The 72089-nt window shown below is 43.6% G+C and overlaps 1 protein-coding gene across 1 annotated transcript; it reads left to right on the top strand.

The window, feature by feature from the left end:
* Positions 1 to 27417: 27417 nt before the first annotated feature.
* RBM17 (RNA binding motif protein 17) lies at positions 27418 to 69651 on the top strand. Its single transcript, XM_040413332.1, has 12 exons — positions 27418 to 27478; positions 30935 to 31073; positions 33882 to 33995; positions 34959 to 35125; positions 54322 to 54419; positions 58400 to 58456; positions 59095 to 59233; positions 59846 to 59997; positions 61165 to 61241; positions 61362 to 61460; positions 64564 to 64636; positions 69399 to 69651. Exons 2-12 carry the CDS (start codon positions 30951 to 30953, stop codon positions 69494 to 69496), a joined length of 1197 nt encoding a protein of 398 aa, XP_040269266.1. The 5' UTR covers positions 27418 to 27478; positions 30935 to 30950; the 3' UTR covers positions 69497 to 69651.
* Positions 69652 to 72089: the final 2438 nt, after the last annotated feature.

Below are 72089 nucleotides of genomic sequence, written 5' to 3'. Positions count from 1 at the left end.
GACCGGCGCACGTGAGTATAATGCTGCTCACTAACATACCATAGCAGCCAGGACTTCAGTAGCGTCCTGGCTGCCATGGTAACCGATCGGAGCCCCAGCATTACACTGCTGGGACTCCGATCGGAACTGCCCACTGCCACCAATGATGGGAGGGGAGGGGGACCCTGTGGCCACTGCCACCAATGATTAATACTGGGGAGGGGGGGGAGGGCACTGCCCACTGTCACCAATGATGGGGGGGTAGGGGGACCCTGTGGCCACTGCCACCAATAATTAATACTAGGGGGAGGTTGAGTTACCAGAGGGGGCTGATAAGAGGGAGAGGCTGGGGGGCACATGAGAGGCTGATCAGAGGCTGGGGGGCATATGAGAGGCATATGAGAGGCTGGGGGCTGATCAGAGGCTGGGGGGCTGATCAGAGGCTGGGGGGCAGAATTAACCTTGTAATGTTTTTGTTGTTACTAGAAGTCAATTGACTAGTTACAGATACCCGAAATGGTGAAAAATGACATATAAATGTACAGGGAGTGCAGAATTATTAGGCAAATGAGTATTTTGACCACATCATCCTCTTTATGCACGTTGTCTTACTCCAAGCTGTATAGGCTCGAAAGCCTACTACCAATTAAGCATATTAGGTGATGTGCATCTCTGTAATGAGAAGGGGTGTGGTCTAATGACATTAACACCCTATATCAGGTGTGCATAATTATTAGGCAACTTCCTTTCCTTTGGCAAAATGGGTCAAAAGAAGGACTTGACAGGCTCAGAAAAGTCAAAAATAGTGAGATATCTTGCAGAGAGATGCAGCACTCTTAAAATTGCAAAGCTTCTGAAGCGTGATCATCGAACAATCAAGCGTTTCATTCAAAATAGTCAACAGGGTCGCAAGAAGCGTGTGGAAATACCAAGGCGCAAAATAACTGCCCATGAACTGAGAAAAGTCAAGCGTGCAGCTGCCAAGATGCCACTTGCCACCAGTTTGGCCATATTTCAGAGCTGCAACATCACTGGAGTGCCCAAAAGCACAAGGTGTGCAATACTCAGAGACATGGCCAAGGTAAGAAAGGCTGAAAGACGACCACCACTGAACAAGACACACAAGCTGAAACGTCAAGACTGGGCCAAGAAATATCTCAAGACTGATTTTTCTAAGGTTTTATGGACTGATGAAATGAGAGTGAGTCTTGATGGGCCAGATGGATGGGCCCGTGGCTGGATTGGTAAAGGGCAGAGAGCTCCAGTCCGACTCAGACGCCAGCAAGGTGGAGGTGGAGTACTGGTTTGGGCAAGCTCATCAAAGATGAGCTTGTGGGGCCTTTTCGGGTTGAGGATGGAGTCAAGCTCAACTCCCAGTCCTACTGCCAGTTTCTGGAAGACACCTTCTTCAAGCAGTGGTACAGGAAGAAGTCTGCATCCTTCAAGAAAAACATGATTTTCATGCAGGACAATGCTCCATCACACGCATCCAAGTACTCCACAGCGTGGCTGGCAAGAAAGGGTATAAAAGAAGAAAATCTAATGACATGGCCTCCTTGTTCACCTGATCTGAACCCCATTGAGAACCTGTGGTCCATCATCAAATGTGAGATTTACAAGGAGGGAACATGGTTGTTGTTCAATAATAAAATTAATCCTCAAAAATACAACTTGCCTAATAATTCTGCACTCCCTGTATAACAATTAACGTCTCCTTGTGGCTGCCCCCATACAGTATAACGTCTCCTTGTGGCTGTTCCCATACAGTGTAACGTCTCCTTGTGGCCGCCCCATACAGTATAACGTCTGCTTGTGGCTGCCCCATACAGTAGTGTCTCCTTGTGGCTGCCCCATACAGTAGTGTCTCCTTGTGGCTGCCCCATACAGTATAACGTCTCCTTGTGGCTGCCCCATACAGTATAACGTCTCCTTGTGGCTGCCCCCATACAGTGTAACGTCTCCTTGTGGCTGCCCCCATACAGTGTAACGTCTCCTTGTGGCTGCCCCATTCAGTGTAACGTCTCCTTGTGGCCGCCCCATTCAGTATAACGTCTCCTTGCGGCTGCCCCATACAGTATAACGTCTCCTTGTGGCTGCCCCCATACAGTATAACGTCTCCTTGTGGCTGCCCCCATACAGTATAACGTCTCCTTGTGGCTGCCCCCATACAGTGTAACGTCTCCTTGTCGCTGGCCCCATACAGTATAATGTCTCCTTGTGGCCCCAAGTGTTTTTTTCTTCTAAATGGGCATTTATCGCGATAAATATATCGTTATCGCGATAAATTTCTTAATATCGTTATCGTGGGAATATTTTTGATATCGTCCAACCCTAACATATACTGGGGTTCATTTTCTCCTTTAACCCCTTGTGAAAGTGAAAAATTGGGGTCTGCTAGTAATTTTTCATTTTCAGAAATGTGTGCTTTGAAATCCTTTAACAAGTATTTCTACCTTCTGTGAGACACCTGTTTGCTAAAAAGTACCCTTTCTACCACTTCAAATGTTCGTACGGGGGTGCTTTTTCCAAAATGGGGTCACTTCTTGGGGTTTTTAATTCCTGGGGACCTCAGGAATCTTTTAAATGCGACATGGCACCTAAAATCAATGTCTGCCAATTCAGGTCAGCAAAATACATATTTTGCTGTTTGACTCTAGAGCCCTGCTGTGCGCCCATACATCTTTTTTTGAGCACATATCGGGTGTTGGCGTATTCGGGGGGGAATGGGGAACTAAATGTGGGGTGCATTTTGTCCTGTTACCCCTTGTGAAAGTGAAAAATGTGGGTGAAAATTTTTCCTTTTTACAGCTAAGTGTTTCGTAAATTTGTTAAACGCCTGCTCACTACACACCTTGAAATATTTCTTGAGAGTGTAGTTTCCGGAATGGGGTCACTTTTTGGGGTTTTCCACTGTAAAGCCACCTCAAGGTGTCTTCATTTGCGACATAGCTCCCAATTACCATTCCAGCTAAATCCGCTCTCCAAAAGCCATATGGTGTTCCTTCCACTCTGAAGCCTGCTGTGCGCCCATACATAATTTTTTGAGCACATATGGGGTGTTGGCGTATTCGGGGGGGAAATGGGGGACAAAGTGTGGGGTGCAGTGTCCCGTTACCCCTTGTGAAATAAAAAAATGTGGGTGTAAAGCAACTTTTTTTGGAAAAAATGAAATTTTTTATTTTTCACAGCCAAGTGCTTCCTAATTTTGAGAAACTCCTGATGGGTCAAAGTGCTCACTACACACCTTGAAATATTCCTTGAGGGATGTAGTTTCCGGAAAGGGGTCACTTTTTGGGGGTTTCCACTGTAGGGCCACCTCAGGGTGTCTTCATATGCGACATAGCTCCCAATTACCATTCCAGCTAAATCCGCTCTCCAAAAGCCATATGGTGCTCCTTCCACTCTGAAGCCTGCTGTGCGCCCATACATCCGTTTTTGAGCACATATGGGGTGTTTCTGTAAACTCCAGATTCAGGGTAATAGATTTTGAGTTTTGTTTGGCTGTTAACCCTTGATGTGTTGCAGAAAAAATAGATTAAAATTTAAAATCTGTTAAAAAAAAAGGGAAATTTTGAAATTTAATTCCCATTTTCCTTTAATTCTTGCGGGGCCCCCATTAGGGTTAACAAAGTTTATAAAATCAGTTTTGAAAAGCTTGAGGGGTGTAGTTTCTAAAATGGGGTGATTTATGGGTGGTTTCTAATATGTAAGCCCCACAAAGTGACTTCATAACTGAACTGGTCCTGCAAAAATTGGGTTTTGGAAATTTTCTTAAAATTAAACTTTTAAGTGGGCATGTCCCGATACCATTTTTTTAAGACCGAGTACGAGTACCGATACTTTTATTTACGTGCTCACCGATACCAATTACGATACCAATTATAACAATGAAATAAATAACACATTTATTTTGTGACCACTGAGCAACCAATTTAATTTAGTCATAGGGGAGATTTATCAAACCTTGTACAAAGAAACAGCAGCGCAGTTGCTGATAAAAAAATTAAAGCTGGAATTTGGTTGCTATGGACAACTTTTCCTTTGTACAAGGGTTAATTAATGGGCATATAACAGTGTTTCCCAACCAATGTGCCTCCAGCTGTTGCAAAACTACAACTCCTAGCATGCCCGGACAGTACTATGTTACTATGTTATTTGAACATGAAATGGAGAGAAATTACCAGAATTTCTCCTCCATTTCATGCACCATACCCACCTGGCCTGCTGTAAACCTTCCCATGCGGATGCACCAGAGTACTGGGAGGAAGTGGCTTTAACTTCCTCCCAGTGCTAGGCACTTGGGAGCCGCCACACAGAAGTCCCGCCCCCACGCCGATCAGCTGGGACACGCTGCCGTCCCAGCGCTGATCGGCTAGGAGCTCCGCTGCTGCCGCCGCATGGAAGCCGACGCGGGACCCGCCACCGCAGCCGACATGGGACCCGCCGCCGCAGCCACCATCCCCACCGCTGATCATCTGGGACACGGGACCCGACGCTGCACGACCATCAGGTATCGGCAGTGGTATCGGTGACATTTGCACGAGTACAAGTACTCGTGCAAATGTCCGGTATCGGGACATCCCTACTTTTAAGACTTCTAACGTCCCCAAAAGATAAAATGTAATTTTCAAAATGATCCAAACATGAAGTAGACATATGGAGAATGTAAAGTAATAAGTATTTTTGGAGGTATTACTATGTATTATAAAGTAGAGAAATTGAAATTAGCAAATTTGCTAATTTTTCCACATTTTTGGTAAATTTGGGATTTTTTCATATATAAGGGTGAAATATATTGACTCAAATTTATGACTATCATGAAGTACAATATGTGACGAGAAAACAATCTCAGAATGGCCTGGATAAGTAAAAGTGCTTTAATGTTATCACCACATAAAGTGACACTGGTCAGATTTGCAAAAATCGGCCTGGGATTTAGGGTGAAAAGTGGCTCGGTACTGAAGGGGTTATTAACTCTAGGGTGTGTACTTGTCTTATTTGGCTGTAATAAAAAAAATTATATGGATATAAAAAGTAGGTACGTTGCTACTTCTCATAACAGAAGTGAGTCATATAACATGTGGTCTACAAATGTGGTGAACAGAATAATGTTTTATTCACAGGATGCTATCACCAATAGGGTGAGGCTACAATACTCATGTCATATAAAGATAAAACAGCTATTTAAATAGGAGAAATGTATCTGATGATATATGTCTTTGACCACAAGTAAAATGTAAATATAAAATTATTTATAACCTGTAAAAGGGAATATTAATTATTGATATTTTGGGTGGCCTCAATAATTAATATTCATAAATAGGCGTGAGTCGTCTGTTGATGACTCCGCCTATTTATACTTTAAAAGGAACTCTATTAGCTAATTGTCTAGCTAACTAACTATCTCTGTTGCCTTACCTAATTCCTGAGCTACGTGCGACTTACTACTGCTACTTCGGGGGCGACTATAAATGACTATACACTGCGTTATGAACAATAAAAGGAATTTATTAACACAACCACAAGTTTACAGTCTAACTAATATGCTATATCTATATATATTTATATATCAATGGTTATAAATATATATACAGTACATATAGACGTACGCACCACAGTACAGCGCCCACCCCACCTGGCTCTACACACTGTCCCTAGTGCAATGCAAGGGTTAACAGGGCAGGGGTTACCCAGGAAAAGGTTAAAACAATCAGGGCAATGCAAGGGTTACAGGATGAAATCCAGAAAGGGTTAACCCAGGGTTGGTGGGTTAATACAAGGACCTCAGGGGTTAATGTTGGGATTAGCCCAGTAAAGGGTGAATACTGGACTATTTTAGGGGAACAGAGGTGTAGGGGTAAATGCAAGGGGGTCCAGGGAGCAGGGGTACAGCAGGGAATACAGGGCAGGGGAATAATGCAGAGGATTGGTAGCAGTGGGATATGGCAGTAAGGGGTTAATAATGGGGCTATTGTAGGGGATTAGGGTATGTAATTATAGGGATAATGCTGGGGTAATGAGCGTTGGTGGTATAGGGGTTACTTAGCCATCCAAGGGTTAATGCTCTTTTTTAGGGGTGTTGCTAGTTGTAGGGGATGATTCTCACAATGATGCTCGTCTCGCAGGGGTTGATTCTCACTTCGGGCTGCTGCCTCCACTGAAGAGCGCAGTGCTGCCTCTTCCAGAGCGCAGCCTGCGCTCTCCTCTCTCCTGGGGCAGCAGGAGTTAACTGCCTGTAGCGCAGCGCTGCGGGGTTATTTAAACCAGCGCGCTCGCTCCTGCCTTCCCGCGCTGCAGGCGCCCAGTCCACGTGATGTGACATCACCGCGCCAGCCCACGCATCCTGGAGCGTGCTTCCAGGCGGGGGGATCCTTCGATCCTCCCGCCTGTGGAGATATTGCATTCCTCCGGCACTGTCATTACAGCGCCGGAGGTACGCAGCATACAGGGGCAGGGAAGCTCTTTGTTCCCCTGTCCCTCTTATGCATACCCTCTCCCTCCTGCAGGCGCATTCCAGGGGGGGCACCCGAAATGGGGGATATATATTGGCCACATTTTATAAGTATATATACATATACACAGATAATTTGGGCATATCTGTATATATTATATATACACATGCATAAACATAAGTATATATAGACATGTGTGTAAATACAGGGGCATACACACATATACATATATACACTCACATATATACCTGGGGCATATATCACATACAGGGGACATACATATGTCCCCACTGGCCAATATATATACACTGCTCAAAAAAATAACACATCCTAGATCTGAGTTAATTAAATATTCTTCTGAAATACTTTGTTCTTTACATAGTTGAATGTGCTGACAACAAAATCACACAAAAATTAAAAATGGAAATCAAATTTTTCAACCCATGGAGGTCTGGATTTGGAGTCACACTCAAAATTAAAGTGGAAAAACACACTACAGGCTGATCCAACTTTGATGTAATGTCCTTAAAACAAGTCAAAATGAGGCTCAGTAGTGTGTGTGGCCTCCACGTGCCTGCATGACCTCCCTACAACGCCTGTGCATGCTCCTGATGAGGTGGCAGACGGTCTCCTGAGGGATCTCCTCCCAGACCTGGACTAAAGCATCTGCCAACTCCTGGACAGTCTGTGGTGCAACGTGACGTTGGTGGATAGAGCGAGACATGATGTCCCAGATGTGCTCAATTGGATTCAGGTCTGGGGAACGGGCGGGCCAGTTCCACAGCATCAATGCCTTCGTCTTGCAGGAACTGCTGACACACTCCAGCCACATGAGGTCTAGCATTGTCTTGCATTAGGAGGAACCCAGGGCCAACAGCACCAGCATATGGTCTCACAAGGGGTCTGAGGATCTCATCTCGGTACCTAATGGCAGTCAGGCTACCTCTGGCGAGCACATGGAGGGCTGTGCGGCCCTCCAAAGAAATGCCACCCCACACCATTACTGACCCAATGCCAAACCGGTCATGCTGGAGGATGTTGCAGGCAGCAGAACGTTTTCCACGGCGTCTCCAGACTCTGTCACGTCTGTCACATGTGCTCAGTGTGAACCTGCTTTCATCTGTGAAGAGCACAGGGCGCCAGTGGCGAATTTGCCAATCTTGGTGTTCTCTGTCAAATGCCAAACGTCCTGCACGGTGTTAGGCTGTAAGCACAACCCCCACCTGTGGACGTCGGGCCCTCATATCACCCTTATGGAGTCTGTTTCTGACCGTTTGAGCAGACACATGCACATTTGTGGCCTGATGGAGGTCATTTTGCAGGGCTCTGGCAGTGCTCCTCCTGTTCCTCCTTGCACAAAGGCGGAGGTAGCGGTCCTGCTGCTGGGTTGTTGGCCTCCTCCACGTCTCCTGATGTACTGGCCTATCTCCTGGTAGCGCCTCCATGCTCTGGACACTAGGCTGACAGACACAGCAAACCTTCTTGCCACAGCTCGCATTGATGTGCCATCCTGGATAAGCTGCACTACCTGAGCCACTTGTGTGGGTTGTAGACTCCGTCTCATGCTACCACTAGAGTGAAAGCACCGCCAGAATTCAAAAGTGACCAAAACATCAGCCAGGAAGCATAGGAACTGAGAAGTGTCTGTGGTCACCACCTGCAGAACCACTCCTTTATTGGGGGTGTCTTGCTAATTGCCTATAATTTCCACCTGTTGTCTATCCCATTTGCACAGCAGCATGTGAAATTGATTGTCACTCAGTGTTGCTTCCTAAGTGGACAGTTTGATTTCACAGAAGTGTGATTGACTTGGAGTTACATTGTGTTGTTTATGTGTTCCCTTTATTTTTTTGAGCAGTGTATATATGTATATATTAAAAGACATACATACATATTTTTGCATAATACTCCTTCCCTCTACATAACCGTTATAATATATTGTACATTTAGGCTACTTTCACACTTGTAAAAGAGAAATAAGGGACGGCTCACCTCTGATTTTATGATGGAAAGGTGCACCAAACTGATGTTGTACCCAATCACCAAAAAACGAATGTATAGAAAATAGAATAGGCACTCTTATATCTGGTTCAGTAGGTAGGCAATGCGACTCAAACAATATAATAATACTGGGTGGATTTATTGATAGCAGTATATAACAATATGCAATTGATAATGAAAACCTAATACTTCAATACTCAAATTAAATAAATAAAACACACTTAAAATTGATATATAAAATACACATAAAACCATCCACTGTTATAGCTAGTGGACAGCTAGAGGTCCAGTCCAATGATAGGAGGGGCACGGTGTTAGTCCACTATCTAAAGCAGCGGCTAGCAGCAAGTAAACTACCAGAGAACCATGTGAATAAATATATGTGCAAATACATATAAATAAAAAATTCCTAAAGTGACGTGTTGAAACTGGTGACTAAATAGCCAGTGTATAAAGGTGACAAGGTATATAAAACATATGATGAAAACACTAAAAGTGAATTGATATATAATAAATATAAATAAATAGGTAAATATCTCTGGTAAATCAATATAATTGCTGACTCCCGCTTATAATGGTGTTCCACAAAGATGTCACTATCAGTATAAAAAGTGTGTGGTCTGGATCACTGTTTCATCCACATAGTTGTCCGCAAATAGAATATGTTAAAGCAGGTAGGCTGTATCTATAAACGGCCACGGCAATAGTATAGATGTATCCAATGGTATGGCAATTCAAATAGAGCAATAATGTCAATGTGGCAAACAATGTAACGGAATACCTGGACAACAGTGCGTATATATCCAGCTATATTGTATCAATCCACATATGTCGGAGCTGCTAGCTTTTACTCACATATGTTCCCACCGTGGCGTCCCACGAGGTATAAGTTCGGGTAAGCTTGTTTCTCTATAGCGCAACTGCGCTTAGACGCTTGTAGTGCTGTCTCTCTCCGGCTGTGAATGCAAATGCTGGTTATGTCGCAATATCAGTCCACGTCCGGTTTCCTTGGTTGAAATCAATGTTCCACCTGTCTAGGTCAATGCTAGTGCCGGAACATCAGATGCATCAATCAATTTCTAATGGCTCCAAGTAATTTCGCAGCTCAGTTTTCTTTCAGAGCTGCATTCCTGGCATCCTTAAGAAAGCGCTTTCTCAATATCATATAAGATTATTACCGGTATGTTGTCAGGTCCAAATGTCCTTTGCCAGACGCGTTTCAAAGGCTTCCTGCCTTCTTCCTCAGTGGCTCATTTGGAACTGACTCGCTGACCGGCTTTTTATCCTCCATCAGGTTCTTTAATAAACCTGCAATGGACCCAAATGGATCTGGGTTTCATAGGCGCATTTAGTTGGTATTGCGGTAGTCATGCGGTATATATGCGGTTTCTTATACAGCCGTGCGTTTTTTGTACAGCATTGCGTTTTTTTGTCTTCTGTGTCGCTATATTCACCTGTATCATTCTACATAACAAATATTTAATTTTTCTAATTGTGGTTAGATCTTATATGAAAAAAATCCTAATATAAAATATATTAGTATCATTTGACTCACTAAAATACAAAATTTGTACATCTTTATTATATTAAAACCATATTAAATAGTTAGGAGCTTCTGTATTAGGTCTAAAATTTATATAAAAGAGCTAAAAATATAAATAACAATATAAATAAAAATTAATATAATTCGAGTGGAAATCCATATAATTCAAATAAAATGGTTCGACATTATATTCAACAATTGCATATGTAAATCTTCATTTGCTGTACAGCAGACTATAACTTGTGGGGCTCATCAGCAATGGCTAGGGCAGAGCATATGGGGGAAGATGGACAACAGTGGGAAATCAAGTCACTTAAATTATGTATTGAGGACAAAAAAATCCCCAAGGGGTTAAGGATATCTAAGATCCCTGCACTAGATCTATGTAATGAGGAATTTAATAAAGAGTGGGAAGCTCTGCTTTTCTCCCAATCAATAATGCTAATACAACTTATTATAAAAAGGAGAAGTAAACTTTTGGAAGAACTAACTGAGAGAATTAATACAATAAAAATCTCTGTTGAAAAATTACCTGCCAATGAGGAATTAGCTATATGGCAGGCACGCATATGTAGGAGTCTAGACAAAATGGAATCAGAGATAATATATAAGAAAACAAAAAAATATAGATTTAATGCCAAACCAATGGAAGGATATCAACATAGAAATGATTCACAAGAAGGTGATTCAAATATTGGACCATTAGATCATCACAATGATGATATATATCCTCCCAGATACAATATACCTGTGAACAATAGATTTGAGGCATTGAATGATAACCATTTTTTAGACAGAACTCCACCCCACCACAAGACAAGAATCAGACAGAGATCACAGACACCAATCAATACATATGTCCAACACCAACAGATAGACACGGGCCACATCATGAGAACCAGACACAGATCGAGGTCATTAATAAGAGAACAACCACACACGTACAATCTGAGGACCAGACTCAATCACCAAATAGACGATTACGAGTCACAACAGAGGACCCGCCCCCCCCAGAACTACAGACCGCAACATACACCCAAATATCGGAGAGAGGGGACACACAGATACCCACAGAACCCAGACCCAAAAGACAGACACGAAGATCCCAAAGAAAAAAGAGGGACTCACAACAGACACAGGTAAACAATTCAGATGCTATAGTGAACCTTAGTTCGGCTGTCTTGACTGAGTCTCAGAAAAGACTGCTAAACAGGGGTCTCAAATTTGCACCTACAGCGAAATTGAATAAATTTGACACGTATGTAGGGATAGAAAAATTTGTGAGGAAACTGTGCTTGAAGAAATATTTTTTAAAAAACCCGATATTGGCAAACATAGATGAATATGTAGATGGTGAAATCCAACACACAATCTTGAAACCAAAGTCTAAAAAATTCCCTAGACAGGAAATTGGAGTAGAGATAGCGACTTTTAGAAAAAATTTAGAGACAGATTTGAGGAAAATATCTGATAAACAGCTAAGGAGAAATAATCTGACTGTACAGGAGATAAATGCAATTAAAGAATTACAAAAAATTAATAATCTTACTATCCGTCCTGCTGACAAAGGGGGAGCTATTGTACTTCTTGATACTATTAAATATAATGCAGAGTGCCTAAGACAGCTTGCGGACACAACAACATATAAGAAATTGAGTAAGGATCCAATAGAAGAATTCTCAGAACTACTGAACCAATACTGTGATAGAGGGTTGGAGGATGGACTCCTCTCTAAACAGGAATCTGACTTTATTCTGGGGACACAGCATAGACTACCTGTGTTTTACTGTCTCCCTAAGATACACAAAAGTATGTCGGATCCACCAGGCCGCCCCATAATTTCGGGTATAGAGTCTTTGTCATCCAATCTATCTAGATATATAGATCAATTAATTCAGCCTACAGTGAGGAATACTCCATCATATTTGAAAGATACCACACAGATTGTCCATACTTTCAGAGAATCTGAAAGTGGAGCCCCACTGGCTTATAGGCACATTGGATGTACAATCGCTCTATAACGTGATTGACCATGAACAGGGCATAAATAATATGAAATCACAGCTGAGGAATGATGGTAATCTTGGAGAGAGACAAATAGAATTTTTAGGGGAAGGTGTTAGATACATTTTAACACATAATTATTTCTTTTTTGAGGGGGCTTATTACCTGCAGACACGTGGCACTGCCATGGGCACCAGGTTCGCCCCCAGTTATGCCAACCTGTTTATGGCCCAGTGGGAACAAGATACCATCTTGCCCAGGCTGGGGTCGGACCTGGTGCTCTGGCAGCGCTACATAGATGACATTATTTTTGTCTGGCAGGGAGATATGTCTAGCCTCTACACCTTCTTGGAAGATATAAATAATAATCAATGTAACCTTAAATTCTCCTCCAATATTAATCAGGATTATATAGAATTCTTGGATATTCGGATCACCATCCAGGGAGACCGTTTTGTATGTACCACTTTCCAGAAAGAAGTAGCTAAGAACAGCTTCATCCTCTTTTCTAGCTGCCATCTGCCTTTATGGCTATTGAACATACCTACGGGACAGTTCCGTAGAATAAAAAGGAACTGTACGAATCAGACAGAATTTGAGGATGAGGCTGTAATTATGAAGAATAAATTTTTGGAGAAAGATTATCCAGAGAAAGCTGTCGAAAAAGCACTATGCAAAGTTAGAAAAATGGACAGAAAAATGTTTTTTGAAGTCAAACAAAAGAAAGATGATAAACCCATTGATGACAATAAATTCCGAATAATACTGCCGTATAACGCACAACATAAAAGAATAGAACAAAGCATTAAAAAGAATTGGCATCTGATTCAGAAAGATAAAATTATAGGCCCCCTAATCCCACCATTACCGGTGATAGTCTATACAAAGGCCCCCAATTTAGGCCTGAAAATAGCACCGTCTATCAAAAATAAGAAAAAAGAAAACGGCTCTGGTAATAAATGGTTAAGGATGAGTGGGTTTTATAGATGCGGAGGCTGTATTAATTGCAGGAATACTTCTTTTCCGAAAAAAACTATGCGAGTGACCTCAACACAAAATAATTTTTCAGTTGAGATAAAAGATCTTCTCACTTGCAACAGCTCAAACGTAATCTATATTATTGAATGCCCATGTGCGAAACAATATATCGGCAGAACTAAAAGACCATTAAAAGTTAGAATAGCGGAACATATTAACAATATTAAGAAAGGGTACGATAAACATGTATTATCGAAACATTTTAAACTAACACACAATCAAGATCCAAAATTCCTAACCTTTGCAGCATTTGAACAAATAGAACATCATTGGAGGGGGGGCAATCACATTGCCCGAATGTCTAGGGCAGAATCTAGGAAGATATTTGAATTCGGCAGTTTGGCTCCGGCTGGACTCAATGCCGAGTTGGAAATATTTGGGTTTTTATGACGGGTCGGGTGTCTTCGGCCCATGGGGGGCACTAGTCGGGCTGTTTAGCAGCACTATGGCCCCCCCTGCGCTGGAGATCTCCGACCCCAATTCTTCCATCTTCCCCCATATGCTCTGCCCTAGCCATTGCTGATGAGCCCCACAAGTTATAGTCTGCTGTACAGCAAATGAAGATTTACATATGCAATTGTTGAATATAATGTCGAACCATTTTATTTGAATTATATGGATTTCCACTCGAATTATATTAATTTTTATTTATATTGTTATTTATATTTTTAGCTCTTTTATATAAATTTTAGACCTAATACAGAAGCTCCTAACTATTTAATATGGTTTTAATATAATAAAGATGTACAAATTTTGTATTTTAGTGAGTCAAATGATACTAATATATTTTATATTAGGATTTTTTTCATATAAGATCTAACCACAATTAGAAAAATTAAATATTTGTTATGTAGAATGATACAGGTGAATATAGCGACACAGAAGACAAAAAAACGCAATGCTGTACAAAAAACGCACGGCTGTATAAGAAACCGCATATATACCGCATGACTACCGCAATACCAACTAAATGCGCCTATGAAACCCAGATCCATTTGGGTCCATTGCAGGTTTATTAAAGAACCTGATGGAGGATAAAAAGCCGGTCAGCGAGTCAGTTCCAAATGAGCCACTGAGGAAGAAGGCAGGAAGCCTTTGAAACGCGTCTGGCAAAGGACATTTGGACCTGACAACATACCGGTAATAATCTTATATGATATTGAGAAAGCGCTTTCTTAAGGATGCCAGGAATGCAGCTCTGAAAGAAAACTGAGCTGCGAAATTACTTGGAGCCATTAGAAATTGATTGATGCATCTGATGTTCCGGCACTAGCATTGACCTAGACAGGTGGAACATTGATTTCAACCAAGGAAACCGGACGTGGACTGATATTGCGACATAACCAGCATTTGCATTCACAGCCGGAGAGAGACAGCACTACAAGCGTCTAAGCGCAGTTGCGCTATAGAGAAACAAGCTTACCCGAACTTATACCTCGTGGGACGCCACGGTGGGAACATATGTGAGTAAAAGCTAGCAGCTCCGACATATGTGGATTGATACAATATAGCTGGATATATACGCACTGTTGTCCAGGTATTCCGTTACATTGTTTGCCACATTGACATTATTGCTCTATTTGAATTGCCATACCATTGGATACATCTATACTATTGCCGTGGCCGTTTATAGATATAGCCTACCTGCTTTAACATATTCTATTTGCGGACAACTATGTGGATGAAACAGTGATCCAGACCACACACTTTTTATACTGATAGTGACATCTTTGTGGAACATTATAAGCGGGAGTCAGCAATTATATTGATTTACCAGAGATATTTACCTATTTATTTATATTTATTATATATCAATTCACTTTTAGTGTTTTCATCATATGTTTTATATACCTTGTCACCTTTATACACTGGCTATTTAGTCACCAGTTTCAACACGTCACTTTAGGAATTTTTTATTTATATGTATTTGCACATATATTTATTCACATGGTTCTCTGGTAGTTTACTTGCTGCTAGCCGCTGCTTTAGATAGTGGACTAACACCGTGCCCCTCCTATCATTGGACTGGACCTCTAGCTGTCCACTAGCTATAACAGTGGATGGTTTTATGTGTATTTTATATATCAATTTTAAGTGTGTTTTATTTATTTAATTTGAGTATTGAAGTATTAGGTTTTCATTATCAATTGCATATTGTTATATACTGCTATCAATAAATCCACCCAGTATTATTATATTGTTTGAGTCGCATTGCCTACCTACTGAACCAGATATAAGAGTGCCTATTCTATTTTCTATACTTTCACACTTGCCTGATCCATCTGTATCTGTTATGAACGGATCCAGTTGTATTATCTTTAACATAGCAATAACGGATCCGTCATGAACTCCATTGAAAGTCAATGGGGGACAGATCCATTTTCTATTGTGTCTCATGGCGGAAAGAAAACCACAGCTTTCTGCGGTTTGCTCTCTGTTATGGGAACGCCACCAAATGGAACGGAATGCATTTTGGAGCATTCAATTCAGTTCAGTTTTGTCCCCATTGACAATGAATGGGGACAAAACGGAAGCGTTTTTCTCTGGTATTAAGATCCTCTGCCGGATCTCAATACCGGAAAATGTGAACGCTAGTTTGAAAGTAGCCTTACTTGGAAAATGGCCTTAAAGGGGTATTCCCATCTCAGACATTGGGGGCATATCGCTAGGATATGCCCCCAATGTCTGATACATACGGGTGTCACCTGTGGGAACTGCACGTATACTTAGAAACGGAGCCCGCAAAGTCCCAGAGGGTGCACCGTGCATGCACGATTGCCCGGTCGATATATTTTTTTTATTAATAAAAAACTCCAAATGAAAAACAAGCTAATTTTGAATTTTTCCATTTTAAATTTCTCAGCATTTAAGAAAGACTGCGCAAAAATACCTAATTATTAATATTTACATAGGTCCATTTGGCATCATTGTTCAATCCTTCTTTTATAGTTTTTGAGATGCTAATGTTCAATTTTACAAAGAAAATTTCCAAATCCTATTTTTTTAGGGACAAATTCAGTTCTGAAGTTGCTTTGAGAGGCCATTCCCCTCATATTCAAAATGGCGTTTAGGACGTTTGTTAACTCTTTAGGTGTTTCACAAGAATTAAAGGGGACCTGTCAACACAAAATGCAGGGCAATCTGCAGGCAACATGTTATAGAGCAGGAGGAGCTGAGCAGATTGATAAATTATTTACTATGAAAATTAATAAAATGTTTGGCTGCATTAGACGTATTAACAAGTTGTGGATTTTGGAAGTAATTAATGTGCTCCAAAATTCTACTTTTAAAGGGAGTCTGTCACCACAGTATGCCATTATACACTGATTACATAGCACTGTAGCAGAACTATAGATTAATCAGCGGTACCTGTCTCCTTTTGTTTTGATGTTCACCAAAGAAAAAAACGCAGTTTTATTCGTATGTAAATGAGGGCTCGCAAGTGCCCGGGGCAGCGTTCGGGCTGTAAGTGCCCAGGTGGCTCATGCTGCTTCTCACATAACCCCTTCCCAGCCTGTTGCTGTAAGCCTTTTGCATCATCCAGTTTACTGTATGAGATCCCGCCGGCTCATGCGCACTGCACGGAGCGATGCTGCTGCCCACAATGGTCATCACAGTGCGCATGCGCAGGCAGGATCTCATACAGTAAACTGGATGACGCAAGAGGCTTACAGGGCGGGCCAAGCAACAGGCTGGGGAGGGGTTATGTGAGAAGAAGCATGAGCCACCTGGGCACTTACAGCCCGAACGCCGCCCCTGGGCACTTGCGAGCCCTCATTTACATACGAAAAAAACTGTGTTTTTTTCCTTTGGTGAACATCAAAACAAAAGGAGACAGGTACCGCTGATTAATCTATAGTTCTGCTACAGTGCTATGTAATCAGTGTATAATGGCATACTGTGGTGACAGACTCCCTTTAAACCTATGAGACGAGCTACCAACATACATTAGGTCACAATCTGTGCACATTATGACATATACAATGCCCACTGAATTACAAGATACGTTTTAATGGGAAATGTCATCTTGTGCCCAGAATCATGAAAATGTCTTCCTTCCAAGACATAATGACATGTTTTACTTGGATTTGTACCACATAAAAAAAACACACTATATTGGAGCCAAGAATTAGTCTGTCTACAAGGAGCAGAAGTAAAATATGAGGGGGAGAGTGCATTTCCCAATGGTCTAGACTCTAGAACGTCTTTTTGAAGAACCTAGGACAAAATACCGTCCTCATGTAACATGGGTAAATACTTTAATATTGCATTCTTAATTTGGGAAAATAGTTTGCTATATGTTAATACTAGAGTAGATAAAATAGTGCTTAATTCCGTTTTATTTAACAATTTCCACTTCTGTTTTTATGTTTTGTAGTAGCTTGATGTTGTTTTGGGCTATCCCCTGAGTCTCTAACAGTCCTGTCACTACCAGAGTTTTGAGACGTTCTCACAGCTCTGTTTCTCCACCCCTGTGATGATGTCACTACTAGAGCTTGGAGGAGTCCTCCCAGCTGTTCCTCCTGCGTTTGATTTCCCTGCCTTTAAATCACCCCTCCTCCTTTCTAGGCTGTGGATTATAGTTCTCACTTGAGTTGTAGCTCTTGCTTGAGTATCTTCACTTGTTAGCTATCAGTTCACTGGACCTGTGTTCTGCTGCAGCAAGCACTCCGGATATTGCCACCTGTCCTTGGATCCGTCTTCTCTGCGGCTGCAGCACCTTCAGCTAAGTGTGCAGACATTGTTGTGTACCTGGTTATTTTCTGACTGGATCTGAGGTGGCCGCGGTTCCCTCCATATACTGAGCAGGGCACCGGTGGCCGTGCCCCTTCCACTATTGTAGGGGTTACAGTGGTCATTAGTCTTAGGTACGTGGGCATGCCTCGTTCCGCCATTTGGATCCGGACATGTGCTTTAGCAGCATAGGGAGAGCTTTGAGGGTCTGACAGGGGTCACCCTTTATCCTCCCTAGTTTAGGTCCGGTCAGTAGCTTTATTAACTGTGTATGCTCTTGTTGCTCACATACAGCCGTGACATTATAATCCACCAAAACCGTCCTTTTTTGACATGGATCCGCTTTCTGGCCTGGTTGACCGCATGCAGGGTCTTTCTTTGGAAGTAGCGGATCTCCGTCAATCTATGTCTCAGCTTCAAGCATTGGGCTTTGCTCCGGCTCATGGAGTCTGTTGCGAGCCAAAGGTCTCACTTCCGGAAACGTTCTCCGGGGGCAGTGAGAATTTTGTTCGCTTCAGAGAGGCATGCAAACTCCATTTTTGCTTGTGTCCCCACTCCTCTGGTAAGGAGGAGCAGAGGGTGAGGATTGTCACAGGGGTAATGCTCAGACTTGGGCTTTTTCGCTGCCATCAGGGGATCCCTCCCTTCGATCCGTGGAGGGATTTTTTGTGGCCCTGGGGCAGATATATGATGACCCGGATCGTGTTGCTCTGGCCGAATCTAACTTACGTGTTTTATGCCAGAATAAACTGTCTGCGGAGCTTTATTGTTCTGAATTTCGGAGATGGGCAGCTGATTCAGGTTGGAATGATGCTGCACTCCGGAGTCAGTTCTGTCATGGTCCCCCTGAGAGATTGAAGGATGCGTTTGCTTTCCATGAGAGACCAACAACCTTAGAGTCTGCCATGTCATTGGCGGTACGCCTTGACAGGCGTCTAAGAGAAATAAACGAGACCTCTCTGTCCAGCCATTGTCAGTCTAGGGGCAGTGGTGCGGACTCATTCAGTGTGCAGGGGCCTCATCCTGTCTCGCTCCCCTCTGAGGAGGAGTCCATGCAGCTAGGTCGACTTGCCCCTGATAAAAGAGGATTTAGTCCTCAGAGTATGGTGTGTTTTTGTTGTGGGGGCATAGCTCATTTTGGCAAATGTTTGTCCGTCTAGGAGATTCTTGAACTGTACTAAGAGCAATAATAAGAGAAATACCTCAAAAGGTAAATCATCAAATTCTGCTTCATCTGCTACTTTGGGCAAAGTTGATGTAGGAATTGATGCTTTTCCTCTGACCTGCAGTTCCCGTTTTCTCCTGTCTGCCAGGGTGGCGCTAGAGAGCAAAGTCATTTCTTGTGAGATTTTTGTCGATAGTGGAGCGGCCGTCAATCTTATTGACACTCAATTTGTAGCCATGCATGGTTTTCAGGTTTGCACATTAGAAAAGGATATACCTGTTTTTGCTATTGACTCTGCTCCACTCTCACAGAGATCTCTGAAGGGCATTGTTCACAATATCCGGCTAGCTGTAGGTGACACTCATGTGGAGGATATATCTTGTTTTGTCCTTAACGGATTGCCTTCTCCTCTAGTTTTGGGGTTACCCTGGCTCACTAGACATAACCCCACTATTGATTGGCAAGGAAGGCAAATAAATGAGTGGAGTGACTTTTGTAGAGAAAATTGTCTCACAGCGACTTTTGCAGAGGTGTCTACTAAAACTGTGCCATCATTTCTCTCTGATTTCTCGGACGTGTTTTCCGAGAGCGGTGTTCAGGAGCTACCTCCTCACAGGGAGTTTGACTGTCCCATTGACCTCATTCCCGGCGCCAAGCTGCCAAAAGCACGCCTCTACAATCTCTCACAACCGGAAAGAATCGCAATGCGAACCTATATCTCCGAGAGTCTCGATAAGGGGCATATTCCTCCCTCAAAATCACCTGTTGCCGCGGGGGTTTTTTTTGTTAAAAAAAAAGATGGCTCTCTGAGACCTTGCCTAGATTTTAGGGAGCTGAACCGTATCACGATTCGCGATCCCTATCCCCTTCCTCTGATCCCGGACCTCTTCAACCAAATTGTTGGGGCCAAGGTTTTTTCCAAATTGGATTTTAGAGGCGCGTACAACCTGGTCAGGGTCAGAGAGGGGGATGAATGGAAAACGGCCTTTAATACTCCTAACGGGCATTTCGAGAATCTCGTTATGCCTTTCGGCCTGATGAATGCTCCGGCCGTCTTTCAGCATTTTGTTAATAGTATTTTCTACCATTTAATGGGGAAATTTGTATTGGTGTATCTTGATGATATTTTGATTTTTTCCCCTGATGTTCAGACCCATCAGGATCATCTTTTTCAGGTTCTGCAGATTCTGCGGGAAAATAAATTGTACGCCAAGCTGGAGAAATGTCTTTTTATGGTATCGGAGATTCAATTTCTGGGTTTTCTCCTCTCTGCTTCTGGTTTTCGCATGGATCCGGAGAAGGTCCGTGCTGTACTTGAGTGGGAGCTTCCTGAGAATCAGAAGGCATTGATGCGCTTTCTGGGTTTTGCAAACTATTACAGAAAGTTCATTTTGAATTATTCCTCTGTTGTCAAACCCTTTACTGACATGACAAAAAAGGGGGCGGATTTTTCCTCTTGGTCGGAGGAGGCGCTTGCAGCTTTTTCTAAGATTAAAGAGAGTTTTGCGTCTGCTCCCGTCTTGGTGCATCCCGATGTTTCCTTACCTTTTATTGTTGAGGTGGATGCTTCCGAGGTGGGTGTGGGTGCGGTTTTGTCCCAGGGCCCTTCTCCTGCCAAATGGCGACCCTGTGCCTTTTTCTCTAAAAAACTCTCCCCGGCAGAGAGAAACTATGATGTGGGAGATAGAGAGTTGTTGGCCATCAAGTTGGCTTTCGAGGAATGGCGCCATTGGTTGGAGGGGGCCAGGCACCCTATCACCGTTTTTACCGACCATAAGAATCTGGCATACTTGGAGTCGGCCAGGCGTATGAATCCGAGACAGGCCAGATGGTCTCTGTTCTTCTCCAGATTCAATTTTGTCGTTACATTCCGCCCTGGGATCAAAAATGTGAAGGCTGATGCTCTCTCTTGCTGTTTTCCGGGAGGAGGAAACTCCGAGGACCCGGGTCCCATTTTGGCGGAGGGGATAGTTGTTTCTTCTCTATATTCCGATTTGGAGGCCGAGGTCCAGGCTGCCCAGACTGAGGCACCTGCCCGTTGTCCTTCTGGGAAGTTGTTTGTGCCTCCTGAGCTACGTCACAAACTCTTCAAGGAGCATCATGATACTGTTCTTGCTGGTCACCCCGGGAGTTGAGCCACGGTAGATCTCATTGCTCGGAGATTTTGGTGGCCGGCTCTTCGTAAGTCGGTGGAGGGTTTTGTGGCTGCTTGTGAGACGTGCGCTCGCGCTAAGGTCCCTCGTTCACGGCCTTCAGGTTCCCTTCTCCCGTTACCCATACCTTCCCGTCCTTGGACACACCTGTCCATGGACTTTATCACGGATCTTCCTCGTTCCTCAGGGAAGTCGGTGATCCTGGTGGTGGTGGACCGTTTTAGCAAGATGGCTCATTTCGTACCTTTCCCTGGTTTACCCAATGCTAAAACGTTGGCGCAAGCTTTTGTCGACCATATTGTTAAATTGCACGGCATTCCCTCTGATATTGTTTCCGATAGAGGCACGCAGTTTGTGTCCAGGTTTTGGAAGGCTTTCTGTTCTCGCCTGGGGGTTCGGCTGTCCTTCTCTTCTGCTTTTCACCCGCAGTCGAATGTTCAGACTGAGCGCCTCAATCAGAATCTGGAGACATATTTGCGCTGTTTTGTGGCAGAGAACCAGGAGGATTGGTGTTCATTTCTCCCTCTTGCTGAGTTTGCTCTGAACAACCGTCGTCAGGAGTCTACTGATAAGTCACCATTCTTTGGTGCATATGGGTTCCATCCGCAGTTTGGGACATTCTCGGGAGGGGCTCTTTCTGGTTTACCTGAGGAGGAGAGATTTTCCTCGTCTTTGTCTACCATTTGGCAAAAGATTCAGAGTAATCTTAGAAAGATGAGTGAGAAGTATAAGCGTGTGGCTGATAAGAGATGTGTGCCTGGTCCGGACCTGAATGTGGGTGATCTGGTGTGGTTGTCTACAAGAAATATTAAACTGAAGGTTCCCTCCTGGAAATTGGTTCCCAAGTTTATTGGGCCTTATAAAATCTTGTCAGTCATCAATCCTGTTGCCTTCCGTCTTGATCTTCCACGGGTTTGGAAGATACATAATGTATTTCACAGATCTCTCTTAAAACCATATGTCCAGCCCACGGTACCCTCCTCTTTGCCTCCTCCTCCGATTTTGGTTGATGGCAATCTGGAGTTTGAGGTTTCCAGAATTGTGGACTCTCGCATTGTCCGTGGTTCTCTTCAGTACCTCGTTCATTGGAAGGGTTATGGTCCTGAGGAGAGGATGTGGGTTTCGGTGTCGGACATTAAAGCCACTCGCCTCATCAGGGCATTTCATAGGGCTCATCCTGAGAAGGTGGGTCCTGGGTGTCCGGAGTCCACCCGTAGAGGAGGGGGGTACTGTCACTACCAGAGTTTTGAGACGTTCTCACAGCTCTGTTTCTCCACCCCTGTGATGATGTCACTACTAGAGCTTGGAGGAGTCCTCCCAGCTGTTCCTCCTGCGTTTGATTTCCCTGCCTTTAAATCACCCCTCCTCCTTTATAGGCTGTGGATTATAGTTCTCACTTGAGTTGTAGCTCTTGCTTGAGTATCTTCACTTGTTAGCTATCAGTTCACTGGACCTGTGTTCTGCTGCAGCAAGCACTCCGGATATTGCCACCTGTCCTTGGATCCGTCTTCTCTGCGGCTGCAGCACCTTCAGCTAAGTGTGCAGACATTGTTGTGTACCTGGTTATTTTCTGACTGGATCTGAGGTGGCCACGGTTCCCTCCATATACTGAGCAGGGCACCGGTGGCCGTGCCCCTTCCACTATTGTAGGGGTTACAGTGGTCATTAGTCTTAGGTACGTGGGCATGCCTCGTTCCGCCATTTGGATCCGGGCATGTGCTTTAGCAGCATAGGGAGAGCTTTGAGGGTCTGACAGGGGTCACCCTTTATCCTCCCTAGTTTGGGTCCGGTCAGTAGCTTTATTAACTGTGTATGCTCTTGTTGCTCACATACAGCCGTGACAAGTCCCTTGTGGGTTCTCATGATTAATAGACCTCCTGCCAAACAAGAGGTCCTCTCTTGACCTATTTTGTGCTATGATCCGCTCTCTGTAGCATCCAATGTGAATACCCCTTTAGTGTGACCGTGCCTCTATTGCTTTGCATTTCCTATGAAATGATTCTTTGCTACTGCAATTTCTGCATGCTCAAATCATTTCCGCTACCGGAATGCCCTTAATGGTATGTTGGGGATGATGGCTGGCGGCACACAGAAAAGTATTTCCGCTGTATCTTAGTAATACATTTTAGTTTATATGGGGTTATCAGGTAACCCTGTTAATTTCAAATCCAAAAAGTTGATGGTGCACGAGTCAGAAAGATACGTAAATTTAAGATTATATGTATTATTATTAAGATAGGAGATGAATGCTGGTATGGTAGACACATCACCCTCCCATATAATGAGCAGGTCACCAGCTCAACATCTAAAAAAAAAGGATTTTCACTAGAATACACATACTTTTCTTCCCAAAAAACATGACTACGTTTGCTAAAGAGGGTGAAAATTTAGCACCCATGGAAACTCTGCTCTTTTGCAGATAAAACTTGTTATTAAACAAAAAATAATTATACTGCAAGAGAAACGCGGTTACATCCAGGATATATTCAATCAATGACGCAGAGTAGCTGCTATATTTGTGGAGATGGCATTCCAACGCTGTGAGAGCAATATTGTGGGGAATCGCTGCCATCAGACCCCGCTGAAGAAGGTCGCAAGACCGAAACGTCCGGGAATTACTTATCTGATATGGCTTAAATACTTATGATGTATAAATGAATTGCACTGGATGTACACAAATGATATTCTGCAAACTAAGAATTAAATGTGAAACTTTATTTGGCACAAATCTCTTGGAGTGCCGTGGATTAACTCTATATTGTCTAAGCCACTCTCACAGGCACCCACACCGGACCCTAGGTGTGCAGAGCACATATTTATCTAACTAGCCATCATGCCCTCCCATGTCAGCCATCATAACCCCCATGTCAGCCATCATGCCCCCCCATGTCAGCCATCATGCCCTCCCATGTCAGCCATCAGCGCAAATAAAAAAATAAAATAATAACTTAACTCTCCTGCTCCTGGACGCTGAACTGGTTTGGACTGGGGTATCAGGGGTGGACTGGGAACTTAAAGTGGCTCTGGAAAAAAACTAAATGTTGTAGGCGGGTCAAAATTGACAGAGGGCCATAGTGCAGAACTAAATATATCCCCAGCAGAACCAAATACCACAGTGCAGCACAAAATATTGCAGCAGGCGCCACGGTATGGAAATGTATCATCATCCTCAGGACGTCAATACAGTTGAATTCAGGAGGGCACCTGCGGATGCTGGCCAGGTTCATAAGTACCCGATGGTCCTACACTAATTAATGCTGAGAACATCAGATCTTTATGTACCTGGCTGGCAGCCATGAGGAGGACTTGGATGGCCCCCTGGGAAATTTGCCTGTAAGGTCTATGGTCAGTCCGCCCCTGTTTATTATAAAAATCATTGAAGGACATCTGTTGTATCTTTGATATATCCTGGTGTTCTCTTGAATAACGGCTGTAGAAAGGATTCTAACTACTTTAACTTTTTTGTATTTTTCCATCAACATAGCTGTGTGAGGGAGTGTGTTTTTGCCGGATGGGCTGCATTTTTTTTATTGGTATCCTTTTGGAGTACATATGTCATTTTGATTACTTTTTATACAATTTTTTAAGTGAGGTGACTAAAACAGCAGTTTATTCATTGTTCTTTAAAGGGGTTATCCGATATCACAAACAGCCCCCCCTTGTGTCGGGCTCCACAGAGGGAATATACTTATCTCGCTCCCCGCACAGCAGCGGTTGCAAACGGGGACGAGCTTCCCTAGCATCGCAGGTGACGCTAGGGAGCCTCCTCCACCCCCGACACCGGATGTTTTCATCCGTGTACAGGGAGAAGCAGCAGCGGCGGTGCAGGGACCAGGAGCAGCGCAGGGAGCAGGGTAAGTATATTCCCTCTGAGGAACAACAAATCCCAGCAGCTGTGTCTTTGTAAACAGGTTTCTTTTATTTCATCACAGGTTTCCAGAAAATGTCCTATAACCAGGACACGTTTCGGCGTACAAGCCTTTCTCAACAGGTACCTGTCGAGAAAGGCTCGTACGCCGAAACGCATCCTGGTTATAGGACATTTTCTGGAAACCTGTGATGAAATAAAAGAAACCTGTTTGCAAAGACACAGCTGCTGGGATTTGTTGTTTCATTGTCCGTTGGAGGTTGCTCCTCTCCCGTGCAGCGTGCAGTTTGGAGCGATTGCTGGCCGGTTTCCTCATCGATTATTCCCTCTGAGGGGCCTGGCACATGGGGGGGGGGGGGGGGGCTGTTTGTGATATTGGATAACCCCTTTAAGTTATTCTTTTTTCTTACACCATTCACCACATGGGATAAGTAACTTTATCCTTTTATAGATCAGGTCGTTATGGAGGTGCTGATACCAATTATATGTAGTTTCATTTTTTTAACCTCTTATAAATTAGTCTATATGAGAAAAGGCATTATTTCACTTGTAATTTTTATTTTACTTTTTTTTTAGTTCCACTTGGGGACTTGAAGATACAGAGCCCTGATCACTGGTAGTTACCGTATTTTTCGCCCCATAAGACGCACTTTTTCTCCCCCCAAAATGGGGGGGAAATGCCCCTGCGTCTTATGGGGCGAATGCTGGCAGTTTTACATCGCAGGCTGCGATGTACGAGCGGGGAGGGACTGGGAGGAGGAGCGGCGGGGCGGTGCAGTCACTGTACTATAGCCCCGCCTCTCCAGTGCTGCACTATTCAAATATAAAATGTCTTATTCAGTTAAAAGTGATTAAACATGCCCCCCCACTCCTATTATTATAGTACATCAACAGCTTCAGGAGAATGCAGGCAGGCAGGCTGGGCGGCAGCGTAACTCCCTGATGTCGCATGCCTGCGCCGCCTACTTTATGAATGAAGCATGCAGCACAGGCAAGTGACGTCAGTGAGTGACGCACCGGTCGGCCGGCCTGCCTGCCTGGGTTGTACAGAAGCTGTTAGGATGTACGGTAATATTAGGAGTGAGGGGGCATGTTTAATCACTTTTAATTGAATAAGACATGTTACATTTGTATACTGGAGCGGCGGGATGTGTGGATGACAGTTTTATGGGGAACATCCATGCATGGCACAGTTAAGGGGTGGGGGGTCTGTGGATGGCACTGTTATGGGCTGGGGGGGGGTCTGTGGGTGGCACTGTTATGGGGTGGGTCTGTGGATGGCACATATATAACAGTGCCACCCACAGATCCCCCCCTCTAACAGGGCCATCCACAGATCCCGCCTGTAACAGTGCCATCCACAGATCCCCCCCCCCTGTAACAGTGCCATCCACAGATCCCCCCCCCCCTGTAACAGTGCCATCCACAGATCCCCCCTGTAACAGTGCCATACACAGATCCCCCATAACAGTGCCAGCCACAGATCCCCCTGTAACAGTGCAAGCCACAGATCCCCCCATAACAGTGTCCGTCACAGATCCCCCCCATAACAGTGTCCGTCACAGATCCCCCCATAACAGTGTCCGTCATCCACAGATCCCCCCATAACAGTGTCCGTCATCCACAGATCCCCTCATAAGAGTGTCCGTCATCCACAGATCCCCCCATAAAAGTGTTAGTCATCCACAGATCCCCCCATAAGAGTGTCCGTCATCCACAGATCCCCCCATAACAGTGTCCGTCATCCACAGATCCCCCCATAACAGTGTCCGTCATCCACAGATCCCCCCATAACAGTGTCCGTCATCCACAGATCCCCCCATAACAGTGTCCGTCATCCACAGATCCCCCATAACAGTGTACGTCATCCACAGATCCCCCCATAAGAGTGTCCGTCATCCACAGATCCCCCCATAACAGTGTCCGTCATCCACAGATCCCCCCATAAAAGTGTCCGTCATCCACAGATCCCCCCATAACAGTGCGTCATCCACAGATCCCCCCATAACAGTGCGTCATCCACAGATCCCCCCATAACAGTGTCCTTCAAAGATCGCCAGTAATATTGCCATCCACAGACGACCATTAGTTCCAAACCCACCAAAAGCACACCCTTTTGGTTAAAAATATTTTTTTTATTATTTTCCTCCCCAAAAACCTAGGTGCGTCTTATGGGCCGGTGCATCTTATAGGGCGAAAAATCTATTCCAGCCAGTTTTACACAGACACTGCACTATTACACTCAGTTTGTCTTTGAAGCCTAGCGCAAGCTTTCACTGAATCTTTTACAATTGTTCAAGACCACCCTAGGCCGCCCAGCCATGTAACGCTAACAATCCCTACACACTAGCAAATAGCGACTAGTGGATACTTCCGGTCCCTTGAAACGCTTCACGCACCGTACGTAAGATGCGTCAATGTTGCGTTCCAAGCCTCGTTTGTGGACGTTCGTCACTGTATGGTCGCATGTGATGCACGCACACAAGTCCCGCCCCTTCCGACCAGCAGCGGGTGTTTATGGAGCTTTCTTACGGGTAGTAGGTGAGTATTGCTCGGTGAGGGTAAAACGTTTGGCCCCCCTAATGTCTGAAGCGTGCGGCCTGCTGCCGATATGCTCACTATGGTTGAGTTAGAACAGTACGGAGGCCCTGAGATGTGTTTGGCAGCCATTCTCAGTACAGGGTGAAGAAACAATCCCCAAACCTGTCATTATGGAGAAAGCACTTGTAGCCTTACAGCAGAGGAAGCTGCCGATTGTGGCAGCCTGTACTCTGTAGGTACTCTGGTCTCATTGGAAGTCTGTCCTTGTGACTAAAGGGAAAACACAAGTTTCCTAATCCAGTAGTTTGTGGCATGTTTCTTTCCGTATGCTGGGCTGAGTTGACTTCTCCATCTATTTTCCATGATTTTGTTATTCGCTCATGTGAGTTATGCAGCCATGGCGCAATAATTAAGAGGTTGTCTGAGATTTTGATTCTGATGGGCTGTCCTCAGGTTAGGTCATCAATATTACATAGTGGTGGTGGGGTTTCCGGTTCCAGGGACCCACGCCGATCCGCTATTTGAAGAGGCCTAGGCCAGTGATGTCAGGTTCATCGATCATATGGCCTAGGTCCATCGCAGTCCCATGCAAGTGAATGAGGCTGAGCTGTGAAACCAAGCACAACCGCTATCCAGTGGACGTTGGTGTGCTGCAAGAAGGTGGCGACACCCACACCGTTCAGCTACTAATGACCTATCCTGAGGATATCTCATCAGTATGAAACACTTGCAAAACCCCTTTAACGCTAGCGTAACCCATTGGGAAAATCATGTTTTCTCTAAAACACTGCACCACAATATGGCAGCAACATCTACATGAGAAAAGGCAATGAATACGGCTGTATGCCTATTGTTCTGGAAAGATGAGCAGTAGGGGTGCACCGAAATGAAAATTCTGGTCCGAAACCGAAAATTCAGGATGCCCTTGACCGAAAACCGAAACCGAAACTGCCTTTTTGCCCAAATACTTTTAAAATACCTTTTTTTTAATGATTTTATTAATAATTCTTTTTCATGAATGAAATTCATCTGTGGGTGGCGCTGTTATGGAGGGGGGGGATATGTGCACTGTTATGGGCATAACAGTGCACAGATCCCTTTCCCCATAACAGTGCACAGATCCCTTTCCCCATAACAGTGCACAGATCCCTTTCCCCATAACAGTGCACAGATCCCTTTCCCCATAACAGTGCACAGATCCCCCCTCCCCATAACAGTGCACAGATCCCCCCTCCCCATAACAGTGCACAGATCCCCCCTCCCCATAACAGTGCACAGATCCCCCCTCCCCATAACAGTGCACAGATCCCCCCTCCCCATAACAGTGCACAGATCCCCCCTCCCCATAACAGTGCACAGATCCCCCCTCCCCATAACAGTGCACAGATCCCCCCTCCCCATAGCAGTGCCATAGACCGATCCCCCTCCCCATAGCAGTGCCATAGACCGATCTCCCTACCCATAACAGCCCCGGCCCTGCTGCTCACAGCAGACTAATCACTCACTGCATCTTTATTTTACCTTACAATCGTGACGCTCCAGTAACAACTCTGCAGGCAGAGCGGAGGGCGGCGTAACGTCACTTACTCACGTGACGCACCTGCTCCGCCCACTTTATGAATGAAGGAGGCGGAGCAGGCGCGTCACGTGAGTAAGTGACGTTACGCCGCCCTCCGCTCTGCCTGCAGAGTTGTTACTGGAGCGTCACGATTGTAAGGTAAAATAAAGATGCAGTGACTTAAAGTAAACCGCCCGCCCGCAGATGGTGAGCTACTTGGTGGGTGACAAATTTTCGGCCGATATGTAACAATATCGGCCGAAATGGATTAGGCACATTTTCGGCTGCCGGAATTTCGGTGCACCCCTAATGAGCAGCCTACGCTTTTCAGTACTGACTTAACCAGTCGTGTGTGTATATATATTAATTATACTCAGGTGTATAGGCTGATAGATGGGTAGGGGCTGGACAGCTGGAGTTTGTACCATATTGATCAAAAGGCCTGTAGAAATGGCAGGTTCCAGCACAAAGACATGATGTATGTGGGAAATATCGGTCACAGACTACAAAACCTCTGGTGAAGAACCAAAGAATTAGGTGGATTGAAGTACCAAAAAAGGTTGACAAACTTGGGGTGAACTCATTACCTTCATGCAGAGAAAAGGATTCTCTATCCATTCTTATAAGACGTAGTACATATATGTAAGTAATTAGTACATTGCTGGAGATGAGTCTTTGATATAGAGATTTAGGGATCATTCACACGACCGTAAGTGTTTTGCGGTCCGCAAATTGCGGATCCTCAAAACACGGATGCCCGCTGTGTCCGTTCCGCATTTTGCGGACCTCACATGGCCGGCACTATATTGAGAATGCCTATTCTTGTCCGCAACCGCGGAGAATAGGACATGCTCTATCTTTTTTGCGGGGCCACGGAACGGAACAACAGATGCAGACAGCACACGGTTTGCTGTCCACATCTTTTGTGGCCCCATTGAAATGAATGGGTCCGCACCCGTTCCGCAAATTTGCGGAACGGATGCGGATCCATTTGTACGGTCGTGTGAATGCTCTTATTCTGAGAAATCTCCATACCAGGGTTGGGAAGAATTCCCCCCTTATGTGCATCTATATGATTGTTTTGCCTGCCTCTGGTTAATCCTGGTGGACTTGCCTTTTTATCAATCTTATGGTCCATTCACACGTCTATATGTGTCTTGCGGCTCCGCAAAACGCAGACACCAGCAATGTGCGTTCCTCATTTTGCGGACCGCACATCGCCGGTACTCTCATAGAAAATGCCTTTTCTTGTCCGCAACAAGAATAGGACATGTTATATTTTTTTGCGGAACGGAAGTGTGGATCCGCAGATGCGAACAGCACATTCCGGCCCCATTGCAAATGAATGGGTCCGCACCTGTTCCGCAAAATTGCGGAACTCATGCGGACCCATTTTGCGGACGTGTGAATGGACCATAAGGCCTCTTTCACACTTCTGTGTCTGTGATGAGCAGAACAAGACGGTCAGTGATTCATTCATGGAGGATCAGTGCTTGGTCTGTGTGTCCGTTTATTGCCCTTAGCTCGTCATTCGTCTTCCATGGACACAGCTAGGCTGAAAGTTAGTTTCCAGAGCATCTCCACCAACGGTCCCTGAAAACCGTGTGGTATCAGTGTTTTTTTGCAAACCCATAGGCCTCAATGGGCGTGTTTGGTCCACATCACAAACCAAAGTAGTGCATGCCCCCCCGGTCCTTCCTCTCGCCCCCACAGTGACACATTAAAATCAAAGGGTACGTGTGCTATCCGTGGAGAACACAGATGGAACACGTCCATGATTCACTGACTAGCTATGTTATAATAACCCCTTAAAATGAGGGTTTGCAGATAAGTATCATAAACTTGGACTATGAATTGGAAAATACTTTACATTTTTTTATTTTTTTTCCCTTTGAAAGGTTGCAGGTGAGGAAAATGTCTTTATACGACGATTTAGGCGTGGAGACGAGCGACTCAAAAACAGAAGGATGGTCGAAAAACTTCAAGCTTTTGCAGTCCCAGCTGCAGGTTAAGAAGGCAGCTCTAACACAAGCAAAGGTAAATGTCGGGTTCATTTGCTTTCTTTAGACTCGCGTGTGAGTGGAGGTCGCACTACATTTATTTTTTCCGTCAGAGTAATATTAGTCCTCTTAGTATTTTTGTGGAGTATTTCTTTGCCATGGTGGAGTACGAAATATTGTGCTGGGTGCCTTTTTTGTTTTTATCTGGCCATTACTTTTTTATTTTTCTGTATCTGTAGTCATATGAGGGGTTGATTTCTGTGGGATGAATTGTATCTTTTTTTTCGTTTTCATTCCCTTTTTGCGAGTTCCGTTTGCGGTCTTATGCGGAACCATTCACTTCAATGGGACTGCAAATACAACGGAAGGTACTCTATGCATTCCGTTTCTGTATTTTCCGTTCCGTGGCTCCATTCAAGTCAATGGTTCCGCAAAAAAAACAGAAGGCATCCGTATCTCTTCCGTATCCGTTCCGTTTTTGCGGAACCAACTATTGAAAATTTTATGCCCAGCCCAATTTTTTTTTTAAGTACTTACTGTTTAAACATTATTGTATGCTTCCGTTTCCATTTGCGATCCGCGAAAAAACGGATCACAAACGGAAACAGAACGAAAGCGCAAACACTACTGAAACAAAAAAACTGAAAAACGGACCGCAAAATACTGAAAAAGCCATAAGGTCATGTGCAAGAGGCCTTAATGACACTATTTTGGGGTACATATAACTTCTATACATATAAGGCTACTTTCACACCTGCGTTTAGGTGCGGATCCAATATTTTTTTATTTTTTATTTTATTTTTTGTTCATGATATTGCAAACTGATCCGTTTTGACTTACATTGAAAGTCAAAGGGGGACGGATCCGTTTTCAATTGCACCATATTGTGTCAGTAAAAACGGATCCGTCCTCATTGACTTACATTGTAAGTCAGGACGGATCCGTTTGGCTCAGTTTCATCAGACGGACATTAAAACGCTGCAGGCAGTGTTTTGGTGTCCGCCTCCAGAGCGGAATGGAGGCAAACTGATGCATTCTGAACAGATCCTTATCCATTCAGGATGCATTGGAGCTAAACTGATCCGTTTTGGAGCGCTTGTGAGAGCCCTGAAACAGATCTCACAGGCGGACCCAGAAACGCCAGTGTGAAAGTAGCCTAAGCAGTTCTACCATTGTTTTTAGCACTTTATATTTCTGACGTTCACCCTGCTGCATGTCTAGCATGTTACATTTATTCAGTGGGTCCAAATGGGTACCAGTTATTTAGAGTTTTAAGCAGGGCTGTGGAGTCGGTAGATAAATGGTCCGACTCCTCAGTTTTTGGTAACTCCCGACTCCTCTGTATTTAATATGCAAATGTATTTTATAGTATAAAATACATTTGCATATTAAATACAGAGGAGTCGGAGTTACCAAAAACTGAGGAGTCGGACCATTTATCTACCGACTCCACAGCCCTGGTTTTAAGCGCGTTTTATTAATTTTGCACAATTATAGCAGGTGGCGTGCAAACATAGTGGAGGAGATTTATCAAACTGGTGTAAAGTAGAACTGTCTTAGTTGCCCCTAGCAACCAATCAGATTCCAACTTTCATTTTACAAAAGAGCTCTGAAATATAAAAGGTGGAATCTTATTGGTTGCTATGGACAACTAAGCCAGTTCTACTTTACACCAGTTTGATAAATCTCCCCCAGTGTTTTTATATTGCCACATTCAAGGAGCCAGAACACGTTTCCATTAATGTAGCTTTAATAATGCATTGATATACCTTGTACACCAATGTGCTATAGCTTATCACCATGTTATAAGGGAAAATAATACAATCTACACAACCCCGATCCCGAACTTCTGTGATGAAGTTCCGGTTTGGGTACCAAACTCGCCGATTTTTCTCACGCGCGTGCAAAATGCATTACAAAGTTTTGCACTCGCGCGGAAAAATCGTGCATGTTCCTGCCATGCACCCGCACCTTTTCCCGCAACGCCCGTGTGAACCCAGCCTTAAACAGCCAAGATTGAAGTTATCTCTGATCTCCTACTGTTACAGCTAGCGGCTATCTTCAGTCAGCCCTCTGTGTGAGTCTATGCGTAACATGTGTAATTTGATTTTCTGTGCTTCCCAGCAGGAGGGTTGAACGCAAGTGCACCATATTCTAATTGCCCGTGACAACACAATGACATCACTAGGGGTTTTCTGGTACTTATCGGTGGGGGTTGGACACTTTGGGACTCCCGCCGATCAGCTGTTTGAGAAGGCAGCAGTGCTCACAGTAGCTTTGCAGCATTCCCTCTGCTTTCCCTAGGCCGAGCGATGATACGTTTATCGGTCACGTGGCCTAGGCGGTGTACGGTGGTGAGCATGAAGAGCGCTGGGACCTTCTTAGACAGCAGATACTGTTGACCCATCCACAATGTAGGTCATCAGTATTGAAATCTCAGAAAACCCTTTTAAAAGCATAGATCCATCAAACATATACCTACTATATGCATTTTATGACTAAACAGTTCAAAATATTAAGTTAGTGTAGGATGTATATTTGAAATAGTGGTGTGAACATATCTTTACATTGGGACCTTTTATTTTGTTTATTGGGGACATTTGATTGGACTGTTGTCAGATTCCCAGTAACGGAAATCACTGAATAAAGTCCGATGTCATTAAAGCACTCTGTAGCATTTCAGATCATTAAGATTGGCTTTCTCCTTAATATACCTTCTCCATGGACACAGTCACTCATAGTAGGCCAGAAGATCCACTTCCATCTGCTTTTTATAAACTCTGATTTCACTTATATTTTATTTTTGTAGTGATATTGTTCTAAATGTATTTCCCTTTTCTTACAGACTCACAGGACAAAACAGAGCACAGTACTTGCCCCCGTCATTGACTTAAAACGCGGCAATACAGATGATCGACAGGTTATTGATACCCCGCCTCACGTGGCTGTTGGAGTGAAGGTATATTCTTATTCTTTGGCTATTAAAGCTGATCCGTCAGCTCGGTGTAAGTACGGTATATTTCAGGGACAGTGTCCGCTCAGTCCTCCTTGCCGCCTCTTTCTAAGTCAGTGACATTACTTTCATTGGTGACATGGCCTAGGAACAGCTCAGTCTCATTCAAGTGGATGGAGGTGAGCTGCGATACCAAGCATAGCCGCTATCAAATGGATGCTTCTGTGCTTGGTGAGCTGTGAGGAGGCTGTGGCACTCACTGGTGCACTGAGCCTCCTCAAACAGCTGATCAGCAGGACCCCCACTGATCAGATACCAATAACCTATGCTGGGTATAGGTCAGCAATATTAAAAACCCGGAAACGCCTTTAATATGCTAATAATATTCAGATGACATCCATTTTACATATGGATACATAAAGCTTTTGGAACCTAACATAGAATAGGGTGTTTACAACATTGTCTGTAGTATTTATCTGTTAAGAGAATGGACACGAATAATGGATTCTGTAAATGTACTTAAAGGGAAGCTGTCACAATGAAAATGCAGTATAAGCTACAGGCAGCATAGAGCAGGATGAGCTGAGCAGACTGTGGGAAAGGATTCAGTATAACTTGTGTTTCAGTCATTTAAATTCCTCCTCCTTCTGGACTGTAAATCCAGGAGGTGGTCCTATCAGTGATTGACAGCCTCTCCTCTATGACTGGGTATACAGAGGTAGCTGTCAATCACTGATAGGACCGCCTCCTGGACTTCAAAGCCCAGAAGGGCAGGAATTGAAAGGAATAAATTACAAGTTTTACTGAGTCTTTTCCCATAAAACTATATATCAATCTGCTCAGCTCCTCCTGCTCTATAAAAACTTGTTTAACCTGACAGGTTCCCTTTAAATAGTTTTGATAATTAGGAATACCTCCAATCTGATCTTATGTTGTATTTTATTTGTGTATTGTGCCATGCCGCTGTAGGACCCTGTTCCCAGTGGGTTTTCTACAGGAGATGTCTTGGTTCCGTTAGCTGATGAGTATGATCCCATGTTCCCAAATGAATTTGAAAAAGTGGTTAAACGACAGAGAGAGGAAAGGCAACGTCTGCGTGAGCTGGAAAGGCAAAAAGAAATTGAAGAAAGAGAAAAGTAAGAAAATTATTTATTTAAAAATCAAATGGTTTCTCTGCTTTACCACCTCTTATTCGTTCTATTAAAAACATAATGGTTAAAAAAAAAAAAAAAAAAAAATTTCTCAATTATATTTAGACAATCTGCATGAAAAACTGTGTAACGTTGAAAATACATAGCATTAGTTATCTTGTATTGGGCCTGAGTTTACATCCTTTATTGTAACCCAGGACTGAATTTCTTCTGGTCGTCACTTGGCAATCTTGTTGTGACACAAATCTTTGAGCTACAAGGGGTTGTCCAGGAAAATCATGACAGTTGAGCTGAGTTTCAATATCATACACAACCTGTAGAAAGGTATAATGCGGTTTCTAGAAGTAAGCAGCCATGTTTTCTAATCTTGTGCAACCCCTATTAAACCAAGAGCACTGTTAGATAGCTTGTGGTCACCTGAATAAAATGTTTCGGTCCTTCCTGATCTGAGGCCCTGTTCCTGAGTTATCTCACTTTTTTTTAATCTGCAAATGAGCTGTTTGGCTCAACGAGGGCCTTTTGTTGCACCAAAGCTCTGCCCTCCCCGCCTTAATACCCATTTTTTCTGGTCACTTTTGCCTTACAAAAAGTGTAGTAGTGAGTGATCAAAAGTAGGGATCGACCGATTATCGGTTTGGCCGATATTCAGGATTTTGAACGTTATCGGCATCTATTTTGCCGATATACCGATAACGTATTGGGAACACAGAACGCGCTGCTGTCAGCGCTCTCTGTGTTCCCTCCGCAGCACAGGGGAGAAGGAAGCAGTGTCTCCTCCCCCTGTGCTGCCGCCAATGACAGAAGAGAAGACAAGAGGAGGGGAGGGGCTGTGGCCGCTGCGCCACCAATGAAGATGAGTCTTTCATTCATTCATATACAGGAGGCGGGAGCTGCAGAATCACATAGCCGGCTCCCGACCTCTATGAGCGGTAGCTGTGATCCGCGGTAGTTAACTCCTCAGGTGCCGCGGATCGCAGCTACCGCTCATAGAGTTCGGGAGCCGGCTATGTGATTCTGCAGCCAGCTCCCGCCAGCTCCTCCCCCCCAAGCCCCCCAGTATTAATCATTGGTGGCGCAGTGCGCCCCCCACCCCAATCCCGGCCAATAGTAAAAACATTGGTGGCGCAGTGTGCCCCCCCCCCCCCACCCAGTATTACTCATTGGTGGCAGTGGCCACAGGATCCCCTCTCCCCTGCTCCTCCGATCGGAGCCCCAGCTGTGTAAGCCTGGGGCTCCGATCGGTTACCATGGCAGCCAGGACGCTATTGAAGCCCTGGCTGCCATGATGAGCTCCATGCTGCTGTGTGCACAAAGCACAGAGCAGCAGGGACAGTGTGAGCTCCTATTCACCCTGATAGAGATCTATCAGGGGGAATAGGACAAGGGTTCTAGTCCCTAAGGGGGCTAAAAGTTAGTAAAAAAAAAAACACAAAAATATTAAGTATAAATGAAAAAGATTTATAAAAAAAATACACATTAACAATAAACAAAAAAATACACATTAACAATAAACATATTAATTTTCAGCAGATGTGTAGGAATTTTTTTTTTCTCAAAAATGAAAATTCCCACAATATCAGTATAAATTATCGTCTATCGGCCTGAAAGTTCACAAATTATCGGTATCGGCCCTAAAAAATCAATATCGGTCGATCCCTAATCAAAAGGTACCTCAAAATGGTAGCACTGAAAAGTCACCTCATCCTGCAAAAAATGATACCCTACATAAGACGATCGGCAAAAAAAAAAAGGGGTTTCAGTATGGGTATTTTAAAAATACTTTTATTGTGTAAAATTACAAGCATAAAATAAAACCTATACATATTAGGTAGTGCCGCGTCCATATTTACATTATCCTACCCAGTCAGGTAAATGCTCTAAAAAAAATAAGTGTCAAAACGGCCATTTTTGTCACCTTGCCTGACATAAAACATAATAGTGAGCGATCAAAAAGTACTATGTAGCCCAAAGTGGTATATATGAAAATGTCAACTCATGCGCAAAAAATGAGACCCAGACTTTCCTCAGAAAACTCAAAAAAATATATGGCTCTCAATATTTTACACAAAAACAGGATATTATTATTTTTTTAAATGCCTTGTGTAAGGCCTCATGCACACGACCGTTCCGTTTTTTGCGTCTCAAAAAACGGAAGCTGCCCGTGTGCCTTTCGTAATTTGCGGAACGGGCGGCCCATTGTAGACATGCCTATTCTTGTCCGCAAAACGGACAAGAATAGGACATGCTATATTTTTTTGGGCGGGGCCTCGGAACGGAGCAACGGATGCGGACAGCACATGGAGTGCTGTCTGCATCTTTTGCGGCCCCATTGAAGGGAATGGGCCCGCACCCGAGCCGCAAAAACTGCCCCGAAAAACGGTCATGTGCATGAGACCTAAAAGTAACAAAACGGGGGGAGTGGCCTGCACGCTGATGGCGCCGGTCGCATAGCGCTTCTGCTCCGGGCTAAGACACTAACCAGCGGCTCACAGCATCTACTCCTGACAACCTTAACCAGCGATCTGAAGCTCCGCACTGAATGCCAGCCATGGGGAAGGTCAAAAGGCGCCCTGCTCCAGCAAAACTGACCGAATTCTTCGGTAAATCAGGGCAAGCAGAGACAAGCCAGAGAGGGACTCCACCGCCAGCATGCACGCTGGTCTCTCCGGCGGGAACACCATTACCGCCTCCCCACAGCTCTGCTGATAGACGCGGGCTTGAGCGGGAAACCTATGAGTCTACCCAACTCACAGTGGACATTATGCGGTCTATGCTGGACAACCTGCGAACCTCTATGAAAGAGGACATGCTGGGACTTTTGAAAGATCTCAGGAAAGACATCCAAAGTATTGGAGAACGTACGACTCACCTAGAGGTTAAGATGGTGGAGTTCGCCACCTCTCACAACACTGTCATTGATGCCCATGAGGCTATGGAGGAAGGCCTTGCTAAAATATCAGCTAAGCTACATGACTTGGAAGACAGACATAGACGTAACAATGTCAGAATCCGAGGGATCCCAGAGTCTGTAGAGGCAGGAGAGCTTGAACCTCTCCTCCAACAGCTTATCAAAGCAGCGCTGCTTGAGTCCTCAGAAAGAGACTTGACGATTGACCGCATAGATAGAGTGCCTAAACCTAATGGACTAGACGCATCCCTACCACGATGCGTCTATGTTATCGCAAGGATCCACTTCTACACCATCAAGGAGGCATTCCTGAGGGTCTTGAGACAAAATCCAACCCCATCGGAGGTGTTTAAGGACATAGCAGTCTTCACAGATCTCTCTGCAGCAACGCTTGCTAAAAGGAAAGAGTTTGCTCCGATTACTACAGTACTAAGGCAGCAACAGATAAAGTACCGTTGGGGATTCCCAGTAAAGTTACTTGTCACCTACAATGGAGCCCTGCGGGTCCTCCACTCACCACAAGAGGCATCTCGTCGTCTACTTGAATGGGGTCTCATCACTGAAGAGTCTAAACGGGTGAAAGACAACGCACCGCGCCCAGACAAGATTCCTCCAGACTGGGACACTGCCTGATACGTGAGTCTGCCATCAGTCGGGAGTAGCTGTTTGACTGCAGTCAATAGTGTTGGTCCGTGGCAGGGAGCTTTTGTTCTCTGTCCCAACTCGGACACTCCTTGGTCATTTGACCACCAATTTTTGGTCAGGCTTGATACGCCATGATGACCTTATTGTGTTCAGCTTTTAAGTTTCTTTTCACTGTTTTTAGTTTTCTAAAAGTAACAAAACGTAAAAAAACAATATAAAATTGGTATCCCTGTAATTATACCGACCAGCAGAATAAAGATGTCATTTTTTCCTGCTCAGTGTTCGCTGCAATGGCAGAGTAGTCGCCTTTTCTTTATCCTGCTTCCCAAAAAGCTAAATAAAAAGCAATAAAAAAAAGTTGTATGTACCTGAAAATAGAACCAATCTCTGAGGAAAAAATAAAATGTATGGTCGTCAGAAAATGGCTGTACTGGTCTCCAGAGGCTGATCAATAGCAACATGGCACATGTAAACCATTCCACCAAAATCTGCCCTCCAAAAACCATATGGCACTCCTTCTCTTCTGATCCCTGCCGTGTGCCCAAACAGCAATTTACGACTACATATGGGGTGTTGCTGTGTTCAGGAAAAAATGTTTAACAAAATTTGGGGTGATTTTTCTCCTGTTACCCTTTGTAAAAATGAAAATTAGAGAGCTTATGCAACATTTTATTGAAAGAAATGAAAATTTTCATTTTCATAGCCAAGTGTTTGTATGAAACACCTGTGGCGTCAAAGTGGTCAGTACACGCCTCAAATTCCTTGAGGGGGTGTAGTTTCCAAAATGAGGCCAAATTTTGTGGGTTTCTACTGTAGGGGTACCTTAGTGTACCTTCAAATCAAACATGGTACCCAAAATCCATTCTGGCAAAATCTGCCCTTAAAAAAAACATATGGTGCTCCTTTCCTTCTGAGTCCTGCCGTGAGCACATACAGCAGTTTACGACCACATATGGGGTGTTTCTGTGAACTGCAGAATAGATGTAATAAATATTGAAGTTTGTTTTGCTGTTAACCCTTGCTGCCTTACAGGAATAAAAAATTGATTCAAATGTAAAACCTGCAAAAAATGTAAATGTTAAAATTTCACCTCCATTTCCCTTTAATTTTTTTAAAACGTAAATGGTTGAATAACTTGAGGGTGTAGTTTCTAAAAATGGGGTCATTTACGGGTGGTATCTACTATGTAAGCACCACAAAGTAATTTCAAAACTGAATTGGTCCTTTAGGCTAGTTTTACACTAGCGGCAGGGGACTCAGGCGGGTGAACAGCCTGTCTGATCCGTTCTGCTGCTAGTTCACGAGTGCCTCCAGACTGCCGCTCCATCCCAATTGACTGTAATTGGGGCGAGGCGGAGTTCCGGTGGTGGCACAGCGAGAGGCAGCATGCAGTACTTTTAGTCCGGCCGCCTCTCGCCGTGCTGCCGCTGAAACTCCGCCCCTGTCCCCATTATAGTCAATGGGGACGGAGCGGCAGTCCGGGGGCACACGTGAACTAGTGGCAGGATGGATCCGACAGACTGTTCACTCGCTGAAACAGCCTGCTGGAGTCTCCTGCCACTAATGTAAAAGTATCCTAAAATGGATTTTGTAATTTTTTTTAAAAAAATTGGGAAAATTGCTTCCAAAATTCTAACATCCTAAAAAAATGAAATAACGTTCACAAAGTGATGCAAAGATAAAGTAGACAGATGGTGAATGTTAATTAATAACTACTTTTGGGATTTTTTTTTTTTTTTTTAAATATAGGTAAAACATATCTACTTAAATTTAGCTTTACCATAAAGTACAATATATCTCGAAAATGCATTCCAAAGTTATTACCATATAAAGTGACACATGTCAGATTTGCAAAAATAGGCTTTCTCAGGAAGGTGAAAACTGGCTTGGTTTAAACATGTTTAATGCATTCCCATTCCCATACATAATTGTACTGCCAGAACTGTAAATAGTACTTCTGTACCCCATACACACTCACACTGCTTCTATACCACACACATACATGGTACTGCTATGCTGCATATATATTTAGTACTGCTATAGGACATACTTACACACCTTGCACTTACATATATATATATATACATACATACATACATACATACATACATACATATTAAAGGGGTTGTCTCACTTCAGCAAATAGCATTTATCATGTAGAGAAAGTTAATACAAGCCACTTACTAATGTAATGTGATTGTCCATATTGCCTCCTTTGCTGGCTTCATATGACGCCACATTGGATAGGGGATGCCACACAACTATAGTGGCTTCTTACCCTATGTTATAATACCCATATCGTTTACGGGTGAATACTGCTGGAGGTGTGACCTAACACCCCCCTAGGACGACTATTCCAGGATTGGATTATCCCATATAGACGTTGGACTAGCCCCATGTCCCCTGATGAGTTTTGGGCTATATAAATAAATGAAACGTGTAGGGACGTTATTTTCTTTTTCATCTCAGCACCTGTGGGTAGGTTTCTCAGCACCCTTTTGAATCAATGATGATAGGGTTCTACCTCTTTACTGTCCTCTTTAAACACTATATACTATCAAAGTAGACGATGAAGGGGTGACGTGTTCGAGGATTGAAACGTATGAAGCCCAATTCATCTAGGTGTGAGGACGAGATTTAAATGGTGTGTATGTTGGTTCTGTCTACCTTTTTACCTACACATTTATTCGGGAAGCGGTGTATATACTACTGAATACTGGTTGATTCAATATACACGTGTCCGTCATGGATTTTGTGATGCTTTTTGCCCTATTGGTGTGGCTTCATGGTTACATTATGGGCACTTTGATCTTTTAGATTAATTATTAAAAGTTATATTTTACTACTGCCCTTTTAGATTTTGGTAAAAATCATATGCACCCCAAAATAGTACCAATAAAACTAGCACCTTATCCCCTAGTTTCCAAAATGGGGTCACTTTTTGGGAGTTTCTACTGTAAGGGTGCATCAGGGGGGCTTAAATTGGGATATGGCATCTAAAAGCCAGTCCAGCGAAATCTTCCTTCCAAAAACCATATGGCGTTCCTTTTTCTTCTGCGTCCTGCCGTGTGCCCTTAGATCAGTTTACGACCACATGTGGGGTGTTTCTGTAAACCGCAGAATCAGGGTAATAAATATTGAGTTTTGTTTGGCTGTTAACCCTCGATGTGTTAGAATTTTTTTTATTAAAATGGAAAATCTGCCAAAAATGAATTTTCCTTCAATTAAAGTGAAAACTGGCCCGGGGTTGAAAGGGTTAACTTTCTCTACATGATAAACTCTATTTGCTGAAGTGAGACACCCCCCTTTTAATGGAGATCTCTGACTTCATAACAAAAAATAAGTACAGCGAGCCTTGAGTGTTTCATTGTTACATATGCCTCATATACTTTTCTACCTATTTTTCACAAAATTGTCGTTGGTCCCACTCCCTGAAACTACATATCCTATACATCTCAGTTTCCTGTCTGTCTATGCCATCGCTCTTCAAACTCCTACGTCCTGCCTTGCTCCAAACATTCCTCCAACTGTGGTTCATATCCATATCGGGGGGGGGGGCCTTGAATTTTATATTGTGGGAGTAGAGGAGGGAGGAATCGGCAATAGCGGGACCACATGACCAGTTTGCACAATGGCAAAAATGGATATAAACCCAACAGATTGCATATTAGTAAATGGCGCTACAATAATTTGCTGGGTTGAATAATATATACTTTTTAAAAGCTAGATAACCCCTCACACAGACACAAACGGATATTAACCAATTCAGGACCCTGCCATTTTTCACCCTAAGGACCAGGCCATTTTTAGCAAATCTGATGTATGTGGTGATAACTTTTTAAAACGCTTTTACTTATCCAAGCCATTCTGAGATTGTTTTCTTGTCACATATTGTACTTAATGACAGTGGTAAATTTGAGTCAAAATATTTCATTTATTTATTTTTTTAAATACCAAATTTAAATTTTTTTTTTTTTAAATTTGCAAATTTCCCAATTTTTATTTTTATAATAGATAGTAATACCTCTAAAAATAGTTATTAGGCTACGTTCACACTAGTGTTTTTGCTGGATCCGGCAGGGTTCAGCAAAAACACTTCCGTTACTGATAATACAACCGTCTGCATCCATTATGAAGGGATCCAGTTGTATTATCTTTAAGGCTACTTTCACACTATCGTTTTTCTTTTAAGGCATAGAGTTCCGTCCTAGGGGCTCTATACCGGAAAAGAACTGATCAGATATATCCCCATGCATTCTGAATGGAGAGCAATCCGTTCAGGATGCATCAGGATGTCTTCAGTTCAGTCATTTTGGCTGATCAGGCAAAAGAGAAAACCATAGCATGCTACGGTTTTATCTCCGGCGAAAAAAACTGAAGACTTGCCTGAATTTTTTTTTCCATAGGAATGTATTGGTGCATTCAAAATACTGGAATGCTCGATCCGTCCTTCCGGTCTGCGCATGCGCAGACCTTTAAAAATGAGAAAAAAATAAATACCGGATCCGTTTTGCCTGATGACACCTGAAAAACGGATCCGGTATTGCTATGCATTTTTCTGACCAGGCATTTTTTAGACTGATCAGGATCCTGATCAGTCTGAAAAATGCCTGATCAGTCAGAAAAAATGACATGCGTTTGCATACAGTTTGCCTGATCAGGCAGGCAGTTCAGGCAACGGAACTGCCTGCCGAAATCAAACAATGCAAGTGTGAAAGTACCCCAACATAGCCAAGACGGATCCGTCATGAACTCCATTGACTTGCATTGGGGGTAATGCCGGATCCGTCTTGCTCTGCATCCCAGGACGGAAAGCAAACTACAACATGTTGCGGTTTGCTCTCCGGTCTGGGAACGCAACTAAACGGAACGGAATGCATTTTGGAGCATTGTTCTGTTCAGTTCAGTTTTGTCCCCATTGACAATGAATGGGGACAAAGCAAGCGTTTTTTTACGGTATTGAGCCCCCTATGATCGATCTCAATACCGGAAAACTAAAACGCTAGTGTGAAAGTAGCCTTACTTTACATTCCCCATATGTCTACTTCATGTTTGTATCACTTTGAAAATGACATTTTATTTTTTTGGGATGTTAGAAGGCTTAGAAGTTTAAAGGCAAATCTTAAAATTTTTAAGAAAATTTCCAAAACCCAATTTTTTAAGGACCAGTTCAGTTGTGAAGTCACTTTGTGGGGCTTACATATTAGAAACCACCCATAAATCACCCCATTTTAAAAACTACACCCCTCAAGCTATTCAAAACTGATTTTACAAACTTTGTTAACTCTTAAGGTGCCCCACGAGAATTAAAGGAAAATGGGAATGAAATTTCAAAATGTTTTTCTGCAACACATCAAAATCTATTACCCTGAATCTGGAGTTTACAGAAACACCCCATATGGCTTTTGGAGAGCGGATTTTGCTGGAATGGTAATTGGGAGCTATGTCGCATATGAAGACTCCCTGCAGTGGAAACCACCAAAAAGTGTTCCCATTTTGGAAACTACACCCCTAAAGGAATCTTTCAAGGTGTGTAGTGAGCACTTTGACCTCGAAGGTGTTTCCTAGAATTAGGAAACACTTGGCAGTGAAAATGAAAAATTGCATTTTTTTCACAAAAAAGTTGCTTTACACCCACATTTTTCACTTTCCCAAAGGGTAACAGGACAAAATGCACCCCACATTTTGTTCCCCATTTCCCCCCGAATATGGCAACACCCCATATGTGCTCAAAAAGTGATGTATGGGCACACAGCAGGGCTCTATAGTCAAACAGCAAAATATGCATTTTGCTGACCTGAATTGGCAGACATTGATTTTAGGTGCCATGTCGCATTTAAAAGATTCCTGAGGTCCCTAGAAATTTAAAAACCCCAAGAAGTGACCCCATTTTGGGAAGAGCACCCCCGTACGAACATTTTAAGTGGTGGAAAGGGTACTTTTCAGCAAACGGGTGTCTCACAGAAGACAAACACTTGTGAAAGCATTTCAAAGCACACATTTGTAAAAATGAAAAATTACTAGCAGACCCCAATTTTTCACTTTCACAATGGGTAAAGGAGAAAATGCACTCCAGTAGGGATCGACCGATTATCGGTTTGGCCGATATTATCGGCCGATATTGAGGATTTTGAACGTTATCGGTATCGGCATCTATTTTGCCGATATACCGATAACGTATGGGGAACACAGATCGCGCTGCTCTCAGCGCTCTCTGTGTTCCCTCCGCAGCACAGGGGAGAAGGAAGCAGTGTCTCCTCCCCCTGTGCTGCTGCTGCCGCCAATGAGGGGATAGAACATAGGGGGAGGGGCTGTGGCCGCTGCGCCACCAATGAAGATAAGCCTCTCATTCATTCATATACAGGAGGCGGGAGCTGGCTGCAGAATCACATAGCCGGCTCCCGACCTCTATGAGCAATAGCTGCGGTCCGCGGTAGTTAACTCCTCAGGTGCCGCGGATCGCAGCTACCGCTGATAGAAGTCGGGAGCCGGCTATGTGATTCTGCAGCCAGCTCCCGCCTCCTGTATATGAATGATCGAGAGACTTATCTTCATTGGTGGCGCAGTGCGCCCCCCCAAGTCCCCCAGTATTAATCATTGGTGGCGCAGTGCGCCCCCCACCCCCATCCCAATCCCGGCCAATAGTAAAAACATTGGTGGCGCAGTGCGTCCCCCCCCCCACCCAGTATTAATCATTGGTGGCAGTGGCCACAGGATCCCCTCTCCCCTGCTCCTCCGATCGGAGCCCCAGCTGTGTAAGCCTGGGGCTCCGATCGGTTACCATGGCAGCCAGGACGCTATTGAAGCCCTGGCTGCCATGTTCAGCTCCATGCTGCTGTGTGCACTATGCACAGAGCAGCAGGGACAGTGTGAGATCCTATTCACTCTGATAGAGATCTATCAGGGTGAATAGGACAAAGGTTCTAGTCCCTAAGGGGGTTAAAAGTTAGTAAAAAAAAAACCACAAAAATATTAAGTATAAATGAAAAAGATTTATAAAAAAAAAATACACATTAACAATAAACCAAAAAAATACACATTAACAATAAACATATTAATTTTCAGCAGATTTGTGTAGGAATTTTTTTTTTTCTCAAAAATGAAAATTCCCAGAATATCGGTATAAATTATCGGCTATCGGCCTGAAAGTTCACAAATTATCGGTATCGGCCCTAAAAAATCAATATCGGTCGATCCCTACACTCCAGTATGTGTTCCCTATTTTCTCCCCATTCAGGAAACACCCCATATGTGCTTGTAGCCTGCTGTATGGGCGCACAGCAGGCAAACGGCAAAATATGGATTTTGCAGGCCTGAATAAACAGACATGGATTTTAGCTGCCATGTTGCATTAAATAAATTCCTGATGTCCCCAGAAATTAAAAACCCCAAGAAGTGACCCCATTTTGGAAAGCGCACCTCTGTACAAACATTTTAAGGGGTGGAAAGGGCACTTTTGACCTTACAGGTGTTTCACAGAAATTAATATGTATTGTTTGGTAAAAAGTGGATATGTAAGCTATGTGGACTAAATCAGAGCTATAAGGTGGTAAAACTACAGGGTACATCATGGATGAAATTAAATTAATACTCCATGGATTGATGGTAGATTCTGAAACACTCCTGCATGCACAGGCCAGGTATTTCAGGGCAGGTTTCGCTGTGGTAAATGGTGTATTTCCTTATTCCCCTTTTGGAACACACTCTGCATCTTTTTTGGGTCTTTCCCTTCCTTGCTGTCTGGGGGACTTGACCTAGAAAATGTTTCCCTGGTACAACAGAGGCACCATGACTTCCTGAAGTACTGGGACCCTCCCCGGCCTGGCTTTGAAAAATGTAGGACCTTGATAACCACCTCTTGGAACTGAAGGAAAGTTCCTGTGTGGCCTGCAGATTGAAATAGCACATACGCATTGCACATTGCCATCTGTACAATGTGTACGGCCAACTTTTTGTACCACATTTTTGTTTTTGGTGTGGCGCTGTAGAGCTTCAGAAGTTGATCTGAAAAATCCACCCCCCCCATGTGCCTGTTGTAGTCCAGGATACAAACTGGTTTGGGGACAGTGATTGTGGTACCTCATACAGGAGCAGGGGAGCTGGTGTTAGTGTGAATGGTGGTCAGTACAAGGATGTCCCTCTTGTCCTTGTACTTAACCGCCAGCATGTTCTCATGGAGGAGAGCCCTACCTTCACCCATTCTCAGTGGTTGTCCTACCAGGGATCAAGGGAGGCCTCTCTGATTTTTGCGCACTGTGCCGCAAGCCACAATACCTCTGGCAGTTAAGGACATGAATAGGGGTATGCTGGTATAAATTATACACATAGAGGTAGTAACCCATATACAGCAGTGGGTACAGTAAGTCCCACACAATCTTTCCCACTAACTCCTAGGATGGGGGGGGGGGGCATTCTGGGGGTTCTAACTGGGAATCTTTCCCTTCGTAAATGCGGAACTTGTGGGTGTACCTGGAGCTACTCTCACAAAGTTTGTATATCTTTATGCCATACCTTGCTCGTTTGCTAGGCAGGTACTGGCGGAATCTAATCCTCCCTTTGAAAAGTAATAGGGACTCCTCTACACTGACCTTTTTATCTGGGTTGTTCACCTCAGCAAACTTGGTGTTAAAGTGGTCAATGACAGGCCTAACTTTGAACAGACGGTCAAATGTTTGGTCGTTTTGGGGTAGGCATTGTGCATTGTCATTGCAGTGTAGGAATGTCCTAATAGACTCAAATCGCTTCCGGGTCATGATGTTACTGTAAATTGGAGTCTGGTAGAAAATGTCTGAACTCCAATATTGCCTAACGTTTGGCTTCTTTACAACGCCCATATGCAGAAATAGTCACCAAAACTTCATCATCTCTGCTGCACTTTCTGGGGTGCAACCTAGGGGTCTAACGTATGCCGATTTAGTGTTCTGATCAATGAATTGTTGGGTGTATAAATTGGTTTGGGCCACCATTAAATTTACAAATTCTTCAGAGAAGAAGATTTTGAAAAAAATCTAGTTCAGTGAAGCCCACACAGTCTATCTGTATTCCAGAGCTGCCCTCAAAATCTGGAATTTGGGGATGATAATCGTCAGAGGGGGGGGTCCATATGGGCTCACTCTGGGGGGCTGCATCAGCTGTTGTTCTGGGGCGCCTTCTAGAGCAGGGGTGTCAAACTCAAATTCATCGGGGGCCGCATCAGCAGTTTGGTCACCCTCAAAGGGCCGGTTGTATCTGTAGGACTATGTGTCCACTCTTTATTATCATAAATTATTGTCACTGCATTCAATTATTACTGTTTTTTGTAATAATGTAAGTAATAACTAGCTCTGAAAGCAGAAACATAGTCAGAATAATGGCAAGTAGATATTCAAATGTACAATTATTGTACAATTTATTGAAAAATGATTTTTGGTAACAGACAGTAATTATATTTTTTTTTTAAACATCTGTGGATGACGGACACTGTTATGGGGGGATCTGTGGATGACGGACACTGTTATGGGGGGATCTGTGGATGACGGACACTGTTATGGGGGGATCTGTGGATGACGGACACTGTTATGGGGGGATCTGTGGATGACGGACACTGTTATGGGGGGATCTGTGGATGACGGACACTGTTATGGGGGGATCTGTGGATGACGGACACTGTTATGGGGGGATCTGTGGATGACGGACACTGTTATGGGGGGATCTGTGGATGACGGACACTGTTATGGGGGGATCTGTGGATGACGGACACTGTTATGGGGGGATCTGTGGATGACGGACACTGTTATGGGGGGATCTGTGGATGACGGACACTGTTATGGGGGGATCTGTGGATGACGGACACTGTTATGGGGGGATCTGTGGATGACGGACACTGTTATGGGGGGATCTGTGGATGACGGACACTGTTATGGGGGGATCTGTGGATGACGGACACTGTTATGGGGGGATCTGTGGATGACGGACACTGTTATGGGGGGATCTGTGGATGACGGACACTGTTATGGGGGGATCTGTGGATGACAGACACTGTTATGGGGGGATCTGTGGATGACGGACACTGTTACAGGGAGGGGGATCTGTGGCTGGCAGTGTTATATATGTGCCATCCACAGACCCCCCACCCCATAACAGTGCCATCCACAGACCCCCCACCCCTTAACTGTGCCATCCAAAGATTCTGTGTAAAGCCGCCACCCCAACCCCCCCCCCCCCCCCCCCCAGTATACAAATATAAAATGTATTATTGAATTAAAAGTTATTAAACATGCCCCCCTCACTCCTAATTGTACCGTATATCCTAATTGCTTGTGTATAATGCCGGCAGGCAGGACGGGCGGCCGGCGCGTCACTCACTGACGTCACTTGCCTGCACCGCCTGCTTCATTCATAAAGGAGGCGGTGCAGGCACGTGACATCAGGGAGTTACGCTGCCGCCCGCCCGGCCTGCCTGCATTCTACACAAGCAATTAGGATATACGGTACAATTATTTCCTGTGTAGAACGGCTGGCGCCGCTAGAGGGCAGGCGTTCTCTGGCTTGTAGGCTGCCGCGCATGCGCTGAAGAGGCGGCGGCTACGCGGGCCACATGACGAGGTCTGGTGGGCCGGATTTGGCCCGCGGGCCTTGTGTTTGACACCCGCGTTCTAGAGGGTACCTCATCAGTGGATGATGAGTGGGGAGAGGAGTACAGTAAAGTGGCATGCTCTTCTCCCTCACTAGCAGTCTCAGTATCGGAGGCAAGCATGGCTTATGCCTCTTCAGCTGAGTATACTCGTTGGGACGGACGGGGCATTTTTATTTTATTGGGGTGTAAGGTGTGAAATGTGTAAACCTTTATTTAGTGTGAGGGGTGTGTATGTAGTGTTTTCACACGTGAAGGGGCTTGTAATAAATTTGAATTATGAAGAAAAGGGGTAGAGAAAAAAAGTTTTACAAAGAATTGCAGGACGCATGCACGCACACAGATATTATGTGGTGCAAAAATCGACACTAACACTACTATATATATATATATATATATATATATATATATATATATATATATATATTTATTATATTATATTATATTACACAAAAAAAAAATCTGCACAGTAAGGGAAGGGACAGTGATGGAGGGTGGTTTAGGGATCTGGAACAGCTGCAAATGAAAATAAAAGCACCACCGAGAAGCACAGAACCTCTCTGTATGCAGTCACCAGCTAGAATGGCTGCATTCAGGGAGGTTCAGCCCTTTCCTGTGCAGCTATAGCGCTGCCATTGGCTGGAGCATTTTTCCAGCCAATCTCTGCGCTGGAAGGGGACGCCAAACACTGGAGACCCCTTCCTGACCTCGGAGGAGACCGGTGCTGACTAGTTCAGCTCCGGTCACCTCCCCATGAACCCTCACCGCCCCACAGCTTCCTTCTGCTTCCGGTGCTGCGTTGTGCCGGTCTTCATTGACCGGCCAATCGCAGCGCTTGGAGCTGCAGGGAGTTGGAAATACACCATGCTGCCCTTACCCAGCATGGATGCCTGACGGTTAGAGCACCTTGGTGCCCCGATTCACCCGCGATCCTGCTTCAGCACCCGGTGGATTCCTTAAGTCACGTCCAGGTGCGCCGTACATGTTCGGTGCGGGGCCTTAAGGGGTTAAATACACTGGACATGTTGTAAATACACATACTATATGGGCAGAAATACTGGGACACCTGCACATTAGTTTTTAAAGCATGCTATTCTAAATCTATAGGCATTAATGTGGAGTCGGCCTCCTTTTGCAGCTAAAACAGCTTCCACTCTTCTAAGAAGGCCTTCTACAATTTGGAGTGTGTCTGTGGGAACTTTTGCCCATTCATTTAGAAGAGCATTTATGAGGTTTGGCACTGATGCCGGACGAGAGGTCCTGGCTCAGTCTCCTTTCTACTTCATCCTAGAGGGTTCTATGTAGATCAGTCAGGTTCTTCCACACCAAACTCACCCAACCATGCCTTTATGGACTTTGCTTTGTGCACTGGGCACAGGCATTCTTTAACAGAAAAAGGCCTTCCTCAAACTGTCCCCACAAAGTTGGGAGCATGCAATTATCCAAAATGTCTTGGTATGCTGAAGCATTATGATTTCCAGTCAGTGGAACTAAGAGGCGTAGGCAAAACCCGAAAAACAATCCTGTGACATTATGCCTCCTCTATCAAACTTTACAGCTGTCACAATGCAGGGTGGCAGGTAGCGTTCTCCAAACCCAGACTCATCCACCAGCCTGTTAGATGGAGAAGTGGGATTTGTCACTACACAGAACACATTCCCACTGCTCCAGAGTCCAGCGCGCTTTCACCACTCCATCTGATGCTTAGCATTGTGCTTGGGGATGTAAGGCTTGAATGTGGAAATCAATGCCGTGAAGCTCCTGGTGCACAGTTTGTGCTGATGTTAATGGCAGAGGAGGTTTGAAACTCCGCAGTTATTGAATCAGCAGAGCATTGGCGACTTTTATGCCCTTTGTGCCTCAGCACTCGGTCACCCCGCTCTGTAAGTTTACATGGTCCGCCACTTTGCAGCTGAGTTCCTGTGCTTCCTAGACACTTCTACTTTACCACTCACAGTGGATGGGGGAATATCTAGGAGGGAAGGAATTTCATGAACTGACTTGTTGCAGCGGTGGCCTCCTATTACAGTACCGTGCTGGAATTAAGAGTACTTTACTTACCGATCCTGCACATCCTCCCCCTCACTCATACGTCTGTTGCTACCTATATGAATTTACAGCAGTAAGACATTCTGGATTTTGTAACTTTCTGCCGTGTAAGGGCTCATGTACACAACTGTATTTTTATTGTCCGCATCTGATCTGCATTTTTTTGTGGGTCGGACCCATTCATTTCAGCGGGGCCTCAAAAGAGCAGACAGCTCACTGTGTGCTGTCCACATCTGTATGTCAGTTCCAGCCAAAAAAATAGAACATGTCGTGTTGACCATCTAGACGGGGCGGGGGGGATCATTACTGTCATAGAACATTATTATCCAGCTGTGAACATGAGTACTTTTAATATTCATTTGGGTCTGTGGAACATCTAGTCAGTAAAACTTCTGGATTATGCTGGTTATTAATAAAGCAGCATTTAATCTTCTCAGTGATTTAATACTTTTAATCTTTCTGATAGTGTGACCATCAGTATAAGCTGGGAGGTCATTTATCCTCTGCTTAATATGCATTCGGTCTCCTTCAGCAGTGCTGTGGAAACTGCCAGGCTCCAATGTGATACGTGAAGATCACAATTTACTTTCTCTGGACCTAGCACCAATAACTTTATTGCGTCCTGCTTAACTCCTACTTATCTACTCTGCTCATCCGCAGCAAGCTTTGAAAGGGTTGGGATTCCTCGGGCTCAGTCCTTGGTCTTGGGCAAACAGCAGTTTTGGCGTTCAGTACCATCTCTATGCTGACGGTACTCAATGAAATACTTCTTCCCCTGACATCATCCTGCATTACTACAATACACCAGTGAATGTCCTCTTTCTACTGACCTATCTAAATCTGATGTCATGGCATGTAAATAGCATGCCGCTGCTTTGGGGCTATGTTCAACTGATTATTTTTCGCCTTCTTCGTCAAAAGCTCCAATTTATCCTAAATGCAGAAGCCAGAATTATACTATACTATATACTATGCTATACTAATGTATCTAGCAATTTTGCACTTTCTGCACTGGTTTTTTAATTAAAATTTTTAATTTTCTTGTTTTGTTTCCATTTTAAGAAGGACAACCCTCTTACACACTGCTCTCCATATTGATGCACTAATGTTCCCTCATCTCTGCAACCTTAGCCAGTCAGCCAATAATCTAAGAACAACCTAAGAACAATTTTGCCATAAAAACACTAAGCCCATTTGAGCAGGGTTCTCACTCCACATAAAGACTATGAACACACTTGTGGGACCCTTTTTATTGTTCTATTGAACTATGCTCAGGCCATTAGTACATTTAGGGGGTAGATTTGTCAAGACTGGCGCTTTCTGTAACAGTTATGATATCCCCTAAGTTGCTGAAGGATGTGCCTAGTTTGACAAGGCGTACGCCTCGAAAATCACAGAAGATACAAAATATTCTACACGATCTGATAACTGAATATGCAAATGTACATGGCAACATTTATAAAGAAAAAAATCATGGAAAATAATGCAATAATACACAATAGGTTGAAACATAATATATGGACTCTCACTCTAATGATAAAATCCGAGACTCTCAGCCAATATATTTTGATCAAAACAAATCTGTGCCGCCTACCAGCGCCAAGGTGGTCTGTCAGGCAGGTCCTACGCTAAACCTACCTATGCCGTTGGGCATCTACATTCAGGAGAGCAGGCCCTCCATATATAGTGTGTATCTCCTAGTTAGGGTACTTTCACACTAGCGTTTTTATTTTCCGGCTCTGAGTTCCGTCCTAGGGGCTCAAATCCGGAAAAGAACTTATCAGTTTTATCCTAATGCATTCTGAATGGAGAGAAATCCGTTCAGGATGCATCAGGATGTTTCAGTTCAGTCTTTTTGACTGATCAGGCTTTTCAGAAAAACGTAGTATGTTGTATATTTATCTCCAGCCAAAAATCTGGAACACTTTGACTGAACGCCGGATCCGGCCTTTTTCCCATTGACTTGCATTAACGCCGGATCCGGCGCTGTGTGTTCAGTCAAACCGGATCTGGCTTTTGCATGTTAAACCCAAAAAATGTGAAAAAAAAGTTAAAGTCCATAAATGGCGGATCCGTTTTTTCCAATGCATTTTTTTTTTCATTGTGATCAAAATCCTGATCAGGATTCAAATGTAATCTGTTTTCACACGTTTTTTCCGGATCCGGCGGGCAGTTCCGGTGTCTGAATTGAACGCCGGATTAAAACAACGCTAGCGTGAAAGAAGCCTTACCTCTGTGTGCATCCAGCAAACGATGAGAGGAGGAGCACACACAGCAATATGTACCACCTAAGCAAGGCGGCCTGTGGGTTAGGTGGGGCAATAGTGTACAAAAATGCTGCTCCCCAGATAATAGGAGAGCATTCACACTTGGAGGTGCTACCCCTTCAAGAATATAAATTGGGTGCATCCTCTACAGTCCGTGCGCCTAACCAGAAATCCGCGATCGCTCAGAAAACTGGCGTAAATGAAGATATATTTGTCACTGTATCTGGTCACGCCCCCTTCAACGCCCTTTTTTAGAAAAGTGCTGAGGATGATGACAAAGGGGAGATGTGACAGTTTTTTTTTTTTTTTTTTTTAAAGAAAGTCGCTCTTTTCAGCCGGAAAGAAAATTATAAATCTCCCCCTTTAGTGTTTATTAAACATTTTCAACAATTTGGGGGGAATTTATCCAGACCATTGCTTTCTGCGCCTGTCTTGATATCCCCTGCGATGCTGGAGGATGCACCTAATTTCTGATGAGGAGCACGTCTCTTCATAAATAAGGCTCATTCTCCTGCAGTCTGTGCACCCAATCAGAAATGTACGATAGCTCAGAGCTGCCATAGATTTCTGGCTTCATTTACGCGTACATGAAGATACATTTGTCGCAGTGGCTGGCCATGCGCCCTTCCCCGCCCCTGACTGCTGACTGCTATGTAAATGATGATTATTAATCTAAAATGGCTTCGGTTTTGTGTTTCAGGCGAAGAAAGGACCGGCATGAGGCCAGTGGGTTTTCCCGTAGACCTGATCCTGAATCTGATGAGGAGGAAGATTTTGACAGAGAGCGTCGTAAGAGAGGTCAGTTGCTGTAAGACGACGAAACGTTTGAGAAAACTCTAGTGACGTTTCAGGCCCTGATTTAATGCATGTTAGTTACTTGGATAAAGTGAAGGGATACTAAAACTACAATGTACTGTATCTGCATTTACTATGTAGGCAACTACATGAAGTACTCCGAAAAGTGCTCGTGTTACCCAGACTACCTCAGGTTCACTGAAGATATTGATGCAAACTTCACCAGTCTTTATTTGGGTCCATTTGCTTGAATGAAAGTTGGTTTTGTCCAATGTGAGAATCCCCACTGAAGAATAATTCTGCTGTGTATGAACATGGCCCTTATCTCACTTGCCTCCAATTTAAAGAACCTTCATAAACCTTTAAATTATTTGCATGTGCATACATTCAGATAGATTTTTCTGAATGGAGCTGACTGAATGTGTGCCATAAGCAAATGCTGAAAGCCTAGGATCAGGATTAAGAGATTTAATATTTACGTGACAAACTAATCTGTATTACAAGGTTACAAGACTGGAGCTGATGCCTCGTTCTAGGCCAAATTCTCGAATTCAAGGGCAGACATTCCAAGTAAAGGCTAAACGCCCTCCTTTCCCATTTTTACATATAAAATATATAAAGAAAAAAAAAAAAATTAGGTATTGCCGCGTCCAAAAATGTCTAAACTATTAAAATATTGCTAAAAATTTCCTGTGCACTGATCGCCGTATTGAAAAAAAAAAAAAAAAAACACGATTTGCTGTTTTTTTGTTACGTTTTACCCCCAAGTAATCCCTCAGTGGTGGCCGTGCTTGTACACTACAGAAAAAAGCACCAGCCTGTGTGAGCTCTCGCTATCCCGGCCAACAGAAAGGCCGGCACTTTTTCCTATAGTGGGCAAGCACGACCGCCACGACCGAGCAGTATATAATGTATCAAGCCAGCAAAGGAGGTAATATGGATAATAGCAATACATTTGTAAGTGCCTTGTATTAACTTTCTGTACATAAATGCCATTTGCTGAGGTGACAGAGCCCGTTTAAGGGGGTCATTTATTAAGAACAGCCTTTACATAACTTTGGCGTATCCAGAGCCGGTCTAAATGTAAGCCAGCTTTGTTGCTTTCTTACACTTAGACCATTTTCTTTGCCTAAAACAGGTGTAGAAAATGATGAATTAGAGGGGCCTGCCAGCCCGTCCCCGTCCACTATTTTAGACTTGGTGTAAGCGGGGAAAAGTTGCAGATTGCAGCGCAAATAACTGTTGATATACTCCTAATATAGTCATATTTCTGGATAGTAAATGACCCCCTAAAATTGTAAATGGCTCTGTTCTGTCAAATGTTAAACTACTGAAAACAGAAATTTAGTTTTTAACACTGTAGACATGAATCCCTTTAAAAAAAAAAAGAATGATTTCCATATTCTAAGTGTAAAATCAAAAACTATACAAATGTATTATATAAACCAGATGGTATTTTACTTTAAAATTGTATTAGGGTTAAAACCAGTTGGGCCGAACATAGTGGATGGATCAAACGTAGCCGCAGGATTCTTGCCATAGGGGCTCATGCACACGGCTGTTGCTCGACTGTTCCGTGCATTGGGGACCGCAATTTGCGGCCCCCAATGCACGAGCAACATGCGTGCGGATTCCGCAGACAGATCCATCCGCACAGCAAAAAAATGTTTTGTGGGGTTCTGTGCCTCCGTTCCAAACAGGACCTTCTGGATTGCAGGCCGCAAGACAGGCACAGCCGGGCCACGTGCATGAGCCCTAAGGGACAGGATCCTGAAAACTAGTAGCTACCATATAATATGTTGGCCAAACAGGGGCTGTTGCAGGTATTGGGTTTGGCTGGTTAGGTGCGTGGCACAATATGCCAATTATCGCTGTTGTGGCCTGCAATCTCCTGAAAATGCCCCTTTATGTAATTCACATACAAAAGAGGCCACATGGGGCCAATACGTGACCACTATATACATTTTACCTAATATTTAAAGTTACAATTACCTTTTACCCTTGCATCTTGAAACTACATATGAAGAGTACCTCGTGGTGCAGAAGGTGACCAGTAGTTGGATCCAAAGAACTGAAAAGAGGAGAGAAAAACGGTCATGAGGCGTTCCTGGAGTGACAGAAGAATTCCCCCCTCCCCTCCTCCTACCCCTTCTAGTTCCAAACCCACTTTTCCAACCGCTCTCCTGCCGTACAAATGGAAGACCCTTCTGCCATTTGCTTTTCTTTCTTTTCCACATCATCTAATACCAATGATATGTCATCAGGAATGGATGTCGTGCTAACATTAGCACCCTGACTGCGCCTCACCTACTTGCCCATACATCCTGCATACTGCCACACTAAAGTCCCCCAGTGACTGTATGAAATATTCCCACATTGCTGAGTATAGCATTTTCCCTCCACCACTGCCTGATGCCTGTCTGCTGCTTCTTTTGTGAACTTGTGCACTACCAGTGTATTTCTGACAGGTAGTCTCCCAAGTAGCAGATGGTAGTCTCCCACTGCTTCCACCATGCTGTCTTTCGGGCATGCTTTCACCCTGCTGTTTTACATCACGCTGCCACCCTCGCACCCTGATGATGACGACGATGCCCACTCTTCACCCGGCTCCCACGTGCGATCAGCTACATTATCATCTGCAAATGTTATCTCACCTGTTTCTTGCACACGTCCCTGAAGGAGTCCACAGTGGACCTCTCCTCCAAGTCTGTGCTGGCCTGTAACTGCTGACTGTCCCTAGGTCATCGTCGCTGAAAAGCAGAGAAGAGACGGCGGCAAACATTACTCAGCTAACAGTCGGATCAGCAAAAGGAAGAGGCAGGTTCAGGACAGGTTGAGTGCATAGAGGCAGTTCCTGGGCCATGCCAACAAAGTGTGGTGTCAGAGGAACCCACCGGTTTGCTGGCTGTGTATCTGTTGTAACTTAAGATGATTGTGAAGAGCGAGTCAACTATTCCAATACAGCTGGATTGTTGGTCACAGCACAACTGCTAGATGAGAGATGCACCTCTGGCCTGTTGCCACGGCTGCTGCTACTTGTGCTGACTACAGCATAATATTTACCACTGCCTGTTCCTTAGGAGAGCCCAGACAACTGACTGTTGGCTGTGGTGTATGACAACTGTATGGCTAACAGAAGGCATTTGCTATTATAAATTCCATTCCACTTTGTACATGTACAGGGCAAAATATTTAACTGTGGCCTAATACTGACGCTATGTAACACAACAGTTAACAGAAGGCATTTGCTATAATCAGTTTCTCTCCACTGCACACATGTACAGGGCAAAAAATTACAGTCTTGGAATAAGGGCACAACGTAACCGTATCACTAAAATAAGGGATTAACTCTGAATGTGAGTGCTCTAGAATGTTATGCACACGGCGATTACACTCAACCTGCTGTTTCCCTACGCTCTACCTACAGTCTCAAAAAACTCTCCCTACAATCTCCCTGCACTCTCCCTCTCCAATAATATTTTTTTTAAAACCGTTTTCAGCAACACTGGCTTGAGCGCTTGCCATGTCTCCTTCTGCTCAGCTCACAGTGAAATGGTGACAACCGCGTGGGATGAGCGTTTTATAGGGCTGTGCCATCAAAGAGGATGGCTGTCTGACTGAATTTGCTTGCAAAATGGTGCGAGTTTCACTGAACGCATCCGGACCTAATCCGTCACGCTCGTGTGAAAGATGCCTAAGAAACACCATTTTGGAGACTCCTTTGGTCTCAGGCAATAACCATTAGAGTTCAGGCCCATACAGTAATTTTAACACATGCATAGTCATTGAACAGTGTAAATAAATTCAATTTTCTCTATTATTCTCTACCTTTTAATGTAAATGTAATTTAATCACTGATATGTGCCTAAAATGGCACCTAAAACTCTTGTCTTTACCCATTTACATGTTTTTCTTTGTTTTTAAGTCTATAATTTTATTGCCATTATATATGTCAAACTTGCTTTGTCTTTGTATCTTGACAGTCATGGGAGGAGCAGCTATTGCACCACCGACATCACTGGTTGAGAAGGATCGGGAATGTAAGTGTTGCTATGACTTTGTGATTGCATTTTACCACTAGAGGGAGTCTTGGTACAATGTTGCTCAAGTATTTGTGAGCATAAAGATGTCTGTCTGTAGCACAATGTAACTTTCTTGTAATCCTTATATGATAGTATGTATTGTGTTGGTAGTAGTTGTAGTTTGCTTGGAACACAGTATATTTTTAACATTGTACACAAAGTTCCAATTTGAAGTCATATCTATCTCCTTGGTAGAAAAATTTGACTTCCCTCATTGTGGGATGTGTTAGTAGCTGTCATTATATATAAGAGTGCACACACAAATCTACACAGAAGAAACACAGCCTAAAAATCCTTAATTCCAAATTTTTTATAATTGGGCACCATATCACCTTTGTTTAAAAACCTTTGTATATGCAGCATCAAAGTCGCAGTGCTAACCACTAAAAGTATAAAAACACTAGGCTTGTCGTTGGTATCAACTGCAATATTCACAATCATCCATGCATAAAATACACTATATACTGTATACATGGAAACATCTAAGAAATACCAGTAAATATAATTATTAGTTGCAAAATTATGAACTGTAATTAGTATTTATGAATTAATTATCTTTTGAGTGTCACATTGTCCATGTCCTAATCTTATTTCAGCCATTGTGCCCTCTTATGATGAGGAGCCGAGGCCCCGTCCACCTATACCTAAAGCAGCAATTCCACCTCCCATATATGATGAGCCAGAGAGACCTCGGTCACCAACTGGGCCCAGCAATTCATTTATTGCAAACATGGGGTAAGAGTTTCATTGCAGAAGTAGCTTCTTGTATATCTAATGTTATGATTTATTCCTTACTCAGAGGACTGTTCACCAGTTTTTACTTTATAAAAGCAATACTGCATACTGTAGTCCATGTTCAGGAGATTCGATCTCGAAAAAAAATTCATGATCCGCTCCTCCTTAGCGCCGATGGGCTCCCCGTTAGTGGGATTAGTGGGATGGCAAAAAATTTGTGGGATGGCATCTCCTGAACATAGACTACAGTATGCAGTATTGCTTTTATAAAGCAAAAACTAGTAAAAGGTCCTCTTTAAATATCGCATCATTACTTGATAATTGGAATAATAGTGAAGTCTGATCCGTATAGTGGGTGATTGCAGATATATGTTGAAATATTGCAGAATTTCTTTATTTTAATTATTTTTACTAGGCCTAAAAATCAAGTTTGCAATGTATATGTTCAGTCCCTGAAAATATACAAGTAGGATAGCATATGTTTTCAAACCTGAAGGCCTAGCAGCTTTTATGCATAATGGGGAGGAGGGATATATAAGAGTAGTTTCTGTCTGAAGGCTCCTGGCTCAATGTGTGCTGTGACCAACATCTTCTTAACTTCTGGCTTCATAGTGGAACTGTGGCTCATAAAATCATGCAGAAATATGGCTTCCGGGAAGGACAAGGTCTGGGAAAACATGAGCAGGGACTTAGTACTGCCTTATCGGTTGAGAAAACAAGCAAGAGAGGAGGCAAAATCATTGTTGGTGACTTGGCTGATAAAGGTATGTTTCTTTTATACCCACAATAATGACATTTGCAAATGACCTACATAACCAGATTCTCTGTGTAAATATTGACATAAAAGGTAAGTTAAAGGGGTTGTCGATTTGGTGTGAATATGTGTGTATATATCTACCTCGGGGTTAGAAAAAATAAATAAAAGAAGAGTATACACTCCCTCACGGATCTCCCACAATTGCAAAGGTGTTTTGTTCCCGTTGCTCTCCACCTTATGGTCCTCGCTCAACACATGAAATGGCTGGATTTGCCTTCTCAGTCAAGCATTGGCTGAGGCTGGTCGCTGCTGTGGTCAGTGATTGGCTAAGAAGGCATTTACAGCATTTTCCTTCATATCAATTCGGGACAAGGAAATGGGGAGTGGAGAGCAGTGGGAACCTGAACGTGGCAGCGATGGACCAGTGCATGACTTCTTTTCTATCTCATTCTGTCACATTTTAAAGGGGTTAACCAAGACCTAAAAAGACCTCAGAGATTGGACGACCTACGCTGGAGTTCATACTTACCTGGTCGCTGTCGCAGGGTTGTGGCTCCATTGCTCCCCCCGGCTTCTCTGGCATCAACATCCTGGTGAAGGGCGCAACATGACCGCTGCAGCCAATCACCGGCCACAACGGTAACCTGGCACCCATGTGGCATGTCACTGGTCAATGTGCCACTTGGATGACAGGCCACTACTGTGTCCACTGATTGGCTGCAACAGTCACTTGGTACCATCAACAAAATGTTGATGCCAGAGCATCACAGATCTGCAGACGTGTCTGGGGAGCAATGCAGCTAGAACCCAGCATCAGAGACCAAGTAAGTATGAACCCCACCGCAGGTCGGCCACTTTTTTAAGTCTTTGATAACCCTTTATACAAGTTTTCTCTCCCAGAAAACTCCTTTAACCCTGGGCAAAGGTTTGCATTGATTGAAATACTGTAGTTTGGCAATTTGTAACTATGGATAACCAAGATGCATTGAGACCTAAGTAGTATGTCTCTTCTGCATCTTCATATTGTATATGCATGCTGTATGTTTTATGTTAGACCACAGATTAGAACCCGAGAGGACAAATGCACATCGTGTGATGTTTCTTTTGTGTTTAGTTTTGTGGCCTGTTTTGTTGCGGTGGGGATAATCTAACCTTTTGCATCATTTTCTTATAGTTGATGCATCTAAAAAAGCTGATCCAAACCCTCTTACAGAAATACTGAAGTGTCCTACCAAAGTGGTTTTATTGCGGGTAAGACTTTAGAAGCAAGTACCCAAAAATACACGTGTGAATGTGCCCTTAAATGTGTCAGCAGATTTTACACCACAATGTGCGCAGTTTGAAAAATGGTATTTTGTCTTCATTTTACAGAATATGGTTGGTGCAGGGGAAGTAGATGAAGATCTGGAGGGTGAAACAAAAGAAGAATGTGAAAAATATGGCAAAGTTAGCAAATGTGTCATTTTTGAGGTAAGTTCATTTAATTATCTTTTATCCGTTATCCTTATGTGATTGTGTTTGTCATTACGAAATTTAAAGGGGTTCTGCAGTTTGTTTAAACTGATGATCTATCCTCTGGATAGATCATCAGCATCTGATTGGCGGGGTCCGACACCCGCCGATCAGCTGTTTGAGAAGGCCGTGGCGCCAGAGGATAGATTATCAGTTTAAACAAACTGCAGAACCCCTTTAAGTCCACACTACTGTAGTCAGTATTGGTGCCAGGTTGAAGGGTCAGCAACCCTGATATGATGGTATCCATGATGTCATCACTGCATGCTGTTTCTCTGAGTATTACATTACATATTCAAGTATTGCAAATTCTCACTTGAAGAGGACCTCTCACCTTTTCTGACATGCCTGTTTTAATAACTAATTGCATTCCCCAATCTGTGCTGATTGGACTGCTCAGTGTATTCAAAGGTAGGATGTAGGAACACTTATGTTCAATGTGCTGTAGGCAACTGAAAGGGGATGGATTTGAGTCCATGTGATGTGCCCCATGATAGTTTGAAAGAACATATACAGCATGAGTGGGTTACTGAAGGAGAGGTCCCTGGGCACAATTGGATGATTACTTGAGATTCACCAATATATACTATGTACGTATACACTTTATTGTGCTGGAGAAAGACCCGTGTCCAGGTTGAAACATTACAGGTGTATGTTGGAGGAATCATACCAAATTTCTTCCATGACAGTGGCTTATCTCTAGGATGTGCCACCAATGTCTGAGACCTGCCTATATCTCTACTATGGGGCAAGCAAATGAATGAGGGTGCACCGTGCAAGCTTGGCCTCCATCCACTCCAATGAGAGTGCTGAAAATAGCTGTGCATCGACTCTGCTATTTCTGGAAAACCTGCAGAGCCAACCCATAGAAGTGAATGGGGACTCCATAGCTGTAATTGCACAGCACTGCAGTTGCTGCGGCGAGTAGGTAAACAGAGCTCCGCTGATCTGATATTGATTACCTATCCTGAGGATAGGTCATCAGTAGTAAGAAGCAGATAATCCCTTTAATACTTCTATCTGTGAAAGCATTACTTAGCAACATTTTTTCCACACTTCACTAAAACTATTGCACGGTATATCACATTTAAACGTTTGCTTTTTCTGAACTTTGGGAAACACAAAAAAACGGAATATACTGAAAAAACGCCAAAATGCCTTTCTTTATAATGGCTCGTTTTGTCTAGGTGCAATCAGTGGAGGAATTAAAATGGCCGCCGTCAGATTCCTTTACATGGAATCTGTCCTAATTATACAGCAGGACGGTCTGTGTGAGAATGCAGATCAGTAGCCCATGTAAGCTCCGTTCTCCGCCCTGTAGAGCACTATATTCTGTCCAGATGACAGCACAGATAAGATTCCAATTATAAGGGGTTGAGTCCGCACAACCTGCCTGCAGGTGCACATCACTATGGCGAAATACATACACAAACGGAAAATGCAAATGTGATCGCACACTACATCCAGCACTCTGCCCTCCATGCTGGATGTGACATTGGTTTATATTTTGGCCAAAGCATAGTAAGCCACTCACCGCGTCAAGGTCGTCTCAATTGAGTGGTCCCTAACTCTTATATAGAACCTACCATTAGCCATCTGGCTCCAGGAGAAGTATATGGTGGGTTCAGCATGCATGTTGGTACTTGCATCCCTGGATCCGATGAAAGCTGTAATGGCACCGGACGGGGTTACAGGCAAAGTGTACTTGGCTTGCATGCTGACCTGCATTCCCTGGATTTCATGTGGCTGTTATGGCCCATGAACAGGTAGGAACAAGAGTTAGGGACCACTCAATTGAGACGACCTTGACGCGGTGAGTGGCTTACTATGCTTTGGCCAAAATATAAACCAATGTCACATCCAGCATGGAGGGCAGAGTGCTGGATGTAGTGTGCGATCACATTTGCATTTACAGATAAAATTCCGTTGTCCATGCTCACCTCTTACTCACAGGCTGAAGTCTTTTCTAACCACACACCTCCACACAACAGTGCTTGTCTGGTCACACTTCAGCCTGTGAGTACGAGGGAAGTTTTACTCAATCTTTTCTCACAAAACTATATATCAGTCTGCTCAGCTCTTTCTGCTCTATAACAAGCTGCCTGCAGATTGCCCTGCATGTGATGACAGGTTCTCTTTAAAGTTTAACTGCCATATTTTTATATATTTTTTGCTAATGGATAGGGAGCATTTTTCTAATATACTTTATTTAGTGAAAACCTTTATTTATAGGAGAAAGCTAGGGCTGAAATGTCCCTTAGCAGCGATCTTTTTCCGAGCTGTCTTCCTAACATTGCAGTGCTGTACTAGGGAGACGGGCTGGGAGCTGCCCGTTGTCTGCCATCACTGCTCCCTCACACGGAAGTTATTATAGATGAAATATGTACTAATATAGGAATAAATGTCTTTACTTTCTTCCTGCTCACTGGCCAGCGCTGTCAGTGATCGCTCGCCCTGTACTCCCGGCGGTCTTGTGTGATTAAAGGGGTTGTCCGGGTTCAGAGCTGAACCCAGGCATACCCCTATTTTCACCCAGGCAGGCCCTGTGATGTGAGCATTTAGTGCTCTTTAGTAGTAATATTGGTAACATGGCTAAAGTATAGAAGGAAAGCTTTATGCAGATTCGCTTAATTTCTTTCACGTGGAAGTAGCTCTTTCCTGTTTATTTTTTGTACAGCAGTCAGATTACTGATTTATCAAAACTGCTGGAAAGAAAAACTGGCTTAGTTGCTCACAGAAACCAATCAGATTCTACCTTTAATTTTTCCAACGGAGTTCTCAAAATGAAAGATGGACTCTGATTGGTTGCTATGAGCAACTAAGCCAGTACTCCTTTAGACCAATTTAGATAAACCTCCTCCAAAGTGTATTTATTAGAAATGACTTAATACATTCCCTTGTAATGGTCTTACTGGTGGGAATTTATCAAAACTGGTGTAAAATAAAACAGGCCGAGTTGCCCGTAGCATCCAATCAGATTCCACCTTTCGAGCTCCTTTGGAAAATGAATGGTGGAATCTGATTGGTTTGATAAATCTTTCCCAATGTCTTTCTCTTTTAGATCCCTGGCACTCCAGATGAAGAGGCTGTGAGGATATTTTTGGAATTTGAGCGGGTGGAGTCGGCTATAAAAGGTAAATTGCATGTTTTCTGTAAACCCTGAACAATTTGTCAAAGGCTGTCTGTGGGAAGGAACGAGGCTGAAGGATAATAGTGGCCTTTTGTAATTGCAAAGCCAGTAATTGGTGTCACTCGTTACCTCCTACTAGTGTATTCAGTAAACAGGCTTAAGGTGGATTTAGACGGGCCGACTGAGCGGCCAGCAGTCGGCTGCTTATTCAGTGAAGGAGACCGCTGTATTTATATGCAGCAATCTCCTTCACAGTATAAGGATGAGGGATGGCTATTGCAATCACTGTTTCTAGGCAGAAGATCACTGTTTAGAGCGCACGATCTGCTGCTCCGAAGCCATGATCGATGGTGCCTGCATAAGTGACAGGATCACCCTATGAACAAGCGTTTTACTCGTTCATCGGATGATTGGCGGCACATTTAGATGGCCAGATGATCGGGAACGGTCGTTTCCGATAATCTGGATGGTTATTGGTGCGTCTAAATGCACCATTAAGCTGAGCTTCCCCCCTCCCTCACCTAATAACAAAAGGATTGGGTATGTTGAAATTCAGCAGCCCGATCCTTATCTCCCTGACATCTGCAGGTTTGGCTAATATGCATCTAATGCTTTACTGTTTGTTTTCCATGATGGAAATCTCCCTTTATTTGTTGTCGCCAGGCTTATTTACTGTAAAGTATGAGTAATGTATTAACAGTAAACGTTTTAATGCTGATGGGTTAATTATTATTCCATCTGGTGCGAGTTTTCTGTTTTGGTCTTTTCTTTTTAACTACACCTCAAAAACATGTCTGTGACCCCACCGTCCCCTTTAGTTTCAGACTTTCAAGCCTTGATGTATTCATTGCTTTCTTCTCCTTTAAAAGAAGTCTACCTGAGATATTGGTTTCAGGCAGGCCATATAGAATAGATTCAGTCCAACCAGATTTTGGTGGGATCAGCAGGTCTGTATATTGGGTATCTTTCATAGCAGAGACAGAGAGAGAGGGCTTAGACTCTCAGTTGCGTCCTAGTGCGCAGTTTCCATTGATCTCTATGTATGGAGTATTGAGAAGAGCACACAAAGTTTGGCTGGAAGGAGACTGCTCCCACTGGGTCTTCCTTCTCTATAATGTTCCACCATGACTGTTGATTTTTTTTAACTGCATTAATACTGCACTGTGCTGTCACTTTTTTGACTTTTATTGTACATTTAGCCACTGTTAACAAATATAGGGAGATTGGGAATGAATGAAGGGGTTGTGCTAAGTTTTAAGGTTTCCCCTTTCCACAGGATAGGTGAAAACTAACTGATCAGTGGGGTCCGACAGCTGGAACCCCCACTGATTCCGAGAAGGGTTGTTCCATTCCCCCGATCTGATGGAGTGCCAGATCAGGCATGTGCGCTGCTGCTTCGGTCATTCTCTATGGGACCGCTGGAAATAGCCGAGCGCTGTACTAGGTTATCTCTGGCAGTCCCATAGAGAATGAATGGAGCAGCCGCCCCTTAAGATGGGGGAATAGGACACCCAGTAGCTGTATTATTTAGCCTTTGCTTATTATTGGTAATGTTAGTCTTGGTATACTGTGGGGTGTGGTTCTATAAAAGCTGTGTCCACAGGTTAGGTGGCGCAATACTTGGCTTGCTCCGGCAACGCCACTACTCCAGACCACTTTTCTAGTTTATCTGTGTAAGAAAATAGCATTATCATAATTACATGTACACGTTGCTTAGTGTGTAAATGTAGTCTAGAAAGCAAAATGTATATATAAATAAATGAAAATATGTAATAAAACGTAAAGGTCAATTGCATATATAAAGTTTATAGCTCATATCATAACATAACTGTCTGTGGTCAAAGAAAATGACCCCCTACACTTTTCTGTATAAGAACGTTGCTGGAAACAATCCTAGGTCATGCACAACCCTTGATGTTCTGTTGAAAGGGGCTTTCTAACTGGTAAAAATGTTTAAACAAGGGACAGAAAAAAAAAAAAAAAGTCAAAGCAACAAAATCATGTCGGCAACACCTAGAACCAGCCCGGACTCCCATTCTAAAACCAGTAGTTCCACAACTTGTATGTAGTGGTGCTCAGTGCAGCATAGCAAAAACTTCCAAACAGTCCACAGATAGAGAGATCCCAGCAGGTTTACACACAGATGGGTAAAGACTTACATGGACCGGCCGATCCAGGTGAGTGTTTACCCGCCCACGTGTAAACCTGCTGTGAAATCAATAAAGACCCCAATTTGAAGTATCAGTGAGTACCGTGATCTCTCTGTGGACTGTTAAAAAAATAAAAGTATTTCTCACCTCTCTGATTCTCCAGCACTCCTATTTCTATGCTCCCCCCCCCACCTCGGTTGGTCTCTACTGGTCCTTCTCGAAACAGAAATGTGCCTGCTCAGGTAATACTTGGCTGCAGTGGGGACTCAGCCACTGGTCACATTTCTGTGTCTCGAGGGATAAGGGGACTGGAGGGGACCTGGGGAACATTGGAATCACTGGGGTGAGTATTGCTGCTTTTATTTTATATTTAAGCCATTGCACAATGCAAAAGAATAAATGTGGCTGTGGTATAATGTATTTATAACATATACATTAATGATTTATGATCATGTTATTTTTGCACATATCTTGTGGATTGAAGAATTTTTCTGAGATTTTAACAATTTTTATAATATACTGTATCAAACTAAGATGATTCTTTGTGCTAGAAATCAGGGTGTAAAGAATTTTCTCAGTAAAGCTCTAATAGCATTGCTAAGGAAAGTCTATCTTCGGTCTTGAGCATTTTACCGAGTGCTGAAGATGCCAGCCTGCCTCTTGTCCCTGACTACGTGCATGTGCCCCATCACTGCCCACCACCCTGCCTATCTGACTTGTTGCACACAGGCATCTTTAGCGCTCAGTAAAATGCTGAAGACTGACTCTGCTTAGCAACTCTAAGTTGAAGCTCAGCTAAGAAAACTCTTTAAACCAAAATGACAGTTACATTTTAAGGGCTCTTTACACCGGTTGAGAATTGAACAGATCATTGCTAACAAGCAAAACGCTAGTTTATCAGGCAATTGGATCTTTTGTGCAGCACAACAATCCTCGTTTCCCGGTGGCAGATCGTGCTGTGTAAACCGGCTCTGCTGCCGGGAAACAACAAGATTAACAGCGAGGCATTAGCAATCGCTCCTCCTCAAACTTTGGAGGAGATCGCTGCAGGTAAATGCAGTGGTCTCCTCCAGTAACGATCAGCAGATTGTTGGGAAGGAACGCTTCCTGACAATCTGCTTTTACATAGTCCCATGTAAAGTGACCTTTATAGTCTAAACCTTTCCGCTGAGCATGTTGTTTGAGAAGAGTACAATCACAACTGAAGAGCATGCGAACTAATATAATGTAACAGCATGTGGAGATATAATAGAGCAGTCACGTGGAATGTTGATCTCTCTTCATTCTTAGAACAGAACTGTTTCTGCATTTGGCTTGACTATTGGTGCATGTCATAATGTCCACCAATCTAACAGGCTATTAAAAGGGAGCAGTTCTCCTGTGATTAGTGGGTCTCACATGTTCACATGCTGCTACCGTAGAGTTACAAAATGAAGGTTAACTCGCCTAGTTTCTGTGTAGGACACAATATTGTGAAGATTCTCTGATTCTTCATGTGCTCCTATTATCTTATTACCCATGTTCCTTCAGAATACTTATATCTTGGAAGTGATCTCGAATTTTGATATGTATGGCATCCTTAGGGCATCCACCAGAGCTGCTAAAAGGGTTTTCCAGCAAGCAGAAAGCGATTAGCTGCACAGTCACATGACTTATAGATGACACGTCAGATGAAGGTCGTAACAGAGTTGTAGGGTAGGACCGTGGAGGATCCCAGGATACATGAAGCAAGAAGCAGTAGAGATAACCAATGTGGACATTTTAAGGGCATATCGTAATGATTTTGCTTGCCACCTGTGATAATTGAGACCACAGTCAGCTTGTCTCTGGCTAGACTGGGATGTGTAATCTGTGATTCCCAGGTTTTCACCCTTTAACCCCTATAAAGGATGCTAGACTTCACTGCTGGAGATTCCAAGGTTGCTTCCCCAGAATCGTCACAACTGGCAGAGGGGCATTAGATGCTGAAGATGATTAGTAATAGCCAGAGCCTGGGTTCATTACTAATAGGAGAATGAGCCAAAACCATGATGTGGTGGAGAACAAGGGTCAAGGCAGGAGTAGAATTGAGTCCAAGAATGGCAGACAAATCGGAGGCAAGACAGCAGACAGTAAGCGGAAGGAGAATTCAGAGAAATGATGAGTGAAAAGGCGCTTCTAAATCTAATGGCTACCCAAACAGAAATCCAGAAACATACCAGCTTAGAGAAACTAATGACTGGAGTGATCACTTCAAATTGAGCATCTAGTGCTCTGTTTGGCTGACGAGCCAGACTTTCTGGTCAGCCTTTGCTGTATGATTCATCCAGCCTGGTCTACAGATTGGCAGGACAGACATGCTTTCTGTGAACGTGCTGCTTGGCATGTCAACCAGCCCTGCTGTGATGTCTATTGCTGCAGTGACTGGAGAGGTAGATCATAAGCTTTCTTCTAAAAGTTCTCATTACTTCATAATAATTGATGTTCTTTTCTATGGCTGTTTGATAATCCAGAAAATCTGACAGTCTGGCCTAATCTGTCCCATTGATACCAGGTATATTAAATGCTCATATGGTGTACTATATATTGTGATTCTTCAGAAATAAAGAATAAATCATTTTTTCTTCTTTTTCACAGCTGTGGTGGACCTCAATGGAAGATACTTTGGTGGTCGAATAGTGAAGGCATGCTTCTACAACCTAGATAAATTCAGAACTCTGGACCTTGGAGATTAAGTTTACTGTAGTCCTATACTTTGAAGCGAGTAGTCTCTTCAGAGTGTTGGGGACCATGAGTGTCATCTACTCATCATGGAAATATGTCAGTTTATCACGTTTATTGTGATGGGTTTCGTTTCTTCTTTTTATAGTATAAAGAACCTTTTAAAACCGCACCAATCTTTGTACAGTTTGTTTCATTTATACTCTATCAAGATCCGTTTCTCTCCAGTGTGTATTTATTAGCAAAGTGGCATTTTATGAGGTTTTTTCCCATGAACAGAACAGAGGTCTGCCCTGTAAGCTCTGACCATTATCAGTATAAATGGACTAGGAAATTAAATCCAGTGTAACTCTGTCGGGTGTCATGGATTTAATACATTTCTCTAGTTGTGTATAAAACATTTCTGTTCTACACGTTTCCTAAATAAAGTTCTCAGAACCAAATGATAGAACATGTCCTGTTCTTGTACGTTTTGCAGACGAGAATAGGTGTTTTTACAAAGGGACCTGTGAAAAGTGTGGGGTGCACACAGACTGCATCGTAATTTGTCGGATTCCTATGTGTGGACAGATTCCCTTTTGTGAATGTAGCCTACCTCTGATGCTTGAGTTAAACCAGAAGAACCATTGATCAATAAGACGGAGAGATGTCATCAGATTAAAGGAACATTTAATGGCATACTAAAGATTGGAGGTAAATGATATTAAAGTTCCTAATGCGTAACATTCAGTTTATAAATACTGTTCATATGCAAAAGTAAGCTCCAGCTCACCGGTACCTTTTTTGTACCAGACATGCACGGTTGTAATCAGATTCCCGACCTTTTGTAATCCACAAAGTAAAAACCAGCACCGTTCTTAAAAGCTGTGACGATCGTTTATTCTTGAGTACAGCAAGCCCATACAAACAATCACAGCACCCCAACTGTAAACGCGTTTCGGACAAACTACATGTCCTAAACGCGTTTACAGTCGGGGAGCCGTGATTATTTGTATGTGCTTGCTGTACTGAAGAATAGCTTTTAAGAACGGTGCTGGTTTTTACTTTATAAATACTATAATGGGCAAGCACGGCCACCGGATTGCAGGGTGGTCGTAACCATGGAAACGAGCAGTGTATAATGTGATGGAAAAATGAATCCAGCCAGCAAAGAAGGCAATATAGATAATAACATTACATTAGTAAGTGGCTTCTGTTAACTTTCTCTACATAATAAATGTCACTTGCTGAAGTGAACCAACCCCTTTAATGAATCTAGTCCCAACTTATTACCTGCCTGGTGATTACAGTATCAACACTGATCAAATTGCACCACAAGCAACTTGTAAGGCTCTGTTCAGATCATATTTATGGCCTTCTTTTAACCCCTTAATGACCAGCCTCGCAAAGGTCTTGGTGACCTTTAACAGCTGATAAGCGGGAGGGGGGGGGTCGGGGAGCTGGCGGACCCCCACCGATAAGATGCTGATGACTTCTCCTAAAGCTAGGTCAGCAGTATAAAACACTTGTCAAACCCCTTTATGGACCCCATGCCCCATTTAGGCCCTGAGCACATATAGTAGGTAATAAACTATCCTGATGTTTTTGTATGCCATTTGCCCGGATACACAATTGGATTTAACATTACACCTTTTAGTCTTTGGTTTTAATCGAGTTTGGGCTATTTATTGATTGTGGTGTAAACTGGTTTTAGAATTGACTTTCTTCACTTTAATTGCCAATTTTGTCAAATCTATTGAGATAGATGTTGGAGTTTGATTCAGTTCAATCTGGGAGAAAGGAGAATAGCTTTAAGCTAAAGATGAATGGTAAATTAAATAAAAAGTGTACTAACATGATGAAGACTTGTGTTGCAGAACTTCTGTATTTCTAGTAATTATTTCTACACTGACGTATACAATTTAGCTCTATGGATATGTGGGCTAAATATTTTAACTTAGGCCAGTTTCAGATGGCTATATGCGGTCTGTTTGATGGCCACGTTTCCCTGAGGAACTGCAGCTCAGCTGACCCAAACTTCCTGCATCATGGTAATCCATGATGCGATTAATTGTAACCCAACTGTGGGTCTACTGTCCGGTACTCACATGATGCCGAGTATCATACAGATGTACCTTCATTGCCACTTGGTACCACCACTTTTAGGGCTGGGGCTGTTTGAAGATTTTGTAACACAACTTTCCAGTTTTAAAGCTAGGGCTACACAACAGTTTTGACCATGACACAATGCACGGCCAGAGATCGCAGTGTATTGAAGCAGCAATCGCAACTAGTGAAAGTGCCACAACCTTACATTTGCAAGAAATCCAACATTCAGTTTCACATTCAAAGTTTCCAGCCTAAAGAGTGAAGCTACTTTTGTGTTCTGCTGTAGACTAGAACTACAACTTGTGATACAGTCTTCATTCAGCACAATTGAAGGCACCGAATGACCTGTATGGAGTTGGCCTCCCCCTCTGTGGTCACTTGGATCTCTGCAGCCATTCACTGGCTTCAGCAGTGGTGTGCCCCTGAATGGCACATGACTGCTGAGCTTCTGTGGTAACGCGAAGGTTGGTGACACAAAACTGCTGAGGCTAGTGAATGGCTGTATGAACTGTACATTTG

Source organism: Bufo bufo, chromosome 1 (assembly GCF_905171765.1).
Source record: "Bufo bufo chromosome 1, aBufBuf1.1, whole genome shotgun sequence".
NCBI lineage: Eukaryota > Metazoa > Chordata > Amphibia > Anura > Bufonidae > Bufo > Bufo bufo.
This window is presented reverse-complemented; position numbering and strand designations above follow the sequence as displayed.

Excerpts from the sequence above, each read along its gene's own strand:
- RBM17 (XM_040413332.1), top strand. The coding sequence starts at position 30,951 with ATGTCTTTATACGACGATTTAGGCGTGGAGACGAGCGACTCAAAAACA. Across the intron at positions 58,457-59,094 it reads GGTTGAGAAGGATCGGGAAT|CCATTGTGCCCTCTTATGAT; the intron begins GTAAGTGTTGCT and ends ATCTTATTTCAG. Across the intron at positions 59,234-59,845 it reads TCATTTATTGCAAACATGGG|TGGAACTGTGGCTCATAAAA; the intron begins GTAAGAGTTTCA and ends CTGGCTTCATAG.